The 72,089-nt window shown below is 46.1% G+C and overlaps 1 protein-coding gene across 1 annotated transcript; it reads left to right on the forward strand.

Annotated features, from left to right (window-relative positions):
* Positions 1 to 7,653: 7,653 nt before the first annotated feature.
* On the forward strand, positions 7,654 to 47,765 carry LOC106591361 (uncharacterized; the record flags this gene model as incomplete). Its single annotated transcript, XM_045698814.2, has 13 exons — positions 7,654 to 7,767; positions 8,450 to 8,548; positions 16,630 to 16,728; positions 22,313 to 22,411; positions 28,862 to 29,047; positions 31,400 to 31,423; positions 38,444 to 38,542; positions 43,124 to 43,222; positions 44,483 to 44,581; positions 44,657 to 44,854; positions 46,506 to 46,604; positions 47,084 to 47,182; positions 47,601 to 47,765. Coding segments are annotated over 13 exons (1,479 nt in total), but the record flags the coding sequence as incomplete, so codon positions are not given.
* Between the last annotated feature and the right edge of the window lie 24,324 nt (positions 47,766 to 72,089).

Genomic DNA, 72,089 nt, shown 5'->3' on the forward strand with positions numbered 1-72,089 from the left:
ATCAGAGACTACTGTCTGTTAATCAGGGACTACTGTCTGTTGATCAGAGACTACTGTCTGTTAATCAGGGACTACTGTCTGTTAATCAGCAGGGACTACTGTCTGTTAATCAGCAGGACTACTGTCTGTTAATCAGCAGGGACAACTGTCTGTTAATCAGGGACTACTGTCTGTTAATCAGCAGGGACTACTGTCTGTTAATCAGCAGGGACTACTGTCTGTTAATCAGCAGGGACTGCTGTCTGCTAATCAGAGACTACTGTCTGTTAATCAGAGACTATTGGTTGTTAATCAGGGACTACTGTCTGTTAATCAGAGACTACTGTCTGTTAATCAGAGACTACTGTCTGTTAATCAGAGACTACTGGTTGTTAATCAGGGTCTACTGTCTGTTAATCAGCAGGGACTACTGTCTGTTAATCAGGGACTACTGTCTGTTAATCAGAGACAACTGTCTGTTAATCAGAGACTACTGTCTGTTAATCAGACTACTGTCTGTTAATCAGGGACTACTGTATGTTAATCAGCAGGGACTACTGTCTGTTAATCAGCAGGGACTACTGTCTGTTTATCAGGGACAACAGTCTGTTAATCAGGGACTACTGTCTGTTAATCAGCAGGGACTTCTGTCTGTTAATCAGCAGGGACTACTGTCTGTTAATCAGGGCCTACTGTCTGTTAATCAGGGACTACTGTCTGTTAATCAGAGACTACTGTCTGTTAATCAGGGCCTACTGTCTGTTAATCAGGGACTACTGTCTGTTAATCAGGGTTAATCAGGGACTACTGTCTGTTAATCAGGGACTACAGTCTGTTAATCAGAGACAACTGTCTGTTAATCAGAGACTACTGTCTGTTAATCAGACTACTGTCTGTTAATCAGGGACTACTGTCTGTTAATCAGCAGGGACTACTGTCTGTTAATCAGCAGGGACTACTGTCTGTTAATCAGCAGGGACTGCTGTCTGCTAATCAGAGACTACTGTCTGTTAATCAGAGACTATTGGTTGTTAATCAGGGACTACTGTCTGTTAATCAGAGACTACTGTCTGTTAATCAGAGACTACTGTCTGTTAATCAGAGACTACTGGTTGTTAATCAGGGTCTACTGTCTGTTAATCAGCAGGGACTACTGTCTGTTAATCAGGGACTACTGTCTGTTAATCAGGGACTACTGTCTGTTAATCAGAGACAACTGTCTGTTAATCAGAGACTACTGTCTGTTAATCAGACTACTGTCTGTTAATCAGGGACTACTGTCTGTTAATCAGCAGGGACTACTGTCTGTTAATCAGCAGGGACTACTGTCTGTTTATCAGGGACAACAGTCTGTTAATCAGGGACTACTGTCTGTTAATCAGCAGGGACTTCTGTCTGTTAATCAGCAGGGACTACTGTCTGTTAATCAGGGCCTACTGTCTGTTAATCAGGGACTACTGTCTGTTAATCAGAGACTACTGTCTGTTAATCAGGGACTACTGTCTGTTAATCAGGGACTACTGTCTGTTAATCAGGGTTAATCAGGGACTACTGTCTGTTAATCAGGGACTACTGTCTGTTAATCAGGGACTACTGTCTGTTGATCAGAGACTACTGTCTGTTAATCAGGGACTACTGTCTGTTAATCATGAGGGACTACTGTCTGTTAATCAGCAGGACTACTGTCTGTTAATCAGCAGGGACTACTGTCTGTTAATCAGGGACTACTGTCTGTTAATCAGGAGGGACTACTGTCTGTTAATCAGCAGGGACTACTGTCTGTTAATCAGCAGGGACTGCTGTCTGCTAATCAGAGACTACTGTCTGTTAATCAGAGACTATTGGTTGTTAATCAGGGACTACTGTCTGTTAATCAGGGGCTACTGTCTGTTGATGAGAGACTACTCTCTTTTAATCAGGGACTACTGTCTGTTAATCAGCAGGGACTACTGTCTTTTAATCAGCAGGGACTACTGTCTGTTGATCAGAGACTACTGTCTGTTAATCAGGGACTACTGTCTGTTAATCAGGGACTACTGTCTGTTAATCAGGGACTACTGTCTGTTCATCAGCAGGGACTACTGTCTGTTAATCAGAGACTACTGTCTGTTAATCAGGGACTACTGTCTGTTGATCAGAGACTACTGTCTGTTAATCAGGGACTACTGTCTGTTAATCAGCAGGGACTACTGTCTGTTAATCAGCAGGGACTACTGTCTGTTAATCAGCAGGGACTACTGTCTGTTAATCAGAGACTACTGTCTGTTAATCAGGGACTACTGTCTGTTGATCAGAGACTACTGTCTGTTAATCAGGGACTACTGTCTGTTAATCAGCAGGGACTACTGTCTGTTAATCAGCAGGACTACTGTCTGTTAATCAGCAGGGACTACTGTGTGTTAATCAGGGACTACTGTCTGTTAATCAGCAGGGACTACTGTCTGTTAATCAGCAGGGACTACTGTCTGTTAATCAGCAGGGACTACTGTCTGTTAATCAGCAGGGACTGCTGTCTGCTAATCAGAGACTACTGTCTGTTAATCAGAGACTATTGGTTGTTAATCAGGGACTACTGTCTGTTAATCAGAGACTACTGTCTGTTAATCAGAGACTACTGTCTGTTAATCAGAGACTACTGGTTGTTAATCAGGGTCTACTGTCTGTTAATCAGCAGGGACTACTGTCTGTTAATCAGGGACTACTGTCTGTTAATCAGGGACTACTGTCTGTTAATCAGAGACAACTGTCTGTTAATCAGAGACTACTGTCTGTTAATCAGACTACTGTCTGTTAATCAGGGACTACTGTCTGTTAATCAGCAGGGACTACTGTTTGTTAATCAGCAGGGACTACTGTCTGTTTATCAGGGACAACAGTCTGTTAATCAGGGACTACTGTCTGTTAATCAGCAGGGACTTCTGTCTGTTAATCAGCAGGGACTACTGTCTGTTAATCAGGGACTACTGTCTGTTAATCAGCAGGGACTACTGTCTGTTAATCAGCAGGACTACTGTCTGTTAATCAGCAGGGACTACTGTCTGTTAATCAGCAGGGACTACTGTCTGTTAATCAGCAGGGACTGCTGTCTGCTAATCAGGGACTACTGTCTGTTAATCAGGGGCTACTGTCTGTTGATCAGAGACTACTGTCTGTTAGTCAGGGACTACTGTCTGTTAATCATCTGGGACTGTCTTTTAATCAGCAGGGACTACTGTCTGTTGATCAGAGACTACTGTCTTTTAATCAGGGACTACTGTCTGTTAATCAGCAGGGACTACTGTCTTTTAATCAGGGGCGACTGTCTGTTAATCAGGGTTAATCAGGGACTACTGTCTGTTAATCAGGGACTACTGTCTGTTAATCAGCAGGGACTACTGTCTGTTAGTCATGGACTACTGTCTGTTAATCAGGGACTACTGTGTGTTAATCAGCAGGGACTACTGTCTGTTAATAAGGGACTACTGTCTGTTAATCAGCAGGGACTACTGTCTGTTAATCAGCAGGGACTACTGTCTGTTAATCAGCAGGGACTACTGTCTGTTAATCAGGGACTACTGTCTGTTAATCAGGGACTACTGTATGTTAACCAGGGACTACTGTCTGTTAATCAGGGTTAATCAGGGACTACTGTCTGTTAATCAGCAGGGACTACTGTCTGTTAATCAGGGACTACTGTCTGTTAATTAGCAGGGACTACTGTCTGTTAATCAGCAGGGACTACTGTCTGTTACTCAGCAGGGACTACTGTCTGTTACTCAGCAGGGACTACTGTATGTTAATCAGGGATTACTGTCTGTTAATCAGGGACTACTGTCTGTTAATCAGGGACTACTGTCTGTTAATCAGAGACTACTGTCTGTTAATCAGAGACTACTGGTTGTTAATAAGGGTCTACTGTCTGTTAATCAGCAGGGACTACTGTCTGTTAATAAGCAGGGACTACTGTCTGTTAATCAGGGACTACTGTCTGTTAATCAGCAGGGACTACTGTCTGTTAATCAGCAGGGACTACTGTCTGTTACTTAGCAGGGACTACTGTCTGTTAATCAGCAGGGACTACTGTCTGTTAATCAGGGACTACTGTCTGTTAATCAGGGACTACTGTCTGTTAATCAGGGTTAATCAGGGACTACTGTCTGTTAATCAGCAGGGACTACTGTCTGTTAATCAGCAGGGACTACTGTCTGTTAATCAGGGACTACTGTCTGTTAATCAGCAGGGACTACTGTCTGTTAAACAGCAGGGACTACTGTCTGTTACTCAGCAGGGACTACTGTCTGTTAATCAGCATGGACTACTGTCTGTTAATCAGCATGGACTACTGTCTGTTAATCAGGGACTACTGTCTGTTAATCAGGGACTACTGTCTGTTAATCAGAGACTACTGTCTGTTAATCAGAGACTACTGTCTGTTAATCAGAGACTACTGTCTGTTAATCAGCAGGGACTACTGTCTGTTAATCAGCAGGGACTACTGTCTGTTAAGCAGGGACTACTGTCTGTTAATCAGGGACTACTGTCTGTTAATCAGCAGGGACTTCTGTCTGTTAATCAGCAGGGACTACTGTCTGTTAATCAGGGCCTACTGTCTGTTAATCAGGGACTACTGTCTGTTAATCAGAGACTACTGTCTGTTAATCAGGGACTACTGTCTGTTAATCAGCAGGGACTACTGTCTGTTAATCAGCAGGGACTACTGTCTGTTAATCAGCAGGGACTACTGTCTGTTAATCAGGGACTACTGTGTGTTAATCAGCAGGGACTACTGTCTGTTAATTAGCAGGGACTACTGTCTGTTAATCAGCAGGGACTACTGTCTGTTAATCAGCAGGGACTACTGTATGTTAATCAGGGACTACTGTCTGTTAATCAAGGACTACTGTCTGTTAATCAGGGACTACTGTCTGTTAATCAGAGACTACTGTCTGTTAATCAGAGACTACTGTCTGTTAATCAGAGACTACTGGTTGTTAATCAGGGTCTACTGTCTGTTAATCAGCAGGGACTACTGTCTGTTAATCAGCAGGGACTACTGTCTGTTAATCAGGGACTACTGTCTGTTAATCAGCAGGGACTACTATCTGTTAATCAGCAGGGACTACTGTATGTTAATCAGGGACTACTGTCTGTTAATCACGGACTACTGTCTGTTAATCAGAGACTACTGTCTGTTAATCAGGGACTACTGTCTGTTAATCAGCAGGGACTACTGTCTGTTAATCAGGGACTACTGTCTGTTAATCAGAGACTACTGTCTGTTAATCAGAGACTACTGTCTGTTAATCAGGGACTACTGTCTGTTAATCAGGGACTACTATCTGTTAATCAGGGACTACTCTCTGTTAATCAGGGACTACTGTCTGTTAATCAGCAGCGGCTACTGTCTTTTAATCAGGGACTAGTGTCTGTTAATCAGCAGGGACTACTGTCTGTTAATCAGGGACTACTGTCTGTTAATCAGAGACTACTGTCTGTTAATCAGGGACTACTGTCTGTTAATCAGCAGGGACTACTGTCTGTTAATCAGGGACTATTGTCTGTTAATCAGCAGGGACTACTGTCTGTTAATCAGGGACTACTGTCTGTTAATCAGAGACTACCGTCTGTTAATCAGGGACTACCGTCTGTTAATCAGGGACTACTGTCTGTTAATCAGGGACTACTGTCTGTTAATCAGAGACTACTGTCTGTTAATCAGAGACTACTGTCTGTTAATCAGGGACTACTGTCTGTTAATCAGCAGGGACGACTGTCTGTTAATCAGCAGGGACTACTGTCTGTTAATCAGGGACTACTGTCTGTCAATCAGCAGGGACTACTGTCTGTTAATCAGGGACTACTGTCTGTTAATCAGGGACTACTGTCTGTTAATCAGGGACTACTGTCTGTTAATCAGCAGGGACTACTGTCTGTTAATCAGCAGGGACTACTGTCTGTTAATCAGGGACTACTGTCTGTTAATCAGGGACTACTGTCTGTTAATCAGAGACTACTGTCTGTTAATCAGAGACTACTGGTTGTTAATCAGGGACTACTGTCTGTTAATCAGGGACTACTATCTGTTAATCAGGGACTACTCTCTGTTAATCAGAGACTACTGTCTGTTAATCAGGGACTACCGTCTGTTAATCAGGGACTACTGTCTGTTAATCAGAGACTACTGTCTGTTAGTTAGGGACTGCTGTCTGTTAATCAGGGACTACTGTCTGTTAATCAGCAGGGACTACTGTCTGTTAATCAGGGACTACTGTCTGTTAATCAGCAGGGACTATTGTCTGTTAATCAGGGACTACTGTCTGTTAATCAGGGACTACTGTCTGTTAATCAGCAGGGACTACTTTCTGTTAGTCAGGGACTACTGTATGTTAATCAGGGACTACTGTCTGTTAATCAGGGACTACTGTCTGTTAATCAGCAGGGACTACTGTCTGTTAATCAGGGACTGCTGTATGTTAATCAGGGACTACTGTCTGTTAATCAGCAGGGACTACTGTCTGTTAATCAGCAGGGACTACTGTCTGTTAATCAGAGACTACTGGTTGTTAATCAGGGACTATTGTCTGTTATACATGGTCTACTAACTGTCGTGTGTGTGTGTGTGTGTGTGTGTGTGTGTGTGTGTGTGTGTGTGTGTGTGTGTGTGATCTCTGTGTGTTTGACTGCAGTATACATGGGGTACTCATGTTTTGTCCTGTCACGCCCTGACCTTAGAGCCCCTTTTTATTTCTCTACTTGGTTAGGTCAGGGTGTGATTTGGGTGGGCATTCTAGTTTTTTGCCGGGTATGGTTCCCAATCAGAGGCAGCTGTCTATTGTTGTCTCTGATTGGGGATCATACTTAGGCAGCCTTTTTCCCACCTTAGTTTGTGGGATCATGTTTTTGCATAGTTGCTGTTTAGCCTGCAAAACTTGACGTTCGTTTTGTATTTTGTTGTTTTGTCGGTGTTCATTTTAAATAAAAGTAAAATGTTAGCCTACCACGCTGCACCTTGGTCCGACCATCCTTACAACGACGCGTGTCACATATCCAGTCAGTGTAGACAGTAACCTAGGTGATCTCTGCGTGTGTGTGTGTGTGTGTGTGTAGTAACCTAGGTGATCTCTGTGTGTGTGTGTGTGTGTATGTGTATAGTAACCTAGGTGATCTCTGTGTGTGTGTGTGTGTGTGTGTGTGTGTGTGTGTGTGTGTGTAGTAACCTAGGTGATCTGTGTGTGTGTGTGTGTGTGTGTGTGTGTGTGTGTAGTAACCTAGGTGATCTCTGTGTGTGTCTGTGTAGTAACCTAGTTGATCTGTGTGTGTGTGTGTGTGTGTGTGTGTGTGTGTGTGTGTGTGTGTGTGTGTGTGTGTGTGTGTGTGTGTGTAGTAACCTAGGTGATCTCTGTGTGTGTGTAGTAACCTAGGTGATCTCTGTGTGTGTGTGTAGTAACCTAGGTGATCTCTGTGTGTGTGTGTGTGTAGTAACATAGGTGATCTGTGTGTGTGTGTGTGTGTGTGTGTAGTAACCTAGGTGATCTCTGTGTTTGTGTGTGTGTAGTAACCTAGGTGATCTATCTGTGTGTGTGTGTGTGTGTGTAGTAACCTAGGTGATCTCTGTGTGTGTGTGTGTGTGTGTGTGTGTGTGTGTGTGTGTGTGTGTGTGTGTGTGTGTGTGTGTGTGTGTAGTAACCTAGGTGATCTCTGTTCCAGATTGACAGTAATGCCAGCTACTTGAGAGCAGCCCGGGCAGGGAACCTACAGAAGGCTTTGGATTACCTGAAGACTGGGGTCGAAATCAACATCTCTAACCAGGTTAGTCCCTAACCATGACCCCTGACCCCTAACCCCTAACCCCTAACCATGACCCCTAACCCCTAACCATGACCCCTAACCCCTAACCATGACCCCTAACCCCTAACCATGATCCCTAACCCCTAACCATGACCCCTAACCATGACCCCTAACCATGCAGTCTGTGGTCGAAATCAACATCTGTAACCAGGTCAGTCCCTAACCATGACCCCTAAGCTCTGACCCCTAAACTCTAACCCCTAACCCCTAAGCTCTAACCCCAAACCCCTAAACTCTGACCCCTAACCCCTAAACTCTGACCCCTATGCTCTGACCCCTAAGCTCTGACCCCTAAACTCTGACCCCTAAGCTCTGACCCCTAACCCCTAAGCTCTGACCCCTAACCCCTAACCTCTAAGCTCTAACCCCTAAGCTCTGACCCCTAACCCCTAAGCTCTGACCCCTAACCCCTAAGCTCTGACCCCTAACCCCTAAGCTCTAACCCCTAAGCTCTAACCCCTAACCCCTAAACTCTGACCCCTAAACCCTAAACTCTGAGTGAAACCCAGCCCCTAAACTACATTAGTTATTCCCGGCCCCTAAACGACATGAGTTATTTGTAAATGTTGTGATATTGATAATCCATAGCTCCTGATGTGTCTGTGTTGACCTGTATCTCTCTGTATTCTCTGTCCTGCTGTAGAATGGCCTCAATGCCCTCCATCTGGCCTCTAAAGAGGGCCATGCCGAGGTGGTCACACAGCTCATCAAGCTGGGAGCCAATGTGGACGCTGCAACTAAGGTTAGCCCCGCCCCTCTCCTCCTCTGTGAGATACATAACAAGATAGGAGGAGCCCTGACTGGTAGCCTATAGGGAGGATGGAGGGAGGAGTCTGTCTCTGACTGGTAGCCTATAGGGAGGATGGAGGGAGGAGTCTGTCCCTGGCTGGTAGCCTATAGGGAGGAGTCTGTCCCTGACTGGTAGCCTATATGGAGGATGGAGGGAGGAGCCCTGACTGGTAGCCTATAGGGAGGATGGAGGGAGGAGTCTGTCCCTGACTAGTAGCCTATAGGGAGGATGGAGGGAGGAGTCTGTCCCTGGCTGCTAGCCTATAGGGAGAATGGAGGGAGGAGTCTGTCTCTGACTTGTAGCCTATAGGGAGGATGGAGGGAGGAGTCTGACTGGTAGCCTATAGGGAGCATGGAGGGAGGAGTCTGTCTCTGACTGGTAGCCTATAGGGAGGATGGAGGGAGGAGTCTGTCTCTGACTGGTAGCCTATAGGGAGAATGGAGGGAGGAGTCTGTCTCTGACTAGTAGCCTATAGGGAGGATGGAGGGAGGAGTCTGTCCCTGACTGGTAGCCTATAGGGAGGATGGAGGGAGGAGTCTGTCCCTGACTGGTAGCCTCTAGGGAGGATGGAGGGCGGAGTCTGACTGGTAGCCTATAGGGAGGATGGAGCGAGGAGTCTGTCCCTGACTGGTAGCCTATAGGGAGGATGGAGGGAGGAGTCTGTCCCTGGCTGGTAGCCTATAGGGAGGATGGAGGGAGGAGTCTCTCTGGTAGCCTATAGGGAGGATGGAGGGAGGAGTCTGTCCCTGGCTGGTAGCCTATAGGGAGGATGGAGGGAGGAGTCTCTCTGGTAGCCTATAGGGAGGAGGTCTAGGTATTGCACTACATAGAGAATAGGATGCCATTTGGGATGCAGATTGTGTCTATGTTGTTGACAACATAGTTGATTGGCCTATCATAGAGCTGAGTTAAAGCTGTGACATCATATTAATGGGCCTATCAGAGAGCTGAGTTAAAGCTGTGACATCATATGAATGGGCCTATCAGAGAGCTGTGACATCATATTAATGGGCCTATCAGACGCTTGCGTCCCACCTACTCAACAGCCAGTGTAATCCCGTGGCGCGATATTCAAATACCTCAAAAATGCAAAAACTTCAATTTTTCAAACATATGACTATTTTACACCATTTTAATCTAACCACACTGTCCGATTTCAAAAAGGCTTTACAACGAAAGCAAAACATTAGATTATGTCAGCAGAGTACCCAGACAGAAATAATCAGACACCCATTTTTCAAGCTAGCATATAATGTCACATAAACCCAAACCACAGCAAAATGCAGCACTAACCTTTGATGATCTTCATCAGATGACAACCCTAGGACATTAAGTTATACAATACATGCATGTTTTGTTCAATCAAGTTCATATTTATATCAAAAACCAGCTTTTTACATTAGCATGTGACTAGCATGTGACTAGCATTCCCACGGAACACTGCCGGTGAATTTACTAAATTACTCACGATAAACGTTCACAAAAAACATAACAATTATTTTAAGAATTATAGATACAGAACTCCTCTATGCACTTGATATGTTCGATTTTAAAATAGCTTTTCGGTGAAAGCACATTTTGCAATATTCTCAGTAGATAGCCCGGCATCACAGGGCTAGCTATTTAGACACCCAGCAAGTTTAGCACTCACCAAAGTCAGATTTACTATAAGAAAAATGTTATTACCTTTGCTGTTCTTCGTCAGAATGCACTCCCAGGATTTCTACTTCAATAACAAATGTTGGTTTGGTCCCAAATAATCCATTGTTATATCCAAATAGCGGCGTTTTGTTCGTGCGTTCAAGACACTATCCGAAAGGGTAAATAAGGGTGACGAGCATGGCGCATTTCGTGACAAAAATCAATTTTTATGCCATTTTTCTCGTAAAAAAGCGATAATATTCCAACCGGGAAATCGTTTTTTATTACAAAGAGAGTGAAAGTAGAAGCATGCTATCCCCTCATGCACGAGCCTCAGTCTAATGGCCCTCTGATAGAGCACTTGCCAAACGCGCTAATGTGTTTCAGCCTGGGATGGAATTACATCGTTCAGCTTTTTCCCGCCTTCTGAGAGCCCATGGGAGCCATAGGAAGTGTCACGTCATGCCAGAGATCCCCTGTATTTGTTAGAGATGATCAAGGAGGGCAAGAAATTGTCAGACAGGCCACTTCCTGTAAGGAATCTTCTCATTCTGCCAAATGAGTTCTGTTATACTCACAGACACCATTCAAAGAGTTTTAGAAACTTTAGGGTGTTTTCCATCCAAAGCCAATAATTATATGCATATTCTAGTTACTGGGCAGGAGTAGTAACCAGATTAAATCAGGTACGTTTTTTATCCGGGCCGTGCAAATACTGCCCCCTACCCCCAACAGGCTAGAGGAAGTAACAGAACAGTTATATGTAGAGGATAATAGAGGAAGTAACAGAACAGTTATATGTAGAGGAGGCTAGAGGAAGTAACAGAACAGTTATATGTAGAGGATAATAGAGGAAGTAACAGAACAGTTATATGTAGAGGGTGCTAGAGGAAGTAACAGAACAGTTATATGTAGAGGATAATAGAGGAAGTAACAGAACAGTTATATGCAGAGGATAATAGAGGAAGTAACAGAACAGTTATATGTAGAGGATAATAGAGGAAGTAACAGAACAGTTATATATATAGAGGATAATAGAGGAAGTAACAGAACAGTTATATGTAGAGGGTGTTAGAGGAAGTAACAGAACAGTTATATATAGAGGGTGCTAGAGGAAGTAACATAACAGTTATATGTAGAGGATGCTAGAGGAAGTAACAGAACAGTTATATGTAGAGGATGCTAGAGGAAGTAACAGAACAGTTATATGTAGAGGATAATAGAGGAAGTAACAGAACAGTTATATGTAGAGGATAATAGAGGAAGTAACAGAACAGTTATATGTAGAGAATAATAGAGGAAGTAAACGAAACAGTTATATGTTGAGGGTGCTAGAGGAAGTAACAGAACAGTTATATGTAGAGGCTAATAGAGGAAGTAACAGAACAGTTATATGTAGAGGGTGCTAGAGGAAGTAACAGAACAGTTATATGTAGAGGATAATAGAGGAAGTAACAGAACAGTTATATGTAGAGGATAATAGAGGGAGTAACAGAACAGTTATATGTAGAGGGGGCTAGAGGAAGTAACAGAACAAGTATATGTGAAGGATAATAGAGGAAGTAACAGAACAGTTATATGTAGAGGATAATAGAGGAAGTAACAGAACAGTTATTTGTAGAGGGGGCTAGAGGAAGTAACAGAACAGTTATATGTAGAGGGGGCTAGAGGAAGTATCAAAACAGCTATATGTAGAGGGGGCTAGAGGAAGTAACAGAACAGTTATATGTTGAGGGGGCTAGAGGAAGTATCAAAACAGTTATGTGTAGAGGGGGCTAGAGGAAGTAACAGAACAGTTATATGTAGAGGATAATAGAGGAAGTAACAGAACAGTTATATGTAGAGGGTGCTAGAGGAAGTAACAGAACAGTTATATGTAGAGGGTGCTAGAGGAAGTAACAGAACAGTTATATGTAGAGGATGATAGAGGAAGTAACAGAACAGTTATATGTAGAGTATAATAGAGGAAGTAACAGAACAGTTATATGTAGAGGGTGCTAGAGGAAGTAACAGAACAGTTATATGTAGAGGGGGCTAGAGGAAGTATCAAAACTGTTATATGTAGAGGGGGCTAGAGGAAGTAACAGAACTGTTATATGTAGAGGATAATAGAGGAAGTAACAGAACAGTTATATGTAGAGGATAATAGAGGAAGTAACAGAACAGTTATATGTAGAGGGTGCTAGAGGAAGTAACAGAACAGTTATATGTAGAGGGTGCCAGAGGAAGTTACAGAACAGTTATATGTAGAGGATAATAGAGGAAGTAACAGAACTGTTATATGTAGAGGATGCTAGAGGAAGTAACAGAACATTTATACGTAGAGGGTGCTAGAGGAAGTAACAGAACAGTTATATGTAGAGGGGGCTAGAGGAAGTATCAAAACAGTTATATGTAGAGGGTGCTAGAGGAAGTAACAGAACAGTTATATGTAGAGGATGATAGAGGAAGTAACAGAACAGTTATATGTAGAGTATAATAGAGGAAGTAACAGAACAGTTATATGTAGAGGGTGCTAGAGGAAGTAACAGAACAGTTATATGTAGAGGGGGCTAGAGGAAGTATCAAAACTGTTATATGTAGAGGGGGCTAGAGGAAGTAACAGAACTGTTATATGTAGAGGATAATAGAGGAAGTAACAGAACAGTTATATGTAGAGGATAATAGAGGAAGTAACAGAACAGTTATATGTAGAGGGTGCTAGAGGAAGTAACAGAACAGTTATATGTAGAGGGTGCCAGAGGAAGTTACAGAACAGTTATATGTAGAGGATAATAGAGGAAGTAACAGAACTGTTATATGTAGAGGATAATAGAGGAAGTAACAGAACAGTTATATGTAGAGGATGCTAGAGGAAGTAACAGAACATTTATACGTAGAGGGTGCTAGAGGAAGTAACAGAACAGTTATATGTAGAGGGGGCTAGAGGAAGTATCAAAACAGTTATATGTAGAGGGGGCTAGAGGAAGTAACAGAACAGTTATATGTTGAGGGGGCTAGAGGAAGTAACAGAACAGTTATATGTAGAGGGGGCTAGAGGAAGTAACAGAACAGTTATATGTAGAGGATAATAGAGGAAGTAACAGAACCGTTATATGTAGAGGATAATAGAGGAAGTAACAGAACAGTAATATGTAGAGGATAATAGAGGAAGTAACAGAACAGTTATATGTAGAGGATAATAGAGGGAGTAACAGAACAGTTATATGTAGAGGATAATAGAGGAAGTAACAGAACAGTTATATGTAGAGGGGGCTAGAGGAAGTAACAGAACAGTTATATGTAGAGGATAATAGAGGAAGTAACAGAACAGTTATTTGTAGAGGGGGCTAGAGGAAGTAACAGAACAGTTATATGTAGAGGGGGCTAGAGGAAGTATCAAAACAGTTATATGTAGAGGGGGCTAGAGGAAGTAACAGAACAGTTATATGTTGAGGGGGCTAGAGGAAGTATCAAAACAGTTATGTGTAGAGGGGGCTAGAGGAAGTAACAGAACAGTTATATGTAGAGGTTAATAGAGGAAGTAACAGAACAGTTATATGTAGAGGGTGCTAGAGGAAGTAACAGAACAGTTATATGTAGAGGTTGCTAGAGGAAGTAACAGAACAGTTATATGTAGAGTATAATAGAGGAAGTAACAGAACAGTTATATGTAGAGGGTGCTAGAGGAAGTAACAGAACAGTTATATGTAGAGGGGGCTAGAGGAAGTATCAAAACAGTTATATGTAGAGGGGGCTAGAGGAAGTAACAGAACTGTTATAATTAGAGGATAATAGAGGAAGTAACAGAACAGTTATATGTAGAGGAGGCTAGAGGAAGTAACAGAACAGTTATATGTAGAGGATAATAGAGGAAGTAACAGAACAGTTATATGTAGAGGGTGCTAGAGGAAGTAACAGAACAGTTATATGTAGAGGATAATAGAGGAAGTAACAGAACAGTTATATGTAGAGGATAATAGAGGCGGTAACAGAACAGTTATATGTAGAGGGGGCTAGAGGAAGTAACAGAACAGTTATATGTATAGGGCGCTAGAGGAAGTAACAGAACAGTTATATGTAGAGGATAATAAAGGAGGTAACAGAACAATTATATGTAGAGGGTGCTAGAGGAAGTAACATAACAGTTATATGTAGAGGGTGCTAGATGAAGTTACAGAACAGGTATATGAAGAGGATGCTAGAGGAAGTAACAGAACAGTTATATTTAGAGGATAATAGAGGAAGTAACAGAACAGTTATATGTAGAGGATAATAGAGGAAGTAACAGAACAGTTATATGTTGAGGGTGCTAGAGGAAGTAACAGAACAGTTATATGTAGAGGCTAATAGAGGAAGTAACAGAACAGTTATATGTAGAGGGTGCTAGAGGAAGTAACAGAACAGTTATATGTAGAGGGGGCTAGACGAAGTAACAGAACAGTTATATGTAGAGGGGGCTAGAGGAAGTAACAGAACAGTTATATGTTGAGGGGGCTAGAGGAAGTAACAGAACAGTTATATGTAGAGGGGGCTAGAGGAAGTAACAGAACAGTTATATGTAGAGGATAATAGAGGAAGTAACAGAACAGTTATACGTAGAGGGTGCTAGAGGAAGTAACATAACAGTTTTATGTAGAGGGTGCTAGAGGAAGTAACAGAACAGTTATATGTAGAGGTTAATAGAGGAAGTAACAGAACAGTTATATGTAGAGGATAATAGAGGCGGTAACAGAACAGTTATATGTAGAGGGGGCTAGAGGAAGTAACAGAACAGTTATATGTAGAGGGGGCTAGAGGAAGTAACAGAACAGTTATATGTAGAGGATAATAACGGAGGTAACAGAACAGTTATATGTAGAGGGTGCTAGAGGAAGTAACATAACAGTTATATGTAGAGGGTGCTAGAGGAAGTTACAGAACAGGTATATGAAGAGGATGCTAGAGGAAGTAACAGAACAGTTATATGTAGAGGATAATAGAGGAAGTAACAGAACAGTTATATGTAGAGGATAATAGAGGAAGTAACAGAACAGTTATATGTTGAGGGTGCTAGAGGAAGTAACATAACAGTTATATGTAGAGGCTAATAGAGGAAGTAACAGAACAGTTATATGTAGAGGGTGCTAGAGGAAGTAACAGAACAGTTATATGTAGAGGGGGCTAGAGGAAGTAACAGAACAGTTATATGTAGAGGATAAAAGAGGAAGTAACAGAACAGTTATATGTAGAGGATAATAGAGGGAGTAACTGAACAGTTATATCTAGACAATAATAGAGGAAGTAACAGAACCGTTATATGTAGAGGATAATAGAGGAAGTAACAGAACAGTTATATGTAGAGGGGGCTAGAGGAAGTAACAGAACAGTTATATGTAGAGGTGGCTAAAGGAAGTATCAAAACAGTTATGTGTAGAGGGGGCTAGAGGAAGTAACTGAACAGTTATATGTAGAGGGTGCTAGAGGAAGTAACAGAACAGTTATATGTAGAGGGTAATAGAGGAAGTAACAGAACAGTTATATGTAGAGGATAATAGATGAAATAACAGAACAGTTATATGTAGAGGGTGCTAGAGGAAGTAACAGAACAGTTATATGTAGAGGGCGCTAGAGGAAGTAACAGAACAGTTATATATATAGAGGATGCTAGAGGAAGTAACAGAACAGTTATATGTAGAGTATAATAGAGGAAGTAACAGAACAGTTATATGTAGAGGGTGCTAGAGGAAGTAACAGAACAGTTATATGTAGAGGATAATAGAGGAAGTAACAGAACAGTTATATGTAGAGGATAATAGAGGCAGTAACAGAACAGTTATATGTAGAGGGGTCTAGAGGAAGTTACAGAACAGTTATATGTAGAGGGGGCTAGAGGAAGTAACAGAACAGTTATATGTAGAGGATAATAAAGGAGGTAACAGAACAGTTATATGTAGAGGGTGCTAGAGGAAGTAACATAACAGTTATATGTAGAGGGTGCTAGAGGAAGTTACAGAACAGGTATATGTAGAGGGGGCTAGAGGAAGTAACAGAACAGTTATATGTAGAGGATAATAGAGGAAGTAACAGAACAGTTATATGTAGAGGTTGCTAGAGGAAGTAACAGACAGTTATATGTAGAGGATATTAGAGGAAGTAACAGAACAGTTATATGTAGAGGGTGCTAGAGGAAGTAACAGAACAGTTATATGTAGAGGATAATAGAGGAAGTAACAGAACAGAGGCTGTTTCTGACTGACATGACACATTATCTCACTGACATTCCTTTCTCTGTTATACCCTAATTCCCCCTCAAATACTCCCCACCCATCTCACTCACTCACTCACTCACTCACTCACTCACTCACTCACTCACTCACTCACTCACTCACTCACTCACTCACTCACTCACTCATCCCTCCCTGTCTTTCCAGAAAGGGAACACAGCTCTCCACATAGCGTCTCTGGCTGGTCAGGTGGATGTAGTGAAGGAGCTGGTGACCAGCGGAGCTAACATCAACGCACAGTCTCAGGTGAGTCTAGGACCACCCCCTTTTAGACACACCCACAGTCTCAGGTGAGTCTAGGACCACCCCCTTTTAGACACACCCACAGTCTCAGGTGAGTCTAGGACTGCCCCCTTTAGACACACCCACAGTCTCAGGTGAGTCTAGGACCTCCCCCTTTTAGACACACCCACAGTCTCAGGTGAGTCTAGGACCACCCCCTTTTAGACACACCCACAGTCTCAGGTGAGTCTAGGACCACCCCCTTTTAGACACACCCACAGTCTCAGGTGAGTCTAGGACTGCCCCCTTTAGACACACCCACAGTCTCAGGTGAGTCTAGGACCTCCCCCTTTTAGACACACCCACAGTCTCAGGTGAGTCTAGGACCACCCCCTTTTAGACACACCCACAGTCTCAGGTGAGTCTAGGACCTCCCCCTTTTAGACACACCCACAGTCTCAGGCGAGTCTAGGACCTCCCCCTTTTAGACACACCCACAATCTCAGGTAAGTCTAGGACCTCCCCCTTTTAGACACACCCACAGTCTCAGGTGAGTCTAGGACCTCCCCCTTTTAGACACACCCACAGTCTTAGCTGCGTACTGTAAATAACAGATGTAGACTAACAGTGAAATGCTTTTGGGCCTTTCCCAACAATGCAGAGAGGAAAATAACAGAAAATAATAACATGAGGAATAAATACACAATGAGTAATGATAACTTGGCTATATACACGGGGTAGCAGTACTGAGTCTATCTGCAAGGGTACAAGGTAATTGAACAATATATAACAATATAAAACTAGAACATAACAACATAGAAAAACTAAACTAGAAAACCCCCCTGTCACGCCCTGACCTACTCTACCATAGAAAATAACAGCTTACTATGGTCAGGATGTGACAGAGGCAGATATGTACATTCGAGTAGGGGTAAAGTAACTAGGCAACAGGACATATAATAATCAGTAGCAGCAGCATATGCGATGAGTCAAAATAGTTCATGCAAAGAGGGTCAATGCAGATATTCCGGATAGCTTTTTAGTTAGCTATTTAACCTCTATGTGACCGGCGGGACGAATTCGTCCCACCTACGTAACATCCACTGCCAGCCTGTGGCGCGATTTTCAAAATCTTCAAAATCCTATTACTTCAATTTCTCAAACATATGACTATTTTACAGCCATTTAAAGATAAGACTCTCGTTAATCTAACCACACTGTCCGATTTCAAAAAGGCTTTACAACGAAAGCAAAACATTAGATTATGTCAGCAGAGTACCAAGCCAGAAATAATCAGACACCCATTTTTCAAGCCAGCATATAATGTCACCAAAACCCAGAAGACAGCTAAATGCAGCACTCACCTTTGATGATCTTCATCAGATGACAACCCTAGGACATTATGTTATACAATACATGCATGTTTTGTTCAATCAAGTTCATATTTATATCAAAAACCAGCTTTTTACATTAGCATGTGACGTTCAGAACTAGCATACCCCCCGCAAACTTACGGGGAATTCGCTAACATTTTACTAAATTACTCACGATAAACGTTCACAAAAAGCATAACAATTATTTTAAGAATTATAGATACAGACCTCCTCTATGCACTCGATATGTCCGATTTTAAAATAGCTTTTTGGTGAAAGCACATTTTGCAATATTCTAAGTATATAGCCCAGGCATCACGGGCTCGCTATTTAGACACCCGGCAAGTTTAGCACTCACCATAATCATATTTACTATTATAAAAATGTCATTACCTTTTGTTGTCTTCGTCAGAATGCACACCCAGGACGTCTACTTCAATAACAAATGTTGGTTTGGTCCAAAATAATCCATCGTTATATCCGAATAGCGGCGTTTTGTTCGTGCGTTCCAGACACTATCCGAAATAGTAAAGAAGTGTCGCGCGCTTGGCGCAATTCCTGACAATAAAATTCAAAGTATTCAATTGCCGTACGTCGAAGCATGTCAACCGCTGTTTAAAATCAATTTTTACGTCATTTTTCTCGTAGAAAAGCGGTAAAATTCCGACAGGGAATCTCCTTTTCGGCAAACAGAGGAAAAAATCCCAAAGGCGGGGGCGGTCGGGGTCACGCGCATAAGCTAGTGTCTCTTGATGGGCCACTTGAGAAAGGCGATAATGTGTTTCAGCCTGGGGCTGGAATGACGACATTCTCTTTTTTCCCGGGCTATGAGAGCCTATGGACGACGTGGGAAGTGTCACGTTAGAGCAGAGATCCTTAGTAAATGATAGAGATGGCAAAGAAGTTCCAGAAATGGTCAGACAGGCCACTTCCTGTAAAGGAATCTCTCAGGTTTTGACCTGCCATTTGAGTTCTGTTATACTCACAGACACCATTCAAACAGTTTTAGAAAATTTAGGGTGTTTTCTATCCATATGTAATAAGTATATGCATATTCTAGTTACTGAGTAGGAGTGGTAACCAGATTAAATCGGGTATGTTTTTTATCCAGCCGTGTCAATGCTGCCCCCTAGCCCTAACAGGTTAACTAACTATTTAGTGATTATAGTCTGCTGCTGGAAAAACGTGTGTTATGGCTTTACACTCCCTGCTATATTGTGGATAAAGAGTTACCTGTCTAACAGAACACAGAGGGTGTTATTTTAACAGAGCCTCTCCAACATAATCCAACGTAATCCCCAGGGAATTCCCCAGGGCAGCTGTCCAGGCCCCTTACATTTTTTCAATCTTTACTAATGACATGCTTTGAGTAAAGCCAATATGTCTATGTATGCGGATGACTCAACACTATACACATCAGCTACTACAGCGACTGAAATGACTGTGATACTTAACAAAGAGCTGCAGTTCGAAATTGTTGCAACCCCTATTACTATCATCTGAGATCCCCAAAGATTGGAAAGCTGCCGCGGTCATCCTCCTTTTCAAAGGGGGAGACACTCTAGACCCAAACTGCTACAGATCTATATCTATCCTACCCTGCCTTTCTAAAATCTTCAAAAGCCAAGTTAACAAACAGATCACTGACCATTTCGAATCCCATCGTACCTTCTCTGCTATGCAATCTGGTTTCCGATCTGGTAATGGGTGCACCTCATCCACGCTCAAGGTCCTAAACGATATCATAACCGCCATCGCTAAAAGACAGTACTGTGCAGCCATCTTCATCGACCTGGCCAAGGCTTTCGACTCTGTCAATCACTGCCTTCTTATCGGCAGACTCAATAGCATTGGCTTCTCAAATGACTGCCTCGCCTATTTCTCAGACAGAGTTTATTGTGTCAAATCGGAGGGCCTCATGAGGCTGCGCATAATTGGCCCAGCATCGTCCGGGTTAGGGGAGGGTCTGGCTGACCGGGATGTCCTTGTCCCATCGCGCTCTAGTGACTCCTGTGGCGGGCCGTATGCATGCACCAGTTGGACGATGTGTTTCCTACGACACATTGCGTTGGTGTGGCTGGCTTCCGGGTTAAGCGAGCATTGTGTCAAAAAAGCAGTGCAGCTGGGCAGGGTCGTGTTTCGGAGGACGGATGGCTCTCGACCTTCGCCTCTCCCGAGTTTGTACAGGAGTAGCAGCGATGGGACAAGACTGGAACTACCAATTGGGGAGAAAAAGAAGTAAATGTACAAAAAAAGGATAATAAATAAGGACACAGAGAGCTAACATGACATGTCAATCTCTCCTGGCTCAACGTGGAAGAGAGATTGACTTCATCACTACTTGTATTTGTGAGAGGTATTGACATGTTGAAAGGACCAAGCTATAATATGTTCGGACCCAAGGAAGAGTAGCTGCTGCCTTGGCAGGAACTAATGGGGATCCATAATAAACCCCAGGAAGAATACCCCTGCACATTGACTCTGTACCGGTGCCCCCTGTATATAGCCTCCACATTGACTCTGTACCGTAATACCCTGTATATAGTCTCCACATTGACTCTGTACCGTAACACCCTGTATATAGCCTCCACATTGACTCTGTACCGGTACCCCCTGTATATAGCCTCCACATTGACTCTGTACTGGTACCCCCTGTATATAGCCTCCACATTGACTCTGTACCGGTACCCCCTGTATATAGCCTCCACATTGACTCTGTACTAGTACCCCCTGTATATAGCCTCCACATTGACTCTGTACTGGTACCCCCTGTATATAGCCTTCGCATTGACTCTGTACCAGTACCCCCCTGTATATAGCCTCCATATTGACTCTGTACCGGTACCCCCTGTATATAGCCTCCACATTGACTCTGTACCGGTACCCCCTGTATATAGCCTCCACATTGACTCTGTACTGGTACCCCCTGTATATAGCCTCCACATTGACTCTGTACCGGTACCCCCTTTATATAGCCTCCACATTGACTCTGTACCGGTACCCCCTGTATATACCCTCCACATTGACTCTGTACCATTACCCCCTGTATATAGCCTCCACATTGACTCTGTACCGGTACCCCTGTATATAGCCTCCACATTGACTCTGTACCGGTACCCCCTGTATATAGCTTCTACATTGACTCTGTACCGGTACCCCCTGTATATAGCCTCCACATTGACTCTGTACCGGTACCCCCTGTATATAGCCTCCACATTGACTCTGTACCGGTACCCCCCTGTATATAGCCTCCACATTGACTCTGTACCGGTACCCCCTGTATATAGCCTCCACATTGACTCTGTACCGGTACCCCCTGTATATAGTCTCCACATTGACTCTGTACCGGTACCCCCTGTATATAGCCTCCACATTGACTCTGTAACGGTACCCCCTGTATATAGCCTCCACATTGACTCTGTACCGGTACCCCCTGTATATACCCCCGCACATTGACTCTGTACCGGTACCCCCTGTATATAGCCTCCACATTGACTCTGTACCGGTACCCCCTGTATATAGCCTCCACATTGACTCTGTACCGGTACCCCCTGTATATAGCCTCCACATTGACTCTGTACCGGTACCCCCTGTATATAGCCTCGTTATTGTTATGTACATTTCTTGTGTTAGCTTGTGATTGATTAGATGTTTTAAACTTCATTTTATTTAGTAACCAACTGCATTGTTGCTTAACGGCATGTAAGTAAGCATTTCACGGTAAGGTCTACACTGTATTACTATAATAATGTACTGTGATAATGGCTGTATTGTCTGTATTACTATAATAATGTACTGTAATAATGGCTGTATTGTCTGTATTACTATAATCATGTACTGTTATAATGGCTGTATTGTCTGTATTACTATAATCATGTACTGTAATAATGGCTGTATTGTCTGTATTGCTATAATAATGTACTGTAATAATGGCTATATTGTCTGTATTACTATAATCAGGTACTGTAATAATGTCTGTATTGTCTGTATTACTATAATCATGTACTGTAATAATGGCTGTATTGTCTGTATTTCTATAACAATTTACTGTAATAATGGCTGTATTGTCTGTATTACCATAATAATGTACTGTAATAATGGCTGTATTATCTGTATTACTATAATAATATACTGTAATAATGGCTGTATTGTCTGTATTACTATAATAATGTACTGTAATAATGGCTGTATTGTCTGTATTACTGACTAACCAGTATGTCGTGTGTCTCCTGTAGAATGGCTTCACTCCTCTGTACATGGCTGCTCAGGAGAATCATCAGAAGGTGGTCAGATACCTGCTGGACCATGGCTCCACACAGGGCATCGCTACAGAGGTCAGTATTCTATAGCTCATAATCCTTCCCCTCTTCTTCATACTAACTCATATCTCCACACAGGGCATGGGGGCTGGAAAATAGTGATATTAAACTATGGGGCTGTATTATAGTGATATTAAACTATGGGGCTGTATAATAGTCATATTAAACCACGGGGCTGTATAATAGTCATATTAAACCATGGGGCTGTATAATAGTGATATTAAACTATGGGGCTGTATAATAGTGATATTAAACTATGGGGCTGTATAATAGTGATATTAAACCATGGGGCTGTATAATAGTGCTATTAAACTATGGGGCTGTATAATAGTGATATTAAACTATGGTGGGGCTGTATAATAGTGATATTAAACTATGGGGCTGTATAATAGTGGTATTAAACTATGGGGCTGTCTAATAGTGATATTAAACCATGGGGCTGTATAATAGTGATATTAAACCATGGGGCTGTATAATAGTGATATTAAACTATGGGGCTGTATAATAGTGATATTAAACTATGGGGCTGTATAATAGTGATATTAAACCATGGGGCTGTATAATAGTGATATTAAACCATGGTGGGGCTGTGTAATAGTGATATTAAACCATGGGGCTGTATAATAGTGATATTAAACTATGGGGCTGTATAATAGTGATATTAAACCATGGTGGGGCTGTATAATAGTGATATTAAACTATGGGGCTGTATAATTGTGATGTTAAATCATGGGGCTGTATAATAGTGATATTAAACCATGGGGCTGTATAATAGTGATATTAAACTATGGGGCTGTATAATAGTGATATTAAACCATGGTGGGGCTGTATAATAGTGGTATTAAACTATGGGGCTGTATAATAGTGGTATTAAACTATGGGGCTGTATAATAGTGATATTAAACCATGTGGCTGTATGATAGTGGTATTAAACCATGGTGGGGCTGTATAATAGTGATATAAAACCATGGGGCTGTATAATAGTGATATTAAACTATGGGCCTGTATAATAGTGATATTAAACTATGGGGCTGTATAATAGTGATATTAAACCATGGGGCTGTATAATAGTGATATTAAACTATGGGGCTTTATAATAGTGATATTAAACTATGGGGCTGTATAATAGTGATATTAAACCATGGGGCTGTATAATAGTGATATTAAACCATGGTGGGGCTGTATAATAGTGGTATTAAACTATGAGGCTGTATAATAGTGATATTAAACCATGTGGCTGTATAATAGTGGTATTAAACCATGGTGGGGCTGTATAATAGTGATATAAAACCATGGGGCTGTATAATAGTGATATTAAACCATGGGGCTGTATAATAGTGATATTAAACTGTCATGACGTTGGCCTGTGGGTAAGGTTTATGACCCCCCCCATAAATACCTTTCTCCCTTCCCCTCTCTTACTGACCCTACTGAAGGACTGCTGTCCTGTTAAATATAGAGAGTCTGGGAACATCAAACAAATGGGGAAAGGAACCATATTTTGGGAATAAAACCAGTTGGAAATATGCTTGATAACGTAATGAGTATGTATGTCAGTTCGCTTGTCATCTGAGACATTATGAATGATGACAGGACGACATAAACTGTATTTGAGAAAGTATACACCCTCTAGTTATCAGAGTAACATGGAATTGTTATGCAATTGAAATGTTTGATATTGAAATTGTTTGTTATGAGATTAAATGTAATTTTAGCTTCCAAATGAGAGAATTGGGTTTTCATAAGGAAAGTGCCCTGCTTGATCAGTGGCCCAACCCTGTGAAGAGACGGGTTATAAACGATGAAACACCTCCCTCCCCCTCTCCACTATATAAGCCTTTGACGAAAAGATAACCAGGTTGTTCCAGCACGTGAGGTCTGCAGCCTCTACGTTAGAAGGACACACATGTCAAGTACAGAACTAAGCCAACCTCGGCGTGAGCTTTGGTGGCGAATAGTATGAACTTTGAGCTTATTCACTACAGAAGTGATACTTCCTAGCCGTTGAGTTAGCAGCGGCCGCTGTAGATGGGGGCTAGTCTGTTATGGCTAGGGGGCAGTATTTTCACGGCTGGATAAAAAACGTACCCGATTTAATCTGGTTACTACTCCTGCCCAGTAACTAGAATATGCATATAATTATTGGCTTTGGATAGAAAACACTCCAAAGTTTCTAAAACTGTTTGAATGGTGTCTGTGAGTATAACAGAACTCAAATGGCAGGTCAAAACCTGAGAGATTCCTTTACAGGAAGTGGCCTGTCTGACCATTTCTTGAACTTCTTTGCCATCTCTATCTTTTACAAAGGATCTCTGCTCTAACGTGACACTTCCTACGTCTTCCATGGGCGCTCAGAGCCCGGGAAAAAACAGAATGTCGTCATCCCAGCCCCAGGCTGAAACACATTATCGCCTTTCTCAAGTGGCCGATCAAGGGACTGTGGGCTTAGGCGCGTGCCCTGGCCGCCCCCGTCTTTGTGATTTTTCCTCTGTTTGCCGAAAAGGAGATTCCTGGTCGGAATATTATCACTTTTTTACGAGATAAATTGCATAAAAATTGATTTTAAACAGCGGTTGACATGCTTCGAAGTACGGTAATGGAATATTTAGAATTTTTTTGTCACGAATTGCGCCATGCGCGCGACCCTGATTTACCATTTCGGATAGTGTCTGGGACGCACGAACAAAACGCCGCTATTCGGATATAACAATGGATTATTTTGGACCAAACCAACATTTGTTATTGAAGTAGCAGTCCTGGGAGTGCATTCTGAAGAAGACAACAAAAGGTAATCAAACTTTTATAATAGTAAATCTGATATTGGTGAGTGCTAAACTTGCCGGGTGTCTAAATAGCTAGCCCGTGATGGCTGGGCTATATATGCATATTGTAGTTACTGGGTAAGAGTGGTTACCAGATTAAATCGGGTACGTTTTTTATAGAGCCGTGAAAATACTGCCCCCTAGCCATAACAGGTTAAACTATGGGGCTGTATAATAGTGATATTAAACTATGGGGCTGTATAATAGTGATATTAAACTATGGGGCTGTATAATAGTGATATTAAACTATGGGGCTGTATAATAGTGATATTAAACTACGGGGCTGTATAATAGTGATATTAAACCATGGTGGGGCTGTATAATAGTGGTATTAAACTATGGGGCTGTATAACAGTGGTATTAAACTATGGTGCTGTATAATAGTGATATTAAACCATGTGGCTGTATAATAGTGGTATTAAACCATGGTGGGGCTGTATAATAGTGATATAAAACCATGGGGCTGTATAATAGTGATATTAAACCATGGGGCTGTATAATAGTGATATTTAACTATGGGGCTGTATAATAGTGATATTAAACTTTGGGGCTGTGTAATAGTGATATTAAACCATGGGGCTGTATAATAGTGATGTTAAACTATGGGGCTGTATAATAGTGATATTAAACCATGGGGCTGTATAATAGTGATATTAAACTATGATTGGGCTGTATAATAGTGATTTTAAACCATGGGGCTGTATAATAGTGACATTAAACCATGGTGGGGCTGTATAATAGTGATATTAAACCATGGGGCTGTATAATAGTGATATTAAACCATGGGGCTGTATAATAGGGATATTAAACTATGGGGCTGTATAATAGTGATATTAAACTATGGTGGGGCTGTATAATAGTGATATTAAACTATGGGGCTGTATAATAGTGATATTAAACTATGGGGCTGTATAATAGTGATATTAAACCATGGGGCTGTAAAATAGTGATATTAAACCATGGTGGGGCTGTGAAATAGTGATATTAAACCATGGGGCTGTATAATAGTGATATTAAACTATGGGGCTGTATAATAGTGATATTAAACCATGGTGGGGCTGTATAATAGTGATATTAAACTATGGGGCTGTATAATAGTGATGTTAAACCATGGGGCTGTATAATAGTGATATTAAACTATGGGACTGTATAATAGTGATATTAAACCATGGGGCTGTATAATAGTGATATTAAACTATGGGGCTGTATAATAGTGATATTAAACTATGGGGCTGTATAATAGTGATATTAAACTACGGGGCTGTATAATAGTGATATTAAACCATGGTGGGGCTGTATAATAGTGGTATTAAACTATGGGGCTGTATAACAGTGGTATTAAACTATGGTGCTGTATAATAGTGATATTAAACCATGTGGCTGTATAATAGTGGTATTAAACCATGGTGGGGCTGTATAATAGTGATATAAAACCATGGGGCTGTATAATATTGATGTTAAACTATGGGGCTGTATAATAGTGATATTAAACCATGGGGCTGTATAATAGTGATATTAAACTATGGGGCTGTATAATAGTGATATTAAACTATGATTGGGCTGTATAATTGTGATTTTAAACCATGGGGCTGTATAATAGTGACATTAAACCATGGTGGGGCTGTATAATAGTGATATTAAACCATGGGGCTGTATAATAGGGATATTAAACTATGGGGCTGTATAATAGTGATATTAAACTATGGTGGGGCTGTATAATAGTGATATTAAACTATGGGGCTGTATAATAGTGATATTAAACTATGGGGCTGTATAATAGTGATATTAAACCATGGGGCTGTATAATAGTGATATTAAACTATGGGGCTGTATAATAGTGATATTAAACCATGGGGCTGTATAATAGTGATATTAAACCATGGGGCTGTATAATAGTGGTATTAAACCATGGGGCTGTATAATAGTGATATTAAACTATGGGGCTGTATAATAGTGATATTAAACCATGGGGCTGTATAATAGTGGTATTAAACTATGTGGCTGTATGTGGGTGGGCCTGTCTCCCCGGTGGGTGGGCCTGTCTGCCACGTGGGTGGGCCTGTCTCCCTAGTGAGTGGGCCTGTCTCCCCAGTGTCTGGGCCTGTCTCCCCAGTGGGTGGGCCTGTCTCCCCAGTGGGTGGGCCTGTCTCCCCAGTGGGTGGGCCTGTCTCCCCAGTGGGTGGGCCTGTCTCCCCAGTGGCTGGGCCTGTCTCCCCAGTGGGTGGGTGGGCCTATCTGCCACGTGGCTGCACCCCTGCCCAGTCATGTGAAATCCATAGATTTGGGCATAATGAATTTACTTCAATTGACTGATTTCCCTCACTGCTGGTAGTCCTATAAGAGTTAGTACAGTTACAGTGTTGGCCTCAGAGGCCAGGTTTAGTATTACCATGTATAGTATATATAGTGACTGTTATCTCTACTGTAGGATGGCTTCACCCCCCTGGCGGTCATCCCCCCCCTGGCGGTGGCGTTGCAGTATGGTATAGTATATATAGTGACTGTTATCTCTACTGTAGGATGGATTTACCCCCCCGGCGGTGGCGTTGCAGTATGGTATAGTATATATAGTGACTGTTATCTCTACTGAAGGATGGCTTCAACCCCCGGCGGTGGTGTTGCAGCATGGTATAGTATATATATTGACTGTTATCTCTACTGTAGGATGGCTTCACCCCCCTGGCGGTCACCCCCCCTGGTGGTGGCGTTGCAGTATGGTATAGTATATATAGTGACTGTTATCTCTACTGTAGGATGGCTTCAACCCCCTGGCGGTCACCCCCTCTGGCGGTGGTGTTGCAGTATGGTATAGGATATATAGTGACTGTTATCTCCACTGTAGGATGGCTTCACCCCCCCTGGCGGTGGCGTTGCAGTATGGTATAGTATATATAGTGACTGTTATCTCTACTGTAGGATGGCTTCACCCCCCTGGCGGTCACCCCCCCTGGTGGTGGTGTTGCAGTATGGTATAGTATATATAGTGACTGTTATCTCTACTGTAGGATGGCTTCACCCCCCCTGGCGGTGGTGTTGCAGTATGGTATAGTATATATAGTGACTGTTATCTCTACTGTAGGATGGCTTCACCCCCCCTGGCGGGGGTGTTGCAGTATGGTATAGTATATATAGTGACTGTTATCTCTACTGTAGGATGGCTTCACCCCCCTGGCGGTCACCCCCCCTGGCGGTGGCGTTGCAGTATGGTATAGTATATATAGTGACTGTTATCTCTACTGTAGGATGGCTTCACCCCCCTGGTGGTCACCCCCTCTGGCGGTGGTGTTGCATTATGGTATAGTATATATAGTGACTGTTATCTCTACTGTAGGATGGCTTCACCCCCCCTGGCGGTGGTGTTGCAGTATGGTATAGTATATATAGTCACTGTTATCTCTACTGTAGGATGGCTTCACCCCCCCTGACGGTGGTGTTGCAGTATGGTATAGTATATATAGTGACTGTTATCTCTACTGTAGGATGGCTTCACCCCCCCTGGCGGTCACCCCCCCTGGCGGTGGCGTTGCAGTATGGTATAGTATATATAGTGACTGTTATCTCTACTGTAGGATGGCTTCACCCCCCCTGGCGGTGGTGTTGCAGTATGGTATAGTATATATAGTGACTGTTATCTCTACTGTAGGATGGCTTCACCCCCCTGGCGGTGGCGTTGCAGCAGGGACATGAACAGGTGGTCTCTCTGCTCCTGGAGAATGACACTAAAGGGAAGGTCCGGCTCCCGGCGCTCCACATCGCCGCTCGCAAAGACGATACCAAGGCTGTTGCGCTGCTTCTCCAGATCGACCACAACGCAGATGTCGAGTCCAAGGTACCAACACAGACAGCGCACCAATCACTAATCCTTTATCTGCGCTCTGACCAGAGGGCTATCCTAGGATTCAGGTTTAACTAGTTAGCCAGCTAACTTTGGTCAACTCTGAGTTAAAGTTCGGGATAACCAGTCATACGAATATGGCTCACCTTTTAGTCAGGTACATTTCTATGGCAACGAATCCTTCAGAACTAACCTGCTCTGGGGCAGGCTAACTCAGGGCTAACTCGGGGCTAACTCAGGGCTAACTCCACTCATCCTGAATGAATTGTCTGAGCTAAGTCAGATTCCCTCCCTCTCGCAAAGATTGCGTCATCATCCCCTTCATTTGAGGAAGAAAAAAATCATTATCAAATCAATCTAATGTATTTATGAAGCCCTTCTTACATCAGTTGATGTCACAAAGTGCTGTACAGAAACCCAGCCTAAAACCCCAAACAGCAAGCAATGCAGGTGTAGAAGCACGGTGGCTAGGAAAAACTCCCTAGAAAGGCCAGAACCTAGTAAGAAACCTAGAGAGGAACCAGGCTATGAGGGGAACCAGACTGTTTCTCTCTATACGATTTGTATTTCATATACCTTTGACTATTGGATGTTCTTATAGGCACTTTAGTATTGCCAGTGTAACAGTATAGCTTCCGTCCCTCTCCTCGCTCCTACCTGGGCTCGAACCAGGAACACATTGACAACAGCCACCCTCGAAGCAGCGTTACCCATGTAGAGCAAGGGAAACAACTACTCCAAGTCTCAGAGCGAGTGACGTTTGAAACGCTATTAGCGCGCACCCGGCTAACTAGCTAGCCATTTCACATCGGTTACACCAGCTCTATCTTGGGAGTTGACAGGCTTGAAGTCATAAACAGCGCAATGCATTGCGAAGGGCTGCTGGCAAAATGCACGAAAGTGCTGTTTGAATGAATGCTTATGAGCCTGCTGCTGCCTACCACCGCTCAGTCAGACTGCTCTATCAAATCATAGACTTAATTATAACATAATAACACACAGAAACACGAGCCTTAGGTCATTAATATGGTCGAATCCGGAAACTATAATCTCGAAAACAAAACGTTACATTGCACAACCTTCAGCGTTATGTCATAATTACGTAAAATTCTGACAAATTACCCAAAGTGTTGCATATACCCTGACTGCGTGCAATGAACGCAAAATGACACAATTTCACCTGGTTAATATTGCCTGCTAACCTGGATTTCTTTTAGCTAAATATGCAGGTTTAAAAATATATACTTCTGTGTATTGATTTTAAGAAAGGCATTGATGTTTATGTTTATGGTGCAACGATTGTGCTTTTTTAACAAATGTGCTTTTGTTAAATCATCCCCCGTTTGGCGAAGTCGGCTGTCTTTGTTAGGAAGAAATACTCTTCACAGTTCGCAACGAGCCAGGCGGCCCAAACTGCTGCATATACCCTGACTCTGTTTGCAAGAGAAGTGACACATTTTCCCTAGTTAAAAGAAATTCATGTTAGCAGGCAATATTAACTAAATATGCCGGTTTAAAAATATATACTTGTGTATTGATTTTAAGAAAGGCATTGATGTTTATGGTTGGAGCAACGTGTACCTATGCGATTATATGCAACCCAGGACAGGCTAGATAAACTAGTAATATCATCAACCATGTGTAGTTAACTAGTGATTATGATTGATTGATTGTTTTTTATAAGATAAGTTTAATGCAAGCTAGCAACTTACCTTGGCTTCTTACTGCATTCGCGTAACAGGCAGGCTCCTCGTGGAGTGCAATGTAAAGCAGGTGGTTAGAGTGTTGGACTCGTTAACCGTAAGGTTGCAAGATTGAATCCCTGAGCTGACAAGGTAAAAATCTTTCGTTCTGCCCCTGAACAAGGCAGTTAACCCACCGTTCCTAGGCCGTCATTGAAAATAAGAATGTGTCCTTAACTGACTTGCCTAGTTAAATAAAGGTCTAAAAATATATATATATTATATAAAAAATAAAAAAATAAAAATCGGCCAAATCGGCGTCCAAAAATACCGATTTCCGATTGTTATGAAAACTTGAAATCGGCCCTAATTAATCAGCCATTCCGATTAATCGGTCGACCTCTAGTTCTGATGTTACTGTCACAGTATAATTTGACTCTGTAGATGTTCTATAATATCAGTATGCTGACAGAAGTAGTACCCTGTGTTATTGTGTTCATGTCTGTGGTGTTAATGTTGTGAACCTGACTGTTATCCTGACTGTTATGTTGTTATCATGACTCTTCCCACCATCATACAGCATGGTGCAGCCATAGTGTCGTTGTGATGCACTAACCTCCCATTCTCTCCTCTCTTGACCTCTCGCTGGTGTTGCTCTCCCTAGATGATGGTGAATAGGACCACAGAGGTATATTCGGATCTCCTCTACACACTCAACACTCACAGCCCACCACCTCACACCCTGCTGCTACCTGCTACCTGCTAACTGCTAACTGCTAACTGCTAACTGCTGCCTCATCTCTCCTCCCTGGTCCTGCATTGCTTCTTTTTGTTGTTTTATTTACTGTCTGTCTTGGTGCTTTCCAGAAGGGACTAGAAAGTAGCATGACCTCTGACCTCGATGTACTGACAACATGGACTGAGGGTCTCTACAGCTGAGGGGCTGGCTTCCTTTATCCAGTCTCATAAAACCCTTAAGAACTTGGTTAGCAGGATGTTAGACTTGGTTAGCAAGATGTTAGAGTTGGTTAGCATGATGTTAGAGTTGGTCAGCAGGATGTTAGACTTGGTTAGCATGATGTTAGAGTTGGTTAGCATGACGTTAGAGTTGGTTAAATGATGTTAGACTTGGTTAGCATGATGTTAGAGTTGGTTAGCATGATGTTAGAGTTGGTTAGCATGACGTTAGATAGCATGACGTTAGAGTTGGTTAGCATGATGTTACAGTTGGTTAGCATGACGTTAGAGTTGGTTAACATGATGTTAGACTTGGTTAGCATGATGTTAGAGTTGGTTAGCAGGATGTTAGACTTGGTTAGCATGACGTTAGAGTTGGTTAGCATGATGTTACAGTTGGTTAGCATGACGTTAGAGTTGGTTAACATGATGTTAGACTTGGTTAGCATGATGTTAGAGTTGGTTAGCAGGATGTTAGACTTGGTTAGCATGATGTTAGATTTGGTTAGCATGACGTTAGAGTTGGTTAGCATGATGTTAGAGTTGGTTAACACTTGAACCGCCAATGGCCACTAACATTTGATTTTGTCAATAAAAGATATCGCCCCCCCCCCCCCTCCAAAAAAAAGCAACATCAAATAAAATGTTATTGGTCACGTACACGTGTTTAGAAGATGTTATTGGTCACGTACACGTGTTTAGAAGATGTTATTGGTCACGTACACGTGTTTAGAAGATGTTATTGGTCACGTGTTTAGAAGATGTTATTGGTCACGTGTTTAGAAGATGTTATTGGTCACGTGTTTAGAAGATGTTATTGGTCACATGTTTAGAAGATGTTATTGGTCACGTACACGTGTTTAGAAGATGTTATTGGTCAAGTACACGTGTTTAGAAGATGTTATTGGTCACGTGTTTAGAAGATGTTATTGGTCACATACACGTGTTTAGAAGATGTTATTGGTCACGTACACATGTTTAGAAGATGTTATTGGTCACGTACACGTGTTTAGAAGATGTTATTGGTCACGTACACGTGTTTAGAAGATGTTATTGGTCACGTGTTTAGAAGATGTTATTGGTCACGTGTTTAGAAGATGTTATTGGTCACGTACACGTGTTTAGAAGATGTTATTGGTCACGTGTTTAGAAGATGTTATTGTCACGTACACGTGTTTAGAAGATGTTATTGGTCACGTACACGTGTTTCGAAGATGTTATTGGTCACATACACGTGTTTAGAAGATGTTATTGGTCACGTACACGTGTTTAGAAGATGTTATTGGTCACGTGTTTAGAAGACGTTATTGGTCAAGTACACATGTTTAGAAGATGTTATTGGTCACGTACACATGTTAGAAGATGTTATTGGTCACATACACGTGTTTAGAAGATGTTATTGGTCACGTACACGTGTTTAGAAGATGTTATTGGTCACGTACACGTGTTTAGAAGATGTTATTGGTCACGTACACGTGTTTAGAAGATGTTATTGGTCACGTGTTTAGAAGATGTTATTGTCACGTACACGTGTTTAGAAGATGTTATTGGTCACGTACACGTGTTTCGAAGATGTTATTGGTCACATACACGTGTTTAGAAGATGTTATTGGTCACGTACACGTGTTTAGAAGATGTTATTGGTCACGTGTTTAGAAGACGTTATTGGTCAAGTACACATGTTTAGAAGATGTTATTGGTCACGTACACATGTTAGAAGATGTTATTGGTCACATACACGTGTTTAGAAGATGTTATTGGTCACGTACACGTGTTTAGAAGATGTTATTGGTCACGTACACGTGTTTAGAAGATGTTATTGGTCACGTACACGTGTTTAGAAGATGTTATTGGTCACGTGTTTAGAAGATGTTATTGGTCACATACACGTGTTTAGAAAATGTTATTGGTCACGTACACGTGTTTAGCAGATGTTATTGGTCACGTACGCGTGTTTAGAAAATGTTATTGGTCACATACACGTGTTTAGCAGATGTTATTGGTCACGTACACGTGTTTAGAAGATGTTATTGGTCACGTACACGTGTTTAGAAGATGTTATTGGTCACGTACACATGTTTAGCAGATGTTATTGCAGGTGTAGCGTAATGCTTGTGTTTCTAGCTCCAACAGTGCAGTAATATCTAACAATACACACAATCTATAGTAAAGCAATGGAATTAAGAATATATACACAATTAGACGAGCAATGTCAGAGCTGCATAGACTAAGATACAGTAGAATAGAATAGAATACAGTATGTACATATGAGATGAGTAATACAACATATGTACACATTATTAAAGTGACTAGTGTACCATTATTAAAGTGGCTAGTGATCTCAAGTCTATGTATATAAGGCAGCAGCCTCTAATGTGCAAGTGATGGCTATTTAACAGTCTGATGGCCTTGAGATAGAAGCTGTTTTGTTACTTTTTCCGGTCCCAGCTTTGATGCACCTGTACTGACCTCGCCTTCTGGATGATAACATGGTGAACAGGCAGTGGCTCAGGTGGTTGTTGTTCTTGATGTTCTTTTTGGCCTTCCTGTGACATCAGGTGCTGTAGGTGTGTCCTGGAGGGCAGGTAGTTTGCCCCCGGTGATGCGTTGGGCAGACCGCACCACCCTCTGGAGAGCCCTGCGGTTGCAGGCGGTGCAGTTGCCGTACCAGGCGGTGATACAGCCTGACAGGATGCTCTCAATTGTGCATCTGTAAAATATTGTGAGGATTTTAGGTGCCAAGGCAAATTTTGTCAGCCTCCTGAAGTTGAAGAGGCGTTGCTGTGCCTTCTTCACCACACTGTCTGTGTGGGTGGACCATTTCAGTTTGTCAGTGATGTGTATGCCGAGGAACTTAAAACTTTCCACCTTCTCCACCTTCTCCGCTGTTTCCTGGAGTCCACGATCAGCTGCTTTGTTTTGTGGATGTTTGGTGGGAGGATGTTTTCCTGACACCACACTCTGATGTTGGAGTTGGTTAACATGATGTTAGAGTTGGTTAGAGTTGGTTAGCATGATGTTAGAGTTGGTTAGAGTTGGTTAGCATGATGTTAGAGTTGGTTAGAGTTAGTTAGCATGATGTTAGAGTTGGTTAGCATGACGTTAGAGTTGGTTAGCATGACGTTAGAGCTGGTTAACATGATGTTAGAGCTGTTATCATCATGTTAGAGTTGGTTAACATGATGTTAGAGTTGGTTAGCATGATGTTAGAGTTGGTTAGAGTTGGTTAACATGATGTTAGAGTTGGTTAGCATGATGTTAGAGTTGGTTAGAGTTGGTTAACATGATGTTAGAGTTGGTTAACATGATGTTAGAGCTGGTTAGCATGATGTTAGAGTTGGTTAGAGTTGGCTAACATGATGTTAGAGTTGGTTAACATGATGTTAGAGTTGGTTAGCATGATGTTAGAGTTGGTTAACATGATGTTAGAGTTGGTTAGCATGATGTTAGAGTTGGTTAGCATGATGTTAGAATGATGTTAGAGTTGGTTAGCATGACGTTAGAGCTGGTTAGCATGATGTTAGAGTTGGTTAGAGTTGGTTAACATGATGTTAGAGTTGGTTAACATGATGTTAGAGTTGGTAAGCATGATGTTAGAGCTGGTTAGCATGATGTTAGAGTTAGTTAGAGTTGGTTAACATGATGTTAGAGTTGGTTAGCATGATGTTAGAGTTGGTTAGAGTTGGTTAACATGATGTTAGAGTTGGTTAGCATGATGTTAGAGTTGGTTAGAGTTGGTTAGCATGATGTTAGAGCTGGTTAGCATGATGTTAGAGTTGGTTAACATGATGTTAGAGCTGGTTAGCATGATGTTAGATTTGGTTAGCATGATGTTAGAGTTGGTTAGAGTTGGTTAACATGATGTTAGAGTTGGTTAGCATGATGTTACAGTTGGTTAGAGTTGGTTAACATGATGTTAGAGTTGGTTAGCATGATGTTAGAGCTGGTTAGCATGATGTTAGAGTTGGTTAGAGTTGGTTAACATGATGTTAGAGTTGGTTAGCATGATGTTAGAGTTGGTTAGCATGATGTTAGAGTTGGTTAGCATGACGTTAGAGTTGGTTAGCATGACGTTAGAGCTGGTTAACATGATGTTAGAGCTGTTATCATCATGTTAGAGTTGGTTAACATGATGTTAGAGTTGGTTAGCATGATGTTAGAGTTGGTTAGAGTTGGTTAACATGATGTTAGAGTTGGTTAGCATGATGTTAGAGTTGGTTAGAGTTGGTTAACATGATGTTAGAGTTGGTTAGCATGATGTTAGAGCTGGTTAGCATGATGTTAGAGTTGGTTAGAGTTGGTTAACATGATGTTAGAGTTGGTTAGCATGATGTTAGAGTTGGTTAGCATGATGTTAGAGTTGGTTAGCATGACGTTGGAGTTGGTTAGCATGACGTTAGAGCTGGTTAACATGATGTTAGAGCTGTTATCATCATGTTAGAGTTGGTTAACATGATGTTAGAGTTGGTTAGCATGATGTTAGAGTTGGTTAGAGTTGGTTAACATGATGTTAGAGTTGCTTAGCATGATGTTAGAGTTGGTTAGAGTTGGTTAACATGATGTTAGAGTTGGTTAACATGATGTTAGAGTTGGTTAACATGATTTTAGAGCTGGTTAGCATGATGTTAGAGTTGGTTAGAGTTGGCTAACATGATGTTAGAGTTGGTTTACATGATGTTAGAGTTGGTTAGCATGATGTTAGAGTTGGTTAGAGTTGTTTAACATGATGTTAGAGTTGGTTAGCATGATGTTAGAGTTGGTTAGCATGATGTTAGAATGATGTTAGAGTTGGTAAGCATCATGTTAGAGCTGGTTAGCATGATGTTAGAGTTAGTTAGAGTTGGTTAACATGATGTTAGAGTTGGTTAGCATGATGTTAGAGCTGGTTAGCATGATGTTAGAGTTGGTTAACATGATGTTAGAGCTGGTTAGCATGATGTTAGAGCTGGTTAGCATGATGTTAGAGTTGGTTATCATGATGTTAGAGTTAGTTAGAGTTGGTTAACATGATGTTAGAGTTGGTTAGCATGATGTTAGAGCTGGTTAGCATGATGTTAGAGTTGGTTAGCATGATGTTAGAGTTGGTTAGAGTTGTTTAACATGATGTTAGAGTTGGTTAACATGATGTTAGAGCTGGTTAGCATGATGTTAGAGCTGGTTAGCATGATGTTAGAGTTGGTTATCATGATGTTAGAGTTAGTTAGAGTTGGTTAACATGATGTTAGAGTTGGTTAGCATGATGTTAGAGCTGGTTAGCATGATGTTAGAGTTGGTTAACATGATGTTAGAGTTGGTTAGCATGATGTTAGAATGATGTTAGAGTTGGTTAGCATGACATTAGAGCTGGTTAGCATGATGTTAGAGTTGGTTAGAGTTGGTTAACATGATGTTAGAGTTGGTTAGCATGATGTTAGAGTTGGTTAGAGTTGGTTAACATGATGTTAGAGTTGGTTAGCATGATGTTAGAGCTGGTTAGCATGATGTTAGAGTTGGTTAGAGTTGGTTAACATGATGTTAGAGTTGGTTAGCATGATGTTAGAGTTGGTTAGCATGATGTTAGAGTTGGTTAGAGTTGGCTAACATGATGTTAGAGTTGGTTAGCATGATGTTAGAGTTGGTTAGCATGATGTTAGAGTTGGTTAGCATGATGTTAGAGTTGGTTAACATGATGTTAGAGTTGGTTAGCATGATGGTAGAGTAGGTTAGCATGATGTTAGAGTTGGGGATGATGATGCAGTAAGTTTGTCTCCTGGTGATGAGGTACTGTAAGACACCGTTGGACCCCAGGAAGACTAGCGGTTGCCAAGGTGCCAGCTAATGTGGATCCAAATAAAGAATCAAGGAAGCTATCCCCCAGCAGCAGGACCCAGTCCACCAGCTAGTCCCTCTCAGTGGGTGTCTCTGCCTTAACATCCCCAGGCTTGTGCATGACTCTAACCCAGGGAGGATGACTCTAACCCAGGCAGGAGAACTCTAACCCAGGCAGGATGACTCTAACCCAGGCAGGATAACTCTAACCCAGACAGGATAACTCTAACCCAGACAGGATAACTCTAACCCAGGCAGGAGAACTCTAACCCAGGCAGGAGAACTCTAACCCAGGCAGGAGAACTCTAACCCAGACAGGATAACTCTAACCCAGGCAGGAGAACTCTAACCCAGGCAGGAGAACTCTAACCCAGGCAGGATGACTCTAACCCAGGCAGGAGAACTCTAACCCAGGCAGGAGAACTCTAACCCAGGCAGGAGAACTCTAACCCAGGCAGGAGAACTCTAACCCAGACACCCTGAGGCAGGCAGGTGTCGGTCAGCAGCCAGTGATGGCTGCAGCATCAACAGTCCTCTACTCTAAATGTGTCTATGCTGCTTTTTCTGTTCCCCAACAGCGAACACAGCTGACAGACCTACTGTAGATCACAGTTCCACACAGTACTACTGTAGCTTATAGTGTAATACAGCATCTGCTTCAGACAACTTGGAAGTTAACAACTGATGAACTAAAACTCTATGGAGGAACCATAGACCAGTGGTAGTTTCTACCATATTTCATATACCAGTCATTTACTTTAAAATCAGTGATGGGAAGTGAACAAGCCCACACTTTGGGAAGAAGGAGATAATTGGGCTGTAGGAAGGGTCTGCAGCGTGTCTGATCAAAGAGCTGTCCCGTCTGGCTATGACGGTGTGAGAGCCTGCTCTGATTGGTTGTGTTGTGACTGAGTGCTGATGTCATGATGTGTCTGTTTTCTAGAGTGGCTTTACTCCGCTGCACATTGCTGCTCACTACGGCAACATCAACGTGGCAACGCTCCTCCTCAACCGCGGCGCCGCCGTGGACTTCAAGGCCAGGGTAAGACTCCTCTAAAATAAGACCAGGGTAAGACTCCTCTAAAACAAGGCCAGGGTAAGACTCCTCTAGAACAAGGCCAGGGTAAGACTCCTCTAGAACAAGGCCAGGGTAAGACTCCTCTAAAACAAGGCCAGGGTAAGACTCCTCTAAAACAAGGCCAGGGTAAGACTCCTCTAAAACAAGACCAGGGTAAGACTCCTCTAAAACAAGGCCAGGGTAAGACTCCTCTAAAACAAGGGCAGGGTAAGACTCCTCTAAAACAAGACCAGGGTAAGACTCCTCTAAATCAAGCCCAGGGTAAGACTCCTCTAAAACAAGACCAGGGTCAGACTCCTCTAAAACAAGACCAGGGTAAGACTCCTCTAAAACAAGACCAGGGTAAGACTCCTCTAAAACAATATCAGGGTCAGACTCCTCTAAAAGAAGACCAGGGTAAGACTCCTCTAAAACAAGACCAGGGTAAGACTCCTCTAAAACAAGACCAGGGTAAGACTCCTCCAAAACAGGACCAGGGTCAGACTCCTCTAGAACAAGGCCAGGGTAAGACTCCTCTAGAACAAGACCAGGGTAAGACTCCTCTAAAACAGGGCCAGGATAAGACTCCTCTAAAACAAGACCAGGGAAAGACTCCTCTAAAACAAGGCCAGGGTAAGACTCATCAGGCCTGTTTCCATCCAGCCCAGGTCCAGAATGTTCTTAGGGACCTGAATGTGCAGGGTTGTACCCAATAGCCCCTGCAGATGTCATTCTACAGCTGCTGGTGTCAGTCTGCACTCACCCTGCCAAGGCCCTTCACATAGACACACCCTGCCAAGGCTCTCCGTCGGTCAGACCCTGCCAAGGCCCTTCACATAGACACACCCTGCCAAGGCTCTCCGTCGGTCAGACCCCTGCCAAGGCCCTTCACATAGACACACCCTGCCAAGGCTCTCCATCGGTCAGACCCTGCCAAGGCTCTCCGTCGGTCACACCCTGCCAAGGCTCTCCGTCGGTCAGACCCCTCCCTGCACTATGAAATATGAGCCCATAGAAGTAGATGGGTTCTGGCCGTTGTTTGCCAGGACATCCCATAATACTGTCCCATAATACTGCATGAATAAACCGTTTGATTCCAGCTGCTGATGGTATGGAGGCGCTTTACACTAGGACAGGGTCATATATTATTCTATATCCCTCCACCAGTGGTAATGTGTTATCCTATATCCCTCCACCAGTGGTAATGTGTTATCCTATATCCCTCCACCAGTGGTAAAGTGTATCCTATATCCTTCCACCAGTGGTAATGTGTTATCCTATATCCCTCTACCAGTGGTAATGTGTTATCCTATATCCCTCCACCAGTGGTAATGTGTTATCCTATATCCCTCCACCAGTAGTAATGTGTTATCCTATATCCCTCCACCAGTGGTAATATGTTATCCTATATCCCTCCACCAGTGGTAATGTGTTATCTTATATCCCTCCACCAATGGAGCACCTGACAGAGGCACTTCTAAACAGTATTATCTAGGGAACACACCCTGCTAATGGAATGGGCTAACAGCCAATCATGACATTCTTAATCGAAGCACAACTTTACCAAGGAAACAGTGGATATGTATCACAATGTTACCAAGGAAACAGTGGATATGTATCATAACGTTACCAAGGAAACAGTGGATATGTATCACAACATTACCAAGGAAACAGTGATATGTATCACAACGTTACCAAGTACCCCAGGACTACCTCATACCTGACTGTCCTGCAGACACAGTTCACTAACCCCAGTACCCCAGGACTACCTCAGACCTGACTGTCCTACAGACACAGTTCACTAACCCCAGTACCCCAGGACTACCTCAGACCTGACTGTCCTGCAGACACAGTTCACTAACCCCAGTACCCCAGGACTACCTCAGACCTGACTGTCCTACAGACACAGTTCACTAACCCCAGTACCCCAGGACTACCTCAGACCTGACTGTCCTGCAGACACAGTTCACTAACCCCAGGACTACCTCAGACCTGACTGTCCTGCGGACACAGTTCACTAACCCCAGTACCCCAGGACTACCTCAGACCTGACTGTCCTACAGACACAGTTCACTAACCACAGTACCCCAGGACTACCTCAGACCTGACTGTCCTACAGACACAGTTCACTAACCCCAGTACTACAGGACTACCTCAGACCTGACTGTCCTGCAGACACAGTTCACTAACCCCAGGACTACCTCAGACCTGACTGTCCTACAGACACAGTTCACTAACCCCAGTACCCCAGGACTACCTCAGACCTGACTGTCCTACAGACACAGTTCACTAACCCCAGGACTACCTCAGACCTGACTGTCCTACAGACACAGTTCACTAACCCAAGGACTACCTCAGACCTGACTGTCCTGCAGACACAGTTCACTAACCACAGTACCCCAGGACTGCCTCAGACCTGACTGTCCTGCAGACACAGTTCACTAACCCCAGTACCCCAGGACTGCCTCAGACCTGACTGTCCTGCAGACACAGTTCACTAACCCCAGTACCCCAGGACTACCTCAGACCTGACTGTCCTACAGACACAGTTCACTAACCCCAGGACTACCTCAGACCTGACTGTCCTACAGACACAGTTCACTAACCACAGTACCCCAGGACTACCTCAGACCTGACTGTCCTGCAGACACAGTTCACTAACCCCAGTACCCCAGGACTACCTCAGACCTGACTGTCCTGCAGACACAGTTCACTAACCCCAGGACCCCAGGACTACCTCAGACCTCACTGTCCTGCAGACACAGTTCACTAACCCCAGTACCCCAGGACTGCCTCAGAACTGACTGTCCTATAGACACAGTTCACTAACCCCAGTACCCCAGGACTGCCTCAGACCTGACTGTCCTGCAGACACAGTTCACTAACCCCAGTACCCCAGGACTGCCTCAGACCTGACTGTCCTGCAGACACAGTTCACTAACCCCAGTACCCCAGGACTACCTCAGACCTGACTGTCCTACAGACACAGTTCACTAACCCCAGGACTACCTCAGACCTGACTGTCCTACAGACACAGTTCACTAACCACAGTACCCCAGGACTACCTCAGACCTGACTGTCCTACAGACACAGTTCACTAAACCCAGGACTACCTCAGACCTGACTGTCCTGCAGACACAGTTCACTAACCCCAGGACCACCTCAGACCTGACTGTCCTGCAGACGCAGTTCACTAACCCCAGTACCCCAGGACTACCTCAGACCTGACTGTCCTGCAGACACAGTTCACTAACCCCAGTACCCCAGGACTACCTCAGACCTGACTGTCCTGCAGACACAGTTCACTAACCCCAGTACCCCAGGACTACCTCAGACCTGACTGTCCTGCAGACACAGTTCACTAACCCCAGTACCCCAGGACTACCTCAGACCTGACTGTCCTGCAGACACAGTTCACTAACCCCAGTCCCCAGGACTGCCTCAGACCTGACTGTCCTACAGACACAGTTCACTAACCCCAGTACCCCAGGACTACCTCTGACCTGACTGTCCTGCAGACACAGTTCACTAACCCCAGTACCCCAGGACTACCTCAGACCTGACTGTCCTGCAGACACAGTTCACTAACCCCAGTACCCCAGGACTGCCTCAGAACTGACTGTCCTACAGACACAGTTCACTAACCCCAGTACCCCAGGACTGCCTCAGACCTGACTGTCCTGCAGACACAGTTCACTAACCCCAGGACCCCAGGACTGCCTCAGACCTGACTGTCCTGCAGACACAGTTCACTAACCCCAGGACTTCCTCAGACCTGACTGTCCTACAGACACAGTTCACTAACCCCAGGACCACCTCAGACCTGACTGTCCTGCAGACGCAGTTCACTAACCCCAGTACCCCAGGACTACCTCAGACCTGACTGTCCTGCAGACACAGTTCACTAACTCCAGTACCCCAGGACTACCTCAGACCTGACTGTCCTGCAGAGACAGTTCACTAACCCCAGTACCCCAGGACTACCTCAGACCTGACTGTCCTGCAGACACAGTTCACTAACCCCAGGACCCCAAGACTACCTCAGACCTGACTGTCCTGCAGACACAGTTCACTAACCCCAGTACCCCAGGACTGCCTCAGACCTGACTGTCCTACAGACACAGTTCACTAACCCCAGTACCCCAGGACTACCTCTGACCTGACTGTCCTGCAGACACAGTTCACTAACCCCAGGACTACCTCAGACCTGACTGTCCTACAGACACAGTTCACTAACCCCAGTACCCCAGGACTACCTCAGACCTGACTGTCTTACAGACACAGTTCACTAACCCCAGGACCACCTCAGACCTGACTGTCCTGCAGACACAGTTCACTAAGCCCAGTACCCCAGGACTACCTCAGACCTGACTGTCCTGCAGACACAGTGTCAGCTGACAGTGAAGGGTGAAGCTGTTTACAATACACTCAGAACAAACCACGGATAACCTGCTGTTAGTGTCATTCAAAGTACTGTATGCGTAGAGGTATTATCTTAATGTCTAATCTGATGGAAATAATGACTGTACTGTATTTATGGCTTGATGTTGTGTCTCCCCTCCTCAGAATGACATCACACCGCTGCACGTGGCTTCTAAGAGAGGGAATGGCAACATGGTCAAAGTTCTGCTGGAGAGGGGAGGCAAGATAGACGCCAGGACTAAGGTTAGATATACACTGTACTAAATTATACAACGGGTGGGTCTAATCCTGAATGCTGATTGGTTAAAACGGCATTCCAGCCGGCGTCTATTCCACAAGTTACCACCGGCTAAATCTATGACATTAAAATGTCTATTTACTCTGTTCCATCTGACTGGGCAATCCACTGTCTCATCTGCCCCGCCAGGCAATTTATAACCTTTATCTCCACTATAAAAAGCATCTAGACATTATCTCATGTTTCTAACATTTAGTTTAACGCCAGAGATTTGTATAAACCTTGCTGTCTGTCGCTCCGACATTTTCAACATTGTTTCTATATTCATATTGGATCTCCAGCTGTCCCGTAGTAATGAACGTGTCAGAACGAGAAAGACAGGCAGGCAGCATTTCTCAGACAGTCCAAATCATGAATCAGCTGGTATAATTTTTATGGATATATATACAAAGAAATGTAAATTTAAAAAAAGGTAAAAAACAAAAGGTAGTGCAGCTAGTTTGCAGTCTTTCCAGCTTCAGTTTGAAGTGATTGTGTTTAGCTGTGTTGTTGGCTAGCTCCTCTGAACAACGAGTGAGCAAACGAGTCCTGACGAGAGACCACATTTCCTCTGCCAGGCAAAATCGCACCTCATTAGCTCATTGTTATGGATGTATCCAAATAAATGTCACTAGAAAACAACTTAAACAAATGAAAATGCGGCTACTTTGCTGTTATTCTGGCTGTACTTTTTGACGGGACTGTAATTTAACCGTATTTGGCTAGCTAGCAAGCAAGGGATAAGAACGTTGCCAGCCAGAATGGCAAAGGAACATTCATCACTTTAGAAGTGTCATTGTGTTTCCAAGTCACTAAATCCTCATCAGCGCCAATTGAGAATTCACTGAGTACAACGCTCAGTCGGACCTCATAGAGCTTTCAGCGATGTAGTGACGGAACGTGAAATCTGTGAATACCTTGACCTTGACCTCTATGTTGGTCCGTGGTCAGATTCATGTTTATTGTCCTACAGGAGGACTGGTCCATGTTCAGATTCATGTTTATTGTCCTACTGGAGGACTGGTCCGTGGTCAGATTCATGTTTATTGTCCTACAGGAGGACTGGTCCGTGATCAGATTCATGTTTATTGTCCTACAGGAAGTAAATGTAGCTCATACACAACATACACAAAACATCTAGAAAAGCCATCAGGGAAGAACCAATAGTCAGAGATACAGTAAGTAACCTGTCTAATGCCCTACTTCCCCTTAACCTCTGACCCCAGGACGGTCTGACCCCTCTCCACTGTGGCGCCAGGAGCGGACATGAACAAGTGCTGGAGATGCTGCTAGACAGAGGAGCTCCCATCCTGTCCAAAACTAAGGTACAGTAACTATGGCAATGTCTTTCTCTCTCTGTCCCTGTCCCCCCTCTAAACTGTCTGTCTGTCCCCCTCCAGAACGGTCTGTCTCCCCTCCACATGGCCACCCAGGGGGACCATCTGAACTGTGTTCAGCTCCTGCTACACCACGAGGTTCCTGTTGATGATGTCACCAACGACTACCTGACGGCCCTGCATGTCGCCGCCCACTGCGGACACTACAAGGTCGCCAAGGTCATTGTGGACAAGAAGGCCAATCCCAACGCTAAAGCACTGGTAAGCATCAGTCACACTGTGTATTAAAAATCCCTATTAGCTGTTAGCTTAGCTTAAGCTTAGCATTATTTTAGCAATAACTTAGCATTAGCTTTAGCGGTAGCTACTCTTCCTGGGATCCACACTAAATTGGAAACACAGAACAGTGACATGGGAACAGTAACACACTGACAGTGAAACACCGAACTCTGTTGTTCCCTGGTTCCTGTTAGAAAACCACTTCCAGTAGAATCAATGTGAAATACACATTAACTTCCTGTTGTATCATTCTGCCTCATCCAGTCCACAGCCTCTGAGGCTGCCTGTTGGCAGCAAGGTTAGGGCTAGGGTTTATGGCATCAGGCAGCCACTAGCATACTGGCATGGTGTTTAGTCATTGGAACAGAATGGCTGAATTTTACAGAGAAAAAAGGAGGAAGTAAAGAGGGAACTGAAGAAATAACACATGGTGCCAAACCTCAAAGCAGCCAGAGAGGCCAGTCTGATCCAGCTGGATATAACGCTGTGTTACTGTAACTCCACCTTTATCTGGTTAGTATCTGGTTAGCTGGGGGTTAACCAGGCTGGATGCTGCCAGGACATCTATAGAGCTGTGCTGTGTGTTAACCAGGCTGGATGCTGCCAGGACATCTACAGAGTTGTGGTGTGTTAACCAGGCTGGATGCTGCCAGGACATCTATAGAGCTGTGCTATGTGTTAACCAGGCTGGATGCTGCCAGGACATCTATAGAGCTGTGCTGTGTGTTAACCAGGCTGGATGCTGCCAGGACATCTATAGAGCTGTGCTGTGGGTTAACCAGGCTGGATGCTGCCAGGACGTCTATAGAGCTGTGCTGTGTGTTAACCAGGCTGGATGGTGCCAGGACATCTATAGAGCTGTGCTGTGTGTTGACCAGGCTGGATGCTGCCAGGACATCTATAGAGCTGTGCTGTGTGTTAACAAGACTGGATGCTGCCAGGACGTCTATAGAGCTGTGCTGTGTGTTAACCAGGCTGGATGCTGCCAGGACATCTATAGAGTTGGTGCTGTGTGTTAACCAGGCTGGATGCTGCCAGGACATCTATAGAGCTGTGCTGTGGGTTAACCAGGCTGGATGCTGCCAGGACATCTAGATAGCTGTGTTGTGTGTTAACCAGGCTGGATGCTGCCAGGACATCTACAGAGCTGCGCTGTGTGTTGACCAGGCTGGATGCTGCCAGGACATCTATAGAGCTGTGCTGTGTGTTAACAAGACTGGATGCTGCCAGGACGTCTATAGAGCTGTGCTGTGTGTTAACCAGGCTGGATGCTGCCAGGACATCTAGATAGCTGTGTTGTGTGTTAACCAGGCTGGATGCTGCCAGGACATCTATAGAGCTGTGCTGTGTGTTAACAAGACTGGATGCTGCCAGGACGTCTATAGAGCTGTGCTGTGTGTTAACCAGGCTGGATGCTGCCAGGACATCTATAGAGTTGGTGCTGTGTGTTAACCAGGCTGGATGCTGCCAGGACATCTATAGAGCTGTGCTGTGGGTTAACCAGGCTGGATGCTGCCAGGACATCTAGATAACTGTGATGTGGTAACCAGGCTGGATGCTGCCAGGACATCTATAGAGCTGTGCTGTGTGTTGACCAGGCTGGATGCTGTTGTGTTGTGTGTTTTTCTTTTAGAATGGTTTCACTCCGCTCCACATCGCCTGCAAGAAGAACAGAATCAAAGTGATGGAACTACTGCTGAAACACGGAGCATCCATACAGGCAGTGACCGAGGTAGGAACTGAAACACGGAGCGTCCATACAGGCAGTGACCGAGGTAGGAGCTGAAACACAGAGCGTCCATACAGGCAGTGGCCGAGGTAGGAACTGAAACACGGAGCGTCCATACAGGCAGTGACCGAGGTAGGAACTGAAACACGGAGCGACCATACAGGCAGTGACCGAGGTAGGACCTGAAACACGGAGCGTCCATACAGGCAGTGTCTCTGTTCCAGTCGGGTCTCTTGTTCCTAGAATAACTCTGTGTCTATGTTCCAGTCGGGTCTCTTGTTCCTAGAATAACTCTGTGTCTCTGTTCCAGTCGGGTCTCTTGTTCCTAGAATAACTCTGTGTCTCTATTCCAGTCGGGTCTCTTGTTCCTAGAATAACTGTGTGTCTCTGTTCCAGTCGGGTCTCTTGTTCCTAGAATAACTCTGTGTCTCTGTTCCAGTCGGGTCTCTTGTTCCTAGAATAACTCTGTGTCTCTGTTCCAGTCGGGTCTCACTCCGATCCATGTGGCGGCTTTCATGGGACACGATAACATCGTCACTCAGCTGACGAATCACGGAGCTTCGCCAAACACAACTAATGTGGTGAGTCACAGAATACACTCTCTCTCTCTCTCTCTCTCTCTCTCTCTCTCTCTCTCCCTCTCTCTCTCTCTCTCTCTCTCTTTCCCTCTCTCTCTCTCTCTCTCTCTCTCTCCCTCTCTCTCCCCCTCCCTCTCCCTCTCTCTCTTTATCTCTCTCTCTCTCATATCAAAGTATTTGAAAGAAACTATTTGATAATGTCAAAGAAAGAGGAAAGCATTCCATATAGATTTAGAACATTAAGCCTGTGTGTTTGATAGAACCCTGGTATCTAACCTGTGTGTTTGATAGAACCCTGGTATCTAACCTGTGTGTTTGATAGAACCCTGGAATCTAACCTGTGTGTTTGATAGAACCCAGGTATCTAACCTGTGTGTTTCTGTGGTAACATTTCTAGCCTGTTTGTATCTCTGTGTTTCAGAGGGGAGAGACGCCGCTCCACATGGCAGCGAGAGCCGGCCAGGCTGACGTGGTCAAATACCTGGTTCAGAACGGAGCCAGAGTGGAGGTCAAGGCCAAGGTAGGACTGGAGAAAAACCCCATACTGACTAGAGAGAATCCCCATACTGACTGGAGAGAATACTGACTGGAGAGAATCCCCCATACTGACTGGAGACAATTCCCCATACTGACTGGAGAGAATCCCCCATACTGACTGGAGAGAATCCCCCATACTGACTGGAGAGAATCCCCCATACTGACTGGAGAGAATCCCCCATACTGACTGGAGAGAACCCCCCATACTGACTGGAGAGAATCCCCCATACTGACAGGAGAGAATACTGACTGGAGAGAATCCACCATACTGACTGGAGTGAATCCCCCATAACGACTGGAGAGAATCCCCCATACCGACTGGAGAGAATCCTCCATACCGACTGGAGAGAATCCCCCATACTGACTGGAGAGAATCCCCCATACTGACTGGAGAGAATCCCCCATACTGACAGGAGATAATCCCCCATACTGACTGGAGAGAATACTGACTGGATAGAATCCCCCATACTGACTGGAGAGAATCCTCCATACTGACTGGAGAGAATCCCCAATAGCGACTGGAGAGAATCCCCCACACTGACTGGAGAGAATCCCCCAAACTGACTGGAGAGAATCCCCCATACTGACTGGAGAGAATCCCCCATACTGACTGGAGAGAATCCCCCATACTGACTGGAGATAATCCCCCATACTGACTGGAGAGAATACTGACTGGAGAGAATACCCCATACTGACTGGAGAGAATCCCCCACACTGACTGGAGAGAATCCCCAATACTGACTGGAGAGAATCCCCCATACTGACTGGAGAGAATCCCCCATACTGACTGGAGAGAATCCCCCATACTGACTGGAGAGAATCCCCCATACTGACTGGAGAGAATCCCCCATACCGACTGGAGAGAATCCCCCATACTGACTGGAGAGAATCCCCCATACCGACTGGAGAGAATCCCCATACTGACTGGAGAGAATCCACCATACTGACTGGAGAGAATCCCCCATACTGACTGGAGAGAATCCCCCATACTGACTGGAGAGAATCCCCCATACTGATTTGGAGAGAATCACCCATACTGACTGGAGAGAATCCCCCATACTGACTGGAGAGAATCCCCCATACTGACTGGAGAGAATCCCCCATATTGACTGGAGAGAATCCCCCATACTGACTGGAGAGAATCCTCCATACTGACTGGAGAGAATCCCCCATACTGATTAGAGAGAATCCCCCATACTGACTAGAGAGAATCCCCCATACTGACTGGAGAGAATCGCCCATACTGACTGGAGAGAATCCCCCATACCGACTGGAGAGAATCCCCCATACTGACTGTAGAGAATCCCCCATACTGACTGGAGAGAATCCCCCATACTGACTGGAGAGAATCCCCCATACTGACTGGAGAGAATCCCCCATACTGACTGGAGAGAACCCATACTGACTGGAGAGAATCCCCCATACTGACTGGAGAGAATATTGACTGGAGAGAATCCCCCATACTGACTGGAGAGAACCCATACTGACTGGAGAGAATCCCCCATACTGACTGGAGAGAATATTGACTGGAGAGAATCCCCCATACTGACTGGAGAGAATCCTCCATACTGACTGGAGAGAATCCCCCATACTGACTAGAGAGAATCCCCCATACTGACTAGAGAGAATCCCCCATACTGACTGGAGAGAATCCCCCATACTGACTGGAGAGAATCCCCCATACTGACTGGAGAGAACCCATACTGACTGGAGAGAATCCCCCATACTGACTGGAGAGAATATTGACTGGAGAGTATCCCCCATACTGACTGGAGAGAATCCTCCATACTGACTGGAGAGAATCCCCCATACTGACTAGAGAGAATCCCCCATACTGACTAGAGAGAATCCCCCATACTGACTGGAGAGAATCCCCCATACTGACTGGAGAGAATCCCCCATACTGACTGGAGAGAATCCCCCATACCGACTGGAGAGAATCCCCCATACCGACTGGAGAGAATCCCCCATACTGACTGGAGAGAATCCCCCATACTGACTGGAGAGAATACCCATACTTACTGGAGAGAATCTGCCATACCGACTGGAGAGAATCCCCCATACTGACTGGAGAGAATCCCCCATACCGACTGGAGAGAATCCCCCATACCGACTGGAGAGAATCCCCCATACCGACTGGAGAGAATCCCCCATACCGACTGGAGTGAATCCCCCATACTGACTGGAGAGAATCCCCCATCCTGACTGGAGAGAATCCGCCATACTGACAGGAGAGAACCCATACTGACTGGAGAGAATCCCCCATACTGACTGGAGAGAATCCCCCATACTGACTGGAGAGAATCCCCCATACTGACTGGAGAGAACCCATACTGACTGGAGAGAATCCCCCATACTGACTGGAGAGAATATTGACTGGAGAGAATCCCCCATACTGACTGGAGAGAACCCATACTGACTGGAGAGAATCCCCCATACTGACTGGAGAGAATATTGACTGGAGAGAATCCCCCATACTGACTGGAGAGAATCCTCCATACTGACTGGAGAGAATCCCCCATACTGACTAGAAAGAATCCCCCATACTGACTAGAGAGAATCCCCCATACTGACTGGAGAGAATCCCCCATACTGACTGGAGAGAATCCCCCATACTGACTGGAGAGAACCCATACTGACTGGAGAGAATCCCCCATACTGACTGGAGAGAATATTGACTGGAGAGAATCCCCCATACTGACTGGAGAGAATCCTCCATACTGACTGGAGAGAATCCCCCATACTGACTAGAGAGAATCCCCCATACTGACTAGAGAGAATCCCCCATACTGACTGGAGAGAATGCCCCATACTGACTGGAGAGAATCCCCCATACTGACTGGAGAGAATCCCCCATACCGACTGGAGAGAATCCCCCATACCCACTGGAGAGAATCCCCCATACCGACTGGAGAGAATCCCCCATACCGACTGGAGTGAATCCCCCATACTGACTGGAGAGAATCCCCCATCCTGACTGGAGAGAATCCCCCATACTGACAGGAGAGAACCCATACTGACTGGAGAGAATCCCCCATACTGACTGGAGAGAATCCCCCATACTGACTGGAGAGAATCCCCCATACTGACTGGAGAGAACCCATACTGACTGGAGAGAATCCCCCATACTGACTGGAGAGAATATTGACTGGAGAGAATCCCCCATACTGACTGGAGAGAACCCATACTGACTGGAGAGAATCCCCCATACTGACTGGAGAGAATATTGACTGGAGAGAATCCCCCATACTGACTGGAGAGAATCCTCCATACTGACTGGAGAGAATCCCCCATACTGACTAGAGAGAATCCCCCATACTGACTGGAGAGAATCCCCCATACTGACTGGAGAGAATCCCCCATACTGACTGGAGAGAATCCCCCATACTGACTGGAGAGAACCCATACTGACTGGAGAGAATCCCCCATACTGACTGGAGAGAATATTGACTGGAGAGTATCCCCCATACTGACTGGAGAGAATCCTCCATACTGACTGGAGAGAATCCCCCATACTGACTAGAGAGAATCCCCCATACTGACTAGAGAGAATCCCCCATACTGACTGGAGAATCCCCCATACTGACTGGAGAGAATCCCCCATACTGACTGGAGAGAATCCCCCATACCGACTGGAGAGAATCCCCCATACCGACTGGAGAGAATCCCCCATACTGACTGGAGAGAATCCCCCATACTGACTGGAGAGAATACCCATACTTACTGGAGAGAATCTGCCATACCGACTGGAGAGAATCCCCCATACTGACTGGAGAGAATCCCCCATACCGACTGGAGAGAATCCCCCATACCGACTGGAGAGAATCCCCCATACCGACTGGAGAGAATCCCCCATACCGACTGGAGTGAATCCCCCATACTGACTGGAGAGAATCCCCCATCCTGACTGGAGAGAATCCCCCATACTGACAGGAGAGAACCCATACTGACTGGAGAGAATCCCCCATACTGACTGGAGAGAATCCCCCATACTGACTGGAGAGAATCCCCCATACTGACTGGAGAGAACCCATACTGACTGGAGAGAATATTGACTGGAGAGAATCCCCCATACTGACTGGAGAGAACCCATACTGACTGGAGAGAATCCCCCATACTGACTGGAGAGAATATTGACTGGAGAGAATCCCCCATACTGACTGGAGAGAATCCTCCATACTGACTGGAGAGAATCCCCCATACTGACTAGAAAGAATCCCCCATACTGACTAGAGAGAATCCCCCATACTGACTGGAGAGAATCCCCCATACTGACTGGAGAGAATCCCCCATACTGACTGGAGAGAATCCCCCATACTGACTGGAGAGAACCCATACTGACTGGAGAGAATCCCCCATACTGACTGGAGAGAATATTGACTGGAGAGAATCCCCCATACTGACTGGAGAGAACCCATACTGACTGGAGAGAATCCCCCATACTGACTGGAGAGAATATTGACTGGAGAGAATCCCCCATACTGACTGGAGAGAATCCTCCATACTGACTGGAGAGAATCCCCCATACTGACTAGAGAGAATCCCCCATACTGACTAGAGAGAATCCCCCATACTGACTGGAGAGAATCCCCCATACTGACTGGAGAGAATCCCCCATACTGACTGGAGAGAACCCATACTGACTGGAGAGAATCCCCCATACTGACTGGAGAGAACCCATACTGACTGGAGAGAATCCCCCATACTGACTGGAGAGAATATTGACTGGAGAGTATCCCCCATACTGACTGGAGAGAATCCTCCATACTGACTGGAGAGAATCCCCCATACTGACTAGAGAGAATCCCCCATACTGACTAGAGAGAATCCCCCATACTGACTGGAGAGAATCCCCCATACTGACTGGAGAGAATCCCCCATACTGACTGGAGAGAATCCCCCATACCGACTGGAGAGAATCCCCCATACCGACTGGAGAGAATCCCCCATACTGACTGGAGAGAATCCCCCATACTGACTGGAGAGAATACCCATACTTACTGGAGAGAATCTGCCATACCGACTGGAGAGAATCCCCCATACTGACTGGAGAGAATCCCCCATACCGACTGGAGAGAATCCCCCATACCGACTGGAGAGAATCCCCCATACCGACTGGAGAGAATCCCCCATACCGACTGGAGTGAATCCCCCATACTGACTGGAGAGAATCCCCCATCCTGACTGGAGAGAATCCCCCATACTGACAGGAGAGAACCCATACTGACTGGAGAGAATCCCCCATACTGACTGGAGAGAATCCCCCATACTGACTGGAGAGAATCCCCCATACTGACTGGAGAGAACCCATACTGACTGGAGAGAATCCCCCATACTGACTGGAGAGAATATTGACTGGAGAGAATCCCCCATACTGACTGGAGAGAACCCATACTGACTGGAGAGAATCCCCCATACTGACTGGAGAGAATATTGACTGGAGAGAATCCCCCATACTGACTGGAGAGAATCCTCCATACTGACTGGAGAGAATCCCCCATACTGACTAGAAAGAATCCCCCATACTGACTAGAGAGAATCCCCCATACTGACTGGAGAGAATCCCCCATACTGACTGGAGAGAATCCCCCATACTGACTGGAGAGAACCCATACTGACTGGAGAGAATCCCCCATACTGACTGGAGAGAATATTGACTGGAGAGAATCCCCCATACTGACTGGAGAGAATCCTCCATACTGACTGGAGAGAATCCCCCATACTGACTAGAGAGAATCCCCCATACTGACTAGAGAGAATCCCCCATCCTGACTGGAGAGAATGCCCCATACTGACTGGAGAGAATCCCCCATACTGACTGGAGAGAATCCCCCATACCGACTGGAGAGAATCCCCCATACCCACTGGAGAGAATCCCCCATACCGACTGGAGAGAATCCCCCATACCGACTGGAGTGAATCCCCCATACTGACTGGAGAGAATCCCCCATCCTGACTGGAGAGAATCCCCCATACTGACAGGAGAGAACCCATACTGACTGGAGAGAATCCCCCATACTGACTGGAGAGAATCCCCCATACTGACTGGAGAGAATCCCCCATACTGACTGGAGAGAACCCATACTGACTGGAGAGAATCCCCCATACTGACTGGAGAGAATATTGACTGGAGAGAATCCCCCATACTGACTGGAGAGAACCCATACTGACTGGAGAGAATCCCCCATACTGACTGGAGAGAATATTGACTGGAGAGAATCCCCCATACTGACTGGAGAGAATCCTCCATACTGACTGGAGAGAATCCCCCATACTGACTAGAGAGAATCCCCCATACTGACTGGAGAGAATCCCCCATACTGACTGGAGAGAATCCCCCATACTGACTGGAGAGAATCCCCCATACTGACTGGAGAGAACCCATACTGACTGGAGAGAATCCCCCATACTGACTGGAGAGAATATTGACTGGAGAGTATCCCCCATACTGACTGGAGAGAATCCTCCATACTGACTGGAGAGAATCCCCCATACTGACTAGAGAGAATCCCCCATACTGACTAGAGAGAATCCCCCATACTGACTGGAGAATCCCCCATACTGACTGGAGAGAATCCCCCATACTGACTGGAGAGAATCCCCCATACCGACTGGAGAGAATCCCCCATACCGACTGGAGAGAATCCCCCATACTGACTGGAGAGAATCCCCCATACTGACTGGAGAGAATACCCATACTTACTGGAGAGAATCTGCCATACCGACTGGAGAGAATCCCCCATACTGACTGGAGAGAATCCCCCATACCGACTGGAGAGAATCCCCCATACCGACTGGAGAGAATCCCCCATACCGACTGGAGAGAATCCCCCATACCGACTGGAGTGAATCCCCCATACTGACTGGAGAGAATCCCCCATCCTGACTGGAGAGAATCCCCCATACTGACAGGAGAGAACCCATACTGACTGGAGAGAATCCCCCATACTGACTGGAGAGAATCCCCCATACTGACTGGAGAGAATCCCCCATACTGACTGGAGAGAACCCATACTGACTGGAGAGAATATTGACTGGAGAGAATCCCCCATACTGACTGGAGAGAACCCATACTGACTGGAGAGAATCCCCCATACTGACTGGAGAGAATATTGACTGGAGAGAATCCCCCATACTGACTGGAGAGGATCCTCCATACTGACTGGAGAGAATCCCCCATACTGACTAGAAAGAATCCCCCATACTGACTAGAGAGAATCCCCCATACTGACTGGAGAGAATCCCCCATACTGACTGGAGAGAATCCCCCATACTGACTGGAGAGAATCCCCCATACTGACTGGAGAGAACCCATACTGACTGGAGAGAATCCCCCATACTGACTGGAGAGAATATTGACTGGAGAGAATCCCGCATACTGACTGGAGAGAACCCATACTGACTGGAGAGAATCCCCCATACTGACTGGAGAGAATATTGACTGGAGAGAATCCCCCATACTGACTGGAGAGAATCCTCCATACTGACTGGAGAGAATCCCCCATACTGACTAGAGAGAATCCCCCATACTGACTAGAGAGAATCCCCCATACTGACTGGAGAGAATCCCCCATACTGACTGGAGAGAATCCCCCATACTGACTGGAGAGAACCCATACTGACTGGAGAGAATCCCCCATACTGACTGGAGAGAATATTGACTGGAGAGTATCCCCCATACTGACTGGAGAGAATCCTCCATACTGACTGGAGAGAATCCCCCATACTGACTAGAGAGAATCCCCCATACTGACTAGAGAGAATCCCCCATACTGACTGGAGAGAATCCCCCATACTGACTGGAGAGAATCCCCCATACTGACTGGAGAGAATCCCCCATACCGACTGGAGAGAATCCCCCATACCGACTGGAGAGAATCCCCCATACTGACTGGAGAGAATCCCCCATACTGACTGGAGAGAATACCCATACTTACTGGAGAGAATCTGCCATACCGACTGGAGAGAATCCCCCATACTGACTGGAGAGAATCCCCCATACCGACTGGAGAGAATCCCCCATACCGACTGGAGAGAATCCCCCATACCGACTGGAGAGAATCCCCCATACCGACTGGAGTGAATCCCCCATACTGACTGGAGAGAATCCCCCATCCTGACTGGAGAGAATCCCCCATACTGACAGGAGAGAACCCATACTGACTGGAGAGAATCCCCCATACTGACTGGAGAGAATCCCCCATACTGACTGGAGAGAATCCCCCATACTGACTGGAGAGAACCCATACTGACTGGAGAGAATCCCCCATACTGACTGGAGAGAATATTGACTGGAGAGAATCCCCCATACTGACTGGAGAGAACCCATACTGACTGGAGAGAATCCCCCATACTGACTGGAGAGAATATTGACTGGAGAGAATCCCCCATACTGACTGGAGAGAATCCTCCATACTGACTGGAGAGAATCCCCCATACTGACTAGAAAGAATCCCCCATACTGACTAGAGAGAATCCCCCATACTGACTGGAGAGAATCCCCCATACTGACTGGAGAGAATCCCCCATACTGACTGGAGAGAACCCATACTGACTGGAGAGAATCCCCCATACTGACTGGAGAGAATATTGACTGGAGAGAATCCCCCATACTGACTGGAGAGAATCCTCCATACTGACTGGAGAGAATCCCCCATACTGACTAGAGAGAATCCCCCATACTGACTGGAGAGAATCCTCCATACTGACTGGAGAGAATCCCCCATACTGACTAGAGAGAATCCCCCATACTGACTAGAGAGAATCCCCCATACTGACTGGAGAGAATCCCCCATACTGACTGGAGAGAATCCCCCATACTGACTGGAGAGAACCCATACTGACTGGAGAGAATCCCCCATACTGACTGGAGAGAATATTGACTGGAGAGTATCCCCCATACTGACTGGAGAGAATCCTCCATACTGACTGGAGAGAATCCCCCATACTGACTAGAGAGAATCCCCCATACTGACTAGAGAGAATCCCCCATACTGACTGGAGAGAATCCCCCATACTGACTGGAGAGAATCCCCCATACTGACTGGAGAGAATCCCCCATACCGACTGGAGAGAATCCCCCATACCGACTGGAGAGAATCCCCCATACTGACTGGAGAGAATCCCCCATACTGACTGGAGAGAATACCCATACTTACTGGAGAGAATCTGCCATACCGACTGGAGAGAATCCCCCATACTGACTGGAGAGAATCCCCCATACCGACTGGAGAGAATCCCCCATACCGACTGGAGAGAATCCCCCATACCGACTGGAGAGAATCCCCCATACCGACTGGAGTGAATCCCCCATACTGACTGGAGAGAATCCCCCATCCTGACTGGAGAGAATCCCCCATACTGACAGGAGAGAACCCATACTGACTGGAGAGAATCCCCCATACTGACTGGAGAGAATCCCCCATACTGACTGGAGAGAATCCCCCATACTGACTGGAGAGAACCCATACTGACTGGAGAGAATCCCCCATACTGACTGGAGAGAATATTGACTGGAGAGAATCCCCCATACTGACTGGAGAGAACCCATACTGACTGGAGAGAATCCCCCATACTGACTGGAGAGAATATTGACTGGAGAGAATCCCCCATACTGACTGGAGAGAATCCTCCATACTGACTGGAGAGAATCCCCCATACTGACTAGAAAGAATCCCCCATACTGACTAGAGAGAATCCCCCATACTGACTGGAGAGAATCCCCCATACTGACTGGAGAGAATCCCCCATACTGACTGGAGAGAACCCATACTGACTGGAGAGAATCCCCCATACTGACTGGAGAGAATATTGACTGGAGAGAATCCCCCATACTGACTAGAGAGAATCCCCCATACTGACTAGAGAGAATCCCCCATACTGACTGGAGAGAATGCCCCATACTGACTGGAGAGAATCCCCCATACTGACTGGAGAGAATCCCCCATACCGACTGGAGAGAATCCCCCATACCCACTGGAGAGAATCCCCCATACCGACTGGAGAGAATCCCCCATACCGACTGGAGTGAATCCCCCATACTGACTGGAGAGAATCCCCCATCCTGACTGGAGAGAATCCCCCATACTGACAGGAGAGAACCCATACTGACTGGAGAGAATCCCCCATACTGACTGGAGAGAATCCCCCATACTGACTGGAGAGAATCCCCCATACTGACTGGAGAGAACCCATACTGACTGGAGAGAATCCCCCATACTGACTGGAGAGAATATTGACTGGAGAGAATCCCCCATACTGACTGGAGAGAACCCATACTGACTGGAGAGAATCCCCCATACTGACTGGAGAGAATATTGACTGGAGAGAATCCCCCATACTGACTGGAGAGAATCCTCCATACTGACTGGAGAGAATCCCCCATACTGACTAGAGAGAATCCCCCATACTGACTGGAGAGAATCCCCCATACTGACTGGAGAGAATCCCCCATACTGACTGGAGAGAATCCCCCATACTGACTGGAGAGAACCCATACTGACTGGAGAGAATCCCCCATACTGACTGGAGAGAATATTGACTGGAGAGTATCCCCCATACTGACTGGAGAGAATCCTCCATACTGACTGGAGAGAATCCCCCATACTGACTAGAGAGAATCCCCCATACTGACTAGAGAGAATCCCCCATACTGACTGGAGAATCCCACATACTGACTGGAGAGAATCCCCCATACTGACTGGAGAGAATCCCCCATACCGACTGGAGAGAATCCCCCATACCGACTGGAGAGAATCCCCCATACTGACTGGAGAGAATCCCCCATACTGACTGGAGAGAATACCCATACTTACTGGAGAGAATCTGCCATACCGACTGGAGAGAATCCCCCATACTGACTGGAGAGAATCCCCCATACCGACTGGAGAGAATCCCCCATACCGACTGGAGAGAATCCCCCATACCGACTGGAGAGAATCCCCCATACCGACTGGAGTGAATCCCCCATACTGACTGGAGAGAATCCCCCATCCTGACTGGAGAGAATCCCCCATACTGACAGGAGAGAACCCATACTGACTGGAGAGAATCCCCCATATTGACTGGAGAGAATCCCCCATACTGACTGGAGAGAATCCCCCATACTGACTGGAGAGAACCCATACTGACTGGAGAGAATATTGACTGGAGAGAATCCCCCATACTGACTGGAGAGAACCCATACTGACTGGAGAGAATCCCCCATACTGACTGGGGAGAATATTGACTGGAGAGAATCCCCCATACTGACTGGAGAGAATCCTCCATACTGACTGGAGAGAATCCCCCATACTGACTAGAAAGAATCCCCCATACTGACTAGAGAGAATCCCCCATACTGACTGGAGAGAATCCCCCATACTGACTGGAGAGAATCCCCCATACTGACTGGAGAGAATCCCCCATACTGACTGGAGAGAACCCATACTGACTGGAGAGAATCCCCCATACTGACTGGAGAGAATATTGACTGGAGAGAATCCCCCATACTGACTGGAGAGAATCCTCCATACTGACTGGAGAGAATCCCCCATACTGACTAGAGAGAATCCCCCATACTGACTAGAGAGAATCCCCCATACTGACTGGAGAGAATGCCCCATACTGACTGGAGAGAATCCCCCATACTGACTGGAGAGAATCCCCCATACCGACTGGAGAGAATCCCCCATACCCACTGGAGAGAATCCCCCATACCGACTGGAGAGAATCCCCCATACCGACTGGAGTGAATCCCCCATACTGACTGGAGAGAATCCCCCATCCTGACTGGAGAGAATCCCCCATACTGACAGGAGAGAACCCATACTGACTGGAGAGAATCCCCCATACTGACTGGAGAGAATCCCCCATACTGACTGGAGAGAATCCCCCATACTGACTGGAGAGAACCCATACTGACTGGAGAGAATCCCCCATACTGACTGGAGAGAATATTGACTGGAGAGAATCCCCCATACTGACTGGAGAGAACCCATACTGACTGGAGAGAATCCCCCATACTGACTGGAGAGAATATTGACTGGAGAGAATCCCCCATACTGACTGGAGAGAACCCATACTGACTGGAGAGAATCCCCCATACTGACTAGAGAGAATCCCCCATACTGACTAGAGAGAATCCCCCATACTGACTGGAGAGAATCCCCCATACTGACTGGAGAGAATCCCCCATACTGACTGGAGAGAACCCATACTGACTGGAGAGAATCCCCCATACTGACTGGAGAGAATATTGACTGGAGAGAATCCCCCATACTGACTGGAGAGAATCCTCCATACTGACTGGAGAGAATCCCCCATACTGACTAGAGAGAATCCCCCATATTGACTAGAGAGAATCCCCCATACTGACTGGAGAGAATCCCCCATACTGACTGGAGAGAATCCCCCATACTGACTGGAGAGAATCCCCCATACCGACTGGAGAGAATCCCCCATACCGACTGGAGAGAATCCCCCATACTGACTGGAGAGAATCCCCCATACTGACTGGAGAGAATACCCATACTTACTGGAGAGAATCCGCCATACCGACTGGAGAGAATCCCCCGTACTGACTGGAGACAATCCCCCATACCGACTGGAGAGAATCCCCCATACCGACTGGAGAGAATCCCCCATACCAACTGGAGAGAATCCCCCATACCGACTGGAGTGAATCCCCCATACTGACTGGAGAGAATCCCCCATACTGACTGGAGAGAATCCCCCATACTGACAGGAGAGAACCCATACTGACTGGAGAGAATCCCCCATACTGACTGGAGAGAATCCCCCATACTGACTGGAGAGAATACTGACTGGAGAGAATCCCCCATTCTGACTGGAGAGAATCCTCCATACTGACTGGAGAGAATCCCCCATACTGACTAGAGAGAATCCCCCATACTGACTAGAGAGAATCCCCCATACTGACTGGAGAGAATCCCCCATACTGACTGGAGAGAATCCCCCATACTGACTGGAGAGAATCCCCCATACCGACTGGAGAGAATCCCCCATACTGACTGGAGAGAACCCATACTGACTGGAGAGAATCCCCCATACTGACTGGAGAGAATATTGACTGGAGAGAATCCCCCATACTGACTGGAGAGAATCCTCCATACTGACTGGAGAGAATCCCCCATACTGACTAGAGAGAATCCCCCATAATGACTGGAGAGAATCCCCCATACTGACTGGAGAGAATCCCCCATACCGACTGGAGAGAATCCCCCATACCGACTGGAGAGAATCCCCCATACCGACTGGAGAGAATCCCCCATACCGACTGGAGAGAATCCCCCATACCGACTGGAGAGAATCCCCCATACCGACTGGAGAGAATCCCCCATACCGACTGGAGAGAATCCCCCATACTGACTGGAGAGAATCCCCCATACTGACTGGAGAGAATCCCCCATACTGACTGGAGAGAATCCCCCATACTGACTGGAGAGAATCCCCCATACTGACTGGAGAGAATCCCCCATACTGACTGGAGAGAATCCCCCATACTGACTGGAGAAAATCCCCCATACTGACTGGAGAGAATACTGACTGGAGAGAATGCCCCATACTGACTGGAAAGAATCCCCAATACTGACTGGAGAGAATCCCCCATACTGACTGGAGAGAATCCCCGATACTGACTGGAGAGAATCCCCCATACTGACTGGAGAGAATACTGACTGGAGAGAATCCCCCATACTGACTGGAGAGAATCCCCCATACTGACTGGAGAGAATACTGACTGGAGAGAATCCCCCATACTGACTGGAGAGAACCCATACTGACTGGAGAGAATCCCCCATACTGACTGGAGAGAATATTGACTGGAGAGAATCCCCCATACTGACTGGAGAGAATCCTCCATACTGACTGGAGAGAATCCCCCATACTGACTAGAGAGAATCCCCCATACTGACTAGAGAGAATCCCCCATACTGACTGGAGAGAATGCCCCATACTGACTGGAGAGAATCCCCCATACTGACTGGAGAGAATCCCCCATACCGACTGGAGAGAATCCCCCATACCCACTGGAGAGAATCCCCCATACCGACTGGAGAGAATCCCCCATACCGACTGGAGTGAATCCCCCATACTGACTGGAGAGAATCCCCCATCCTGACTGGAGAGAATCCCCCATACTGACAGGAGAGAACCCATACTGACTGGAGAGAATCCCCCATACTGACTGGAGAGAATCCCCCATACTGACTGGAGAGAATCCCCCATACTGACTGGAGAGAACCCATACTGACTGGAGAGAATCCCCCATACTGACTGGAGAGAATATTGACTGGAGAGAATCCCCCATACTGACTGGAGAGAACCCATACTGACTGGAGAGAATCCCCCATACTGACTGGAGAGAATATTGACTGGAGAGAATCCCCCATACTGACTGGAGAGAATCCTCCATACTGACTGGAGAGAATCCCCCATACTGACTAGAGAGAATCCCCCATACTGACTAGAGAGAATCCCCCATACTGACTGGAGAGAATCCCCCATACTGACTGGAGAGAATCCCCCATACTGACTGGAGAGAACCCATACTGACTGGAGAGAATCCCCCATACTGACTGGAGAGAATATTGACTGGAGAGAATCCCCCATACTGACTGGAGAGAATCCTCCATACTGACTGGAGAGAATCCCCCATAATGACTAGAGAGAATCCCCCATACTGACTAGAGAGAATCCCCCATACTGACTGGAGAGAATCCCCCATACTGACTGGAGAGAATCCCCCATACTGACTGGAGAGAATCCCCCATTCCTACTGGAGAGAATCCCCCATACCGACTGGAGAGAATCCCCCATACTGACTGGAGAGAATCCCCCATACTGACTGGAGAGAATACCCATACTTACTGGAGAGAATCCGCCATACCGACTGGAGAGAATCCCCCGTACTGACTGGAGACAATCCCCCATACCGACTGGAGAGAATCCCCCATACCGACTGGAGAGAATCCCCCATACCAACTGGAGAGAATCCCCCATACCGACTGGAGTGAATCCCCCATACTGACTGGAGAGAATCCCCCATACTGACTGGAGAGAATCCCCCATACTGACAGGAGAGAACCCATACTGACTGGAGAGAATCCCCCATACTGACTGGAGAGAATCCCCCATACTGACTGGAGAGAATACTGACTGGAGAGAATCCCCCATTCTGACTGGAGAGAATCCTCCATACTGACTGGAGAGAATCCCCCATACTGACTAGAGAGAATCCCCCATACTGACTAGAGAGAATCCCCCATACTGACTGGAGAGAATCCCCCATACTGACTGGAGCGAATCCCCCATACTGACTGGAGAGAATCCCCCATACCGACTGGAGAGAATCCCCCATACTGACTGGAGAGAACCCATACTGACTGGAGAGAATCCCCCATACTGACTGGAGAGAATATTGACTGGAGAGAATCCCCCATACTGACTGGAGAGAATCCTCCATACTGACTGGAGAGAATCCCCCATACTGACTAGAGAGAATCCCCCATAATGACTGGAGAGAATCCCCCATACTGACTAGAGAGAATCCCCCATAATGACTGGAGAGAATCCCCCATACTGACTGGAGAGAATCCCCCATACCGACTGGAGAGAATCCCCCATACCGACTGGAGAGAATCCCCCATACCGACTGGAGAGAATCCCCCATACCGACTGGAGAGAATCCCCCATACCGACTGGAGAGAATCCCCCATACCGACTGGAGAGAATCCCCCATACCGACTGGAGAGAATCCCCCATACTGACTGGAGAGAATCCCCCATACTGACTGGAGAGAATCCCCCATACTGACTGGAGGGAATCCCCCATACTGACTGTAGAGAATCCCCCATACTGACTGGAGAGAATCCCCCATACTGACTGGAGAGAATCCCCCATACTGACTGGAGAAAATCCCCCATACTGACTTGAGAGAATACTGACTGGAGAGAATCCCCCATACTGACTGGAAAGAATCCCCAATACTGACTGGAGAGAATCCCCCATACTGACTGGAGAGAATCCCCGATACTGACTGGAGAGAATCCCCCATACTGACTGGAGAGAATACTGACTGGAGAGAATCCCCCATACTGACTGGAAAGAATCCCCCATACTGACTGGAGAGAATCCCCGATACTGACTGGAGAGAATCCCCCATGCTGACTGGAGAGAATCCCCCATACTGACTGGAGAGAATCCCCCATACTGACTGGAGAGAATCCCCCATACCGACTGGAGAGAATCCCCCATACCGACTGGAGAGAATCCCCCATACTGACTGGAGAGAATCCCCCATACTGACTGGAGAGAATACCCATACTTACTGGAGAGAATCCGCCATACCGACTGGAGAGAATCCCCCATACTGACTGGAGAGAATCCCCCATACCGACTGGAGAGAATCCCCCATACCGACTGGAGAGAATCCCCCATACCAACTGGAGAGAATCCCCCATACCGAATGGAGTGAATCCCCCATACTGACTGGAGAGAATCCCCCATACTGACTGGAGAGAATCCCCCATACTGACTGGAGAGAATATTGACTGGAGAGAATCCCCCATACTGACTGGAGAGAATCCCCCATACCGACTGGAGAGAATCCCCCATACCGACTGGAGAGAATCCCCCATACCAACTGGAGAGAATCCCCCATACCGAATGGAGTGAATCCCCCATACTGACTGGAGAGAATCCCCCATACTGACTGGAGAGAATCCCCCATACTGACTGGAGAGAATATTGACTGGAGAGAATCCCCCATACTGACTAGAGAGAATCCCCCATACTGACTAGAGAGAATCCCCCATACTGACTGGAGAGAATCCCCCATACTGACTGGAGCGAATCCCCCATACTGACTGGAGAGAATCCCCCATACCGACTGGAGAGAATCCCCCATACTGACTGGAGAGAACCCATACTGACTGGAGAGAATCCCCCATACTGACTGGAGAGAATATTGACTGGAGAGAATCCCCCATACTGACTGGAGAGAATCCTCCATACTGACTGGAGAGAATCCCCCATACTGACTAGAGAGAATCCCCCATAATGACTGGAGAGAATCCCCCATACTGACTAGAGAGAATCCCCCATAATGACTGGAGAGAATCCCCCATACTGACTGGAGAGAATCCCCCATACCGACTGGAGAGAATCCCCCATACCGACTGGAGAGAATCCCCCATACCGACTGGAGAGAATCCCCCATACCGACTGGAGAGAATCCCCCATACCGACTGGAGAGAATCCCCCATACCGACTGGAGAGAATCCCCCATACCGACTGGAGAGAATCCCCCATACTGACTGGAGAGAATCCCCCATACTGACTGGAGAGAATCCCCCATACTGACTGGAGGGAATCCCCCATACTGACTGTAGAGAATCCCCCATACTGACTGGAGAGAATCCCCCATACTGACTGGAGAGAATCCCCCATACTGACTGGAGAAAATCCCCCATACTGACTTGAGAGAATACTGACTGGAGAGAATCCCCCATACTGACTGGAAAGAATCCCCAATACTGACTGGAGAGAATCCCCCATACTGACTGGAGAGAATCCCCGATACTGACTGGAGAGAATCCCCCATACTGACTGGAGAGAATACTGACTGGAGAGAATCCCCCATACTGACTGGAAAGAATCCCCCATACTGACTGGAGAGAATCCCCGATACTGACTGGAGAGAATCCCCCATGCTGACTGGAGAGAATCCCCCATACTGACTGGAGAGAATCCCCCATACTGACTGGAGAGAATCCCCCATACCGACTGGAGAGAATCCCCCATACCGACTGGAGAGAATCCCCCATACTGACTGGAGAGAATCCCCCATACTGACTGGAGAGAATACCCATACTTACTGGAGAGAATCCGCCATACCGACTGGAGAGAATCCCCCATACTGACTGGAGAGAATCCCCCATACCGACTGGAGAGAATCCCCCATACCGACTGGAGAGAATCCCCCATACCAACTGGAGAGAATCCCCCATACCGAATGGAGTGAATCCCCCATACTGACTGGAGAGAATCCCCCATACTGACTGGAGAGAATCCCCCATACTGACTGGAGAGAATATTGACTGGAGAGAATCCCCCATACTGACTGGAGAGAATCCTCCATACTGACTGGAGAGAATCCCCCATAATGACTAGAGAGAATCCCCCATACTGACTAGAGAGAATCCCCCATACTGACTGGAGAGAATCCCCCATACTGACTGGAGAGAATCCCCCATACTGACTGGAGAGAATCCCCCATTCCTACTGGAGAGAATCCCCCATACCGACTGGAGAGAATCCCCCATACTGACTGGAGAGAATCCCCCATACTGACTGGAGAGAATACCCATACTTACTGGAGAGAATCCGCCATACCGACTGGAGAGAATCCCCCGTACTGACTGGAGACAATCCACCATACCGACTGGAGAGAATCCCCCATACCGACTGGAGAGAATCCCCCATACCAACTGGAGAGAATCCCCCATACCGACTGGAGTGAATCCCCCATACTGACTGGAGAGAATCCCCCATACTGACTGGAGAGAATCCCCCATACTGACAGGAGAGAACCCATACTGACTGGAGAGAATCCCCCATACTGACTGGAGAGAATCCCCCATACTGACTGGAGAGAATACTGACTGGAGAGAATCCCCCATTCTGACTGGAGAGAATCCTCCATACTGACTGGAGAGAATCCCCCATACTGACTAGAGAGAATCCCCCATACTGACTAGAGAGAATCCCCCATACTGACTGGAGAGAATCCCCCATACTGACTGGAGCGAATCCCCCATACTGACTGGAGAGAATCCCCCATACCGACTGGAGAGAATCCCCCATACTGACTGGAGAGAACCCATACTGACTGGAGAGAATCCCCCATACTGACTGGAGAGAATATTGACTGGAGAGAATCCCCCATACTGACTGGAGAGAATCCTCCATACTGACTGGAGAGAATCCCCCATACTGACTAGAGAGAATCCCCCATAATGACTGGAGAGAATCCCCCATACTGACTAGAGAGAATCCCCCATAATGACTGGAGAGAATCCCCCATACTGACTGGAGAGAATCCCCCATACCGACTGGAGAGAATCCCCCATACCGACTGGAGAGAATCCCCCATACCGACTGGAGAGAATCCCCCATACCGACTGGAGAGAATCCCCCATACCGACTGGAGAGAATCCCCCATACCGACTGGAGAGAATCCCCCATACCGACTGGAGAGAATCCCCCATACTGACTGGAGAGAATCCCCCATACTGACTGGAGAGAATCCCCCATACTGACTGGAGGGAATCCCCCATACTGACTGTAGAGAATCCCCCATACTGACTGGAGAGAATCCCCCATACTGACTGGAGAGAATCCCCCATACTGACTGGAGAAAATCCCCCATACTGACTTGAGAGAATACTGACTGGAGAGAATCCCCCATACTGACTGGAAAGAATCCCCAATACTGACTGGTTAGAATCCCCCATACTGACTGGAGAGAATCCCCGATACTGACTGGAGAGAATCCCCCATACTGACTGGAGAGAATACTGACTGGAGAGAATCCCCCATACTGACTGGAAAGAATCCCCCATACTGACTGGAGAGAATACTGACTGGAGAGAATCCCCCATTCTGACTGGAGAGAATCCTCCATACTGACTGGAGAGAATCCCCCATACTGACTAGAGAGAATCCCCCATACTGACTAGAGAGAATCCCCCATACTGACTGGAGAGAATCCCCCATACTGACTGGAGAGAATCCCCCATACTGACTGGAGAGAATCCCCCATACCGACTGGAGAGAATCCCCCATACTGACTGGAGAGAACCCATACTGACTGGAGAGAATCCCCCATACTGACTGGAGAGAATATTGACTGGAGAGAATCCCCCATACTGACTGGAGAGAATCCTCCATACTGACTGGAGAGAATCCCCCATACTGACTAGAGAGAATCCCCCATAATGACTGGAGAGAATCCCCCATACTGACTAGAGAGAATCCCCCATAATGACTGGAGAGAATCCCCCATACTGACTGGAGAGAATCCCCCATACCGACTGGAGAGAATCCCCCATACCGACTGGAGAGAATCCCCCATACCGACTGGAGAGAATCCCCCATACCGACTGGAGAGAATCCCCCATACCGACTGGAGAGAATCCCCCATACCGACTGGAGAGAATCCCCCATACCGACTGGAGAGAATCCCCCATACTGACTGGAGAGAATCCCCCATACTGACTGGAGAGAATCCCCCATACCGACTGGAGAGAATCCCCCATACCAACTGGAGAGAATCCCCCATACCGACTGGAGTGAATCCCCCATACTGACTGGAGAGAATCCCCCATACTGACTGGAGAGAATCCCCCATACTGACAGGAGAGAACCCATACTGACTGGAGAGAATCCCCCATACTGACTGGAGAGAATCCCCCATACTGACTGGAGAGAATACTGACTGGAGAGAATCCCCCATTCTGACTGGAGAGAATCCTCCATACTGACTGGAGAGAATCCCCCATACTGACTAGAGAGAATCCCCCATACTGACTAGAGAGAATCCCCCATACTGACTGGAGAGAATCCCCCATACTGACTGGAGAGAATCCCCCATACTGACTGGAGAGAATCCCCCATACCGACTGGAGAGAATCCCCCATACTGACTGGAGAGAACCCATACTGACTGGAGAGAATTCCCCATACTGACTGGAGAGAATATTGACTGGAGAGAATCCCCCATACTGACTGGAGAGAATCCTCCATACTGACTGGAGAGAATCCCCCATACTGACTAGAGAGAATCCCCCATAATGACTGGAGAGAATCCCCCATACTGACTGGAGAGAATCCCCCATACTGACTGGAGAGAATCCCCCATACCGACTGGAGAGAATCCCCCATACCGACTGGAGAGAATCCCCCATACCGACTGGAGAGAATCCCCCATACCGACTGGAGAGAATCCCCCATACCGACTGGAGAGAATCCCCCATACTGACTGGAGAGAATCCCCCATACTGACTGGAGAGAATCCCCCATACTGACTGGAGAGAATCCCCCATACTGACTGGAGAGAATCCCCCATACTGACTGGAGAGAATCCCCCATACTGACTGGAGAGAATCCCCCATACTGACTGGAGAGAATACTGACTGGAGAGAATCCCCCATACTGACTGGAAAGAATCCCCAATACTGACTGGAGAGAATCCCCCATACTGACTGGAGAGAATCCCCGATACTGACTGGAGAGAATCCCCCATACTGACTGGAGAGAATACTGACTGGAGAGAATCCCCCATACTGACTGGAGAGAATACTGACTGGAGAGAATCCCCCATACTGACTTGAAAGAATCCCCCATACTGACTGGAGAGAATCCCCGATACTGACTGGAGAGAACCCATACTGACTGGAGAGAATCCCCCATACTGACTGGAGAGAATGCCCCATACCGACTGGAGAGAATCCCCCATACCGACTGGAGAGAATCCCCCATACTGACTGGAGAGAATCCCCCATACTGACTGGAGAGAATCCCCCATACTGACTGGAGAGAACCCATACTGACTGGAGAGAATCCCCCATACTGACTGGAGAGAATATTGACTGGAGAGAATCCCCCATACTGACTGGAGAGAATCCTCCATACTGACTGGAGAGAATCCCACATACTGACTGGAGAGAATCCCCCATACTGACTGGAGACAATCCCCCATACTGACTGGAGAGAATCCCCCATACTTACTGGAGAGAATCCGCCATACCGACTGGAGAGAATCCCCCATACCGACTGGAGAGAATCCCCCATACCGACTGGAGAGAATCCCCCATACCGACGGGAGAGAATCCCCCATACCGAATGGAGAGAATCCCCCATACCGACTGGAGAGAATCCCCCATACCGACTGGAGAGAATCCCCCATACCGACTGAAGAGAATCCCCAATACTGACTGGAGAGAATCCCCCATACTGACTGGAGAGAAACCCCCATACTGACTGGAGAGAATCCCCCATACTGACTGGAGAGAATCCCCCATACTGACTGGAGACAATCCCCCATACTGACTAGAGAGAATTCCCCATACTGACTGGAGAGAATTCCCCATACTGACTGGAGAGAATCCCCCATACTGACTGGAGAGAATCCCCCATACTGACAGGAGAGAACCCATACATGACTGGAGAGAATCCCCCATACTGACTGGAGAGAATCCACCATACTGACTGGAGAGAATACTGACTGGAGAGAATCCCCCATACAGACTGGAGAGAATCCCCCATACCGACTGGAGAGAATCCCCCATACCGACTGGAGAGAATCCCCCATACCGACTGGAGATAATCCCCCATACTGACTGGAGAGAATACTGACTGGAGAGAATCCCCCATACTGACTGGAGAGAATCCCCCATACTGACTGGAGAGAATCCCCCATACTGACTGGAGAGAATCCCCCATACTGACTGGAGACAACCCATACTGACTGGAGAGAATCCCCCATACTGACTGGAGAGAATATTGACTGGAGAGAATCCCCCATACTGACTGGAGAGAATCCTCCATACTGACTGGAGAGAATCCCACATACTGACTGGAGAGAATCCCCCATACTGACTGGAGAGAATCCCCCATACTGACTGGAGAGAATCCCCCATACTTACTGGAGAGAATCCGCCATACCGACTGGAGAGAATCCCCCATACCGACTGGAGAGAATCCCCCATACCGACTGGAGAGAATCCCCCATACCGACTGGAGAGAATCCCCCATACCGAATGGAGAGAATCCCCCATACCGACTGGAGAGAATCCCCCATACCGACTGGAGAGTATCGCCCATACTGACTGAAGAGAATCCCCCATACTGACTGGAGAGAATCCCCAATACTGACTGGAGAGAATCCCCCATACTGACTGGAGAGAAACCCCCATACTGACTGGAGAGAATCCCCCATACTGACTGGAGAGAATCCCCCATACTGACTGGAGACAATCCCCCATACTGACTGGAGAGAATTCCCCATACTGACTGGAGAGAATTCCCCATACTGACTGGAGAGAATCCCCCATACTGACTGGAGAGAATCCCCCATACTGACAGGAGAGAACCCATACTGACTGGAGAGAATCCCCCATACTGACTGGAGAGAATCCACCATACTGACTGGAGAGAATACTGACTGGAGAGAATCCCCCATACAGACTGGAGAGAATCCCCCATACCGACTGGAGAGAATCCCCCATACAGACTGGAGAGAATCCCCCATACCGACTTGAGAGAATCCCCCATACCGACTGGAGAGAATCCCCCATACCGACTGGAGAGAATCCCCCATACCGACTGGAGAGAATCCCCCATACCGACTGGAGAGAATCCCCCATACTGACTGGAGAGAATCCCCAATACTGACTGGAGAGAATCCCCCATACTGACTGGAGAGAATCCCCCATACTGACTGGAGAGAACCCATACTGACTGGAGAGAATCCCCCATACTGACTGGAGAGAATATTGACTGGAGAGAATCCCCCATACTGACTGGAGAGAATCCCCCATACTGACTGGAGAGAATCCCCCATACTGACTGGAGAGAATCCCCCATACTGACTGGAGAGAATCCCCCATACTGACTGGAGAGAATCCCCCATACTGACTGGAGTGAATCCCCCATACTGACTGGAGAGAATACTGACTGGAGAGAATCCCCCATACTGACTGGAAAGAATCCCCAATACTGACTGGAGAGAATCCCCCATACTGACTGGAGAGAATCCTCGATACTGACTGGAGAGAATCCCCCATACTGACTGGAGAGAATACTGACTGGAGAGAATCCCCCATACTGACTGGAGAGAATCCCCCATACTGACTGGAGAGAATACTGACTGGAGAGAATCCCCCATACTGACTGGAAAGAATCCCCCATACTGACTGGAGAGAATCCCCGATAATGACTGGAGAGAATCCCCCATGCTGACTGGAGAGAATCCCCCATACTGACTGGAGAGAATCCCCCATACTGACTGGAGAGAATCCCCCATACCGACTGGAGAGAATCCCCCATACCGACTGGAGAGAATCCCCCATACTGACTGGAGAGAATCCCCCATACTGACTGGAGAGAATACCCATACTTACTGGAGAGAATCCGCCATACCGACTGGAGAGAATCCCCCATACTGACTGGAGACAATCCCCCATACCGACTGGAGAGAATCCCCCATACCGACTGGAGAGAATCCCCCATACTGACTGGAGAGAATCCCCCATACTGACTGGAGAGAATCCCCCATACTGACAGGAGAGAACCCATACTGACTGGAGAGAATC

This window comes from Salmo salar, chromosome 01, assembly GCF_965601325.2.
Source record: "Salmo salar chromosome 01, fSalSal1, whole genome shotgun sequence".
NCBI classification, from domain to species: domain Eukaryota; kingdom Metazoa; phylum Chordata; class Actinopteri; order Salmoniformes; family Salmonidae; genus Salmo; species Salmo salar.